This window comes from Lactuca serriola, chromosome 2 (genome assembly GCF_051521515.1).
Source record: "Lactuca serriola cultivar US96UC23 chromosome 2, Lser_US96UC23_V15, whole genome shotgun sequence".
NCBI lineage: Eukaryota > Viridiplantae > Streptophyta > Magnoliopsida > Asterales > Asteraceae > Lactuca > Lactuca serriola.
Window position 1 is genome coordinate 155146181 of NC_136409.1, and position 72089 is coordinate 155218269.

General features: G+C 40.0%; 2 protein-coding genes and 1 non-coding gene across 3 annotated transcripts; 1 reads left to right on the forward strand and 2 right to left on the reverse strand.

Annotated features, from left to right (window-relative positions):
- Positions 1-22132: 22132 nt before the first annotated feature.
- LOC145089685 (uncharacterized) lies at positions 22133-24969 on the reverse strand. Its single transcript, XM_079028086.1, has 4 exons — positions 24616-24969; positions 23450-23620; positions 22619-22952; positions 22133-22317 (listed from the first exon to the last, which is right to left on the reverse strand). The coding sequence occupies exons 1-4, from the start codon at positions 24967-24969 to the stop codon at positions 22133-22135; spliced, it is 1044 nt and encodes a 347-aa protein (XP_078884212.1).
- A 320-nt stretch (positions 24970-25289) lies between these two features.
- LOC145089686 (uncharacterized) lies at positions 25290-26063 on the reverse strand. The gene has a single exon (XM_079028087.1). The coding sequence runs from the start codon at positions 26061-26063 to the stop codon at positions 25290-25292; it is 774 nt and encodes a 257-aa protein (XP_078884213.1).
- Positions 26064-26949: 886 nt separating this feature from the next.
- LOC145091151 (small nucleolar RNA R71) lies at positions 26950-27056 on the forward strand. Its single transcript, XR_013702039.1, has one exon. It is a non-coding gene; the product is annotated as a small nucleolar RNA R71 (small nucleolar RNA).
- The last annotated feature ends 45033 nt before the right edge of the window (positions 27057-72089 follow it).

A 72089-nucleotide genomic window follows, 5' to 3' on the forward strand; every position in this document is an offset into this window, starting at 1 on the left:
CTTCCTTGCTCCACATCCCTACTTCTTCTTAGTCCCTGCACATTAGAACAAATGTGATAACCACAACCGGTATCAAGAACCCAAGAAATAGCATGATTAGAATCGTTAGATTTGATTGTATATATACCTGCGAAAGATGGCTTGATCTTTCCTTCTTTGATTGCTTGCAGGTAATCCGGGCAGCTTCTCTTCCAATGTCCTATCTTGTGGCAGTGGTGGCACTCTGCCTTCTTCGGGTTAGAGCAGGGCTTGGCGGGATCAACTTTGGTCCCACTAGAAGGGGCACCATCTCGGGCTTTCACCTTGCGATAGTTCTTCGATGAAGCTTTCCTCTTCTTTCCCTTCCCTTGTCCAATAGCCAAGACAGGAGCAGCGGGCGGATTGGGAGTAGGTGCAACAGTCTTGTCTTTGAAGTTGCTCTCAGCAACCCTCAAGAGACCTTGGAGCTTGCTTAGGGTGACCTCTTCTTTGTTCATGTGGTAGGTCATCCTAAATTGATTGTACATCGGAGGCAAAGAGTGAAGCACCATGTCGATCGCCAAATCCTCACCGAAGTCAGCATTTAACTTGCGAAGGTGGTCGACATACCTTTGCATCTTTTGCAAGTGCACGGTAAGAGATTCTCCATGACCCATCTTCGCGGAAATCATGTTAGTGAAAATCTCGTACCTCTCTTGTCTCGCGTTTTGGTGGTACCTCTCCAATAAGTCTTGGTGCATCTCGTACGGGTACATGTCCTCGTAGGACTTTTGGAATTCGGAGTTCATGGTGGCGATCATGATGCAATGTACCTTCGTTGCATCTCGCTCATGAGTTTCAAAGGCGGTGATTTCGGCTGGGGTAGCGATTTCGGTGTTGATTTTCTCGAGCTTCTCATCGAGGACATACTCCTTATCCTCATAGCGAGCAATGGTGCGAATGTATCTTATCCATTCGCTAAAGTTCGTTCCATCGAAGGTGACCTTTTGGCAAAGGCTCATCAACGTGAAAGAACTAGCAGCAGCGTTGTTTGCGTTCGACATCTATAATTAGAAAAGGACAAAGATAGATTAGAATAGGAATCCCTAATTATCACCCAATAAGAAAATTAGGGCTAGGATCCAACAATAACATTTACATACTAGAAAAGGGATGCCGTAATCTAACATGCAAATAAATTGAAGGTAAGTGAATGACGATTCACTAATTCTCCATCACAAAAACCTAAAGTATTAGTCCTAAGTGTTTTTGAGAATTCCTAGGTTCGGATGAGATTCATTGAAACTATTCAATGGCATGTTTAAATCTCGATATGCCCCTCTTGTTTGTGACTGGGATGCCGAGGATCACAAAGCGGGTGTGAATTACCATGCAAATTCACATGGCGCCTTCATTGTAACGATCACCTATTCGATGTGCCGGTAAACCACACACGCTCCATCGAACTATGATAAACAATGAATCACCCTTTGCCACCTTCGCTTAGAACCAATTAGTGTGCCGGTAAACCACACACGCTCCACCAACATCTTAGCAAGGTGCAAAGTGTAATTTCATGGGATTGCATCAATTCACTTTTCCTAAAGTAACTAGGATTGGGAAATTTTAAAATATGTGTAGTTACTTTGTATTTCTTATTATACTTTTAATGAGAGGATGAGGTTGCCCTATCCTACCCGTTCGGCTAACGACCCTCCACCAATCAAGCAAGCGGTGGGTGTGAGTGTACACCCATTAAGCGCCATTTTATAGGCCGCAACCTTATACCCACCTTATAGATCGGCTTCGTGAATGAGGCCTACTAACGGTAAGACTAGCATTTAGTTATACATATATACATTATTCTAGTAATATCATATTAGTATAGGGTTGTATTTTAAAACTTTTAAAATCTAGGGCTTGAAATTTAAGTTGTCTAAATTAAAGCTTTTAATCACAAAAGTAAATTTCAAAACATGAGGGTAGGTTTTAAACATTTAAAACATGGAGGATCAAATAACAAATAATTCCAATTAACAATTAATATCCTAATTATCTATATTTGATTTATTCAAGATTTCTTTTTAAGATAATTACCAAAATAATCAAAATGATTAATTAATTATCATATAAGGAAATTAAATATTTAATTAGTTGATAATTACCTTTAACTAGATCAAGATAATAGTTATATTTATCAGAAAAACGAATTAATATTGATCTAATTAGTTTATGGTAAGTTAAGATAAGATAAACACAAAGAAATCCCGAATCTGGCCATTCCTGACGCCTGGACTCGCCGAGTGCACAAAGGGACTCGCCGAGTCAGGCCTACTCGCCGAGTCCACTTTGAGACTCGCCGAGTCCATGACTCAGAAACCAAAAATCGAATTTTTCAGGTTTGTTTCAGTTAATTAAGCAACAATTTACAGAGAACCAAGCTAGGCTTTGATACCACTGATGGGTTTTAGCCATAAGAACTTTCCTATGTGCGCATGCAAAACCCTAATGCTTGGATCTAGGCTTTCTAATAAACATGCTTTGAATCCAAGACTTCTAATTACTAATTAGGTTAAACAACAACATTGAAACAAATCTAGAATCATACCTTTGAGTTCCTTGTTGATCTTGAGGTCTTGGAGCTTCTAGAGTCACAAATGTCACTCCTCTAATGGCTTACAAACACCAAAGCAAGGAGGATGATTTGGGAGAGAGGAGAGGGGAGGAATTTCGACCAGAGGTTCCTTACTTTAGGTCAAGTGTCGAATTCCATCAGCCATAGGGTCTATTTATACTTGTAGACTCCTTAAGGGTTACAACCTAAACCCTAATTGGATAATCTTCTCTTAAGGCTATCCAAATCCATTCCTAGATAAGCATATGGACGATTTTAGCTTTCCTAAAGCTCTTAGAATCCGTCCAAACCATATCCTAATGGATTTACAGTTTAAAGCTTAACTATCAAACAATTGACAGTTTATACCCCTTTATTTAATTAATTTCTTTAAGTCACCAAATTAATTCTAATTAATTCTATGACTTATATTAATCAAATAACAATATATTATTCATTATATTATTCCCATAATATATTAATAATATTTATTCTCTCTTAATAAATCATCCTATCAAGTTGCTATGGTGAAGGCAACCCAAAAGGACCATGCACAACCGGATATAGTTACAGCCTTAGACACTATTCCAACAGCATGGGACCTTACATGGGTGTAAAAGCAGCCCCTAACTGCCTTATAACTCCCTTAATGACCAAATTCTGAAGCCTCAACCCCCAACCATGCTTGCAATCATGGTTGGTCACCAAAAATGGCTTATAAAAGCCCTAAATCTCCCCAAAAGGGGTTCTATCAAAAGAAAGAGCAAGATAACAACTTTATACCTCCAATAAACTGTGGATGATGCTCAAACTTGGGTTCCCCTGGTCTCCACTTGTTTCCTCAAGTCTTTCACCTTCCTCCTTATGGTCACAACTAGCAAGATCCACCAAAATGCCTTAGTTCTTCTATAAAACGACAATGGTTTGCTATGGGGTGGGGGGGGGGGTTGGAAGCATTAAGGACGAAAGGGATGCTGAATAAGTGGTTAAAATAGGGTGAAAACCCTCAAACTAGGGTTTTGTCCGGACAGCGCCTACTCGCCGATTCCAGCCGCTGACTCGTCGAGTAGGTCATTAAACTTCCGCGTCCAAGATACTCCAACTCGACAAGTTGGACCGCAACTTGCCGAGTCCAAGGCCAAAATGCAAGGTACTTCAATGAAATACATACCAGAAACGAGGTGCTACAAGGGTAAATCGATTAACTTGAGTTATGAGCCTCCTCCAAAACTATCTACCAGACCCCACTAGAAAATGACACCTATACTCGACCGCACAGGGTCAAAAGTCCACGAATTTTGGTAGAAAACCTATCAATATCACCCTTGATCCTCTCCTGCTTCCATTTTTCCATCTTGACTCCCTCGACCTGTGCCTCCCTGATCAAATCCAGTAGTGGGGAGTCGATGTTCATCCTTAAATAATTCCTTAGAGTAGGAGCACTAACCGCCTAGCAGCTCAAAGTGTTAGTGACCACATTGGTCTTCCTCAAGTGATAAAGAATCTCGTAGTCATAATCCTTGACCACATCAAGCCACCTACGTTGCCTTATGTTCTGATTCGGCTGATCCATGAGGTATCTAAAACTCTTGTGATCTATGTAGATGGTACATCAGACCCCATAGAGATAATGTTGCCAAATCTTGAAGGAAAAAACCACTGCCCCCAACTCCAAATCATGAGTCGGATACCTAACCTCATGAGGCTTCAACTGATTGGATGCATAAGCAATGACTCTACCTCTCTACATAAGAACCACCCCCAGGCTTGTGATCGACATGTCACGAAATACCACAAAGTCCTTGACACTCTTAGGGAGGGTCAATAACCAGCCAATCCTAGAAAATTATTAATCTCAGACGGGGACTTCGGAACCTCCCACTGCATCACTACCTCGATCTTTTCCGGATCGACCAGAATCTCGTTCTAATTGATGGGTGTTCTAGAAATTGGACCTCTCGTAACCATAACTCACACTTGGAGAACTTGGCATAAATCCTCTCATGTCTCAATACTCCCAGCAACTCGCTAAGATGCTCTTCACGTTGCTCCCAGGTCTTCGAGTAGACCAAAATATCATCAATGAAAACAATGACTAACTGATCGAGCATCGGCCTGCACACCTGGTTTGTTAGATCCATGAACGTTGTTGCTGCGCTGGTGAGCCTAATTGGCATCACCACGAACTCGTAATGACCATAACGAGTATGGGACACTTTCTTCCCCACGTCCTCCTCCCGGAACCTTATCTGGTGATAGCCCGATTTCATATCAATCTTGGAGAACCAAGATGCACCTGATAATTGATCGCAGAGATTATCAATCCTTAGGAGTGGGTAACAGTTCTTCAATGTCAACTTTTTTATCTCCCGATAATCTATGCATATGCAAGGAGACCCAACCTTCTTCTTTAGAAGCAGGATCGATGTTCACCAGGGTGAACTACTTGATCTGATAAACTGCTTGCCTAACAACTCCCACAGCTGAGAGGATAACTTTTGCATCTCGAGTGGTGCGAGGTGATACAATGCCTTAGCAATCGACACTGCACCAGGGATCAAATCGATCTTGAGCTCCACCTGCCTTAATGGGAGGCACACCAAGTAAATCCTCTAGGAATACATCCGAAAACTCTCTAACCGGTAGAACATATGAAATCGAAACTTCCCCCCCCCCCCCCCCCCCCGACCCGAGTGTCAACCACGTATGCGAGGTAACCTAAGGGACCATGTTGAAGATACTGCCAAGCCCTAACAACTGAAAAAAAAGGATGAACTAAGCCTATTACCCTCGCCATAAATAATTAGTTCTCCCCCAGTTGTGGTTCGAACTACCATACGTTGTCTCTCACAGTCAATCAGAGCTCCAAATCTGCTCAAGCAGTTCATCCCCACTATCAAGAACACATCCCCTATAGGAAGGCACCCCGAATATCTCTAAAGTACAATCCTGGAAAATACTCGAGGCTGCAACACCGTGTTTGTTGGCGATGGAGACTAGCAATGGACATTCCAGCTCCCTAATATTCATAACAAAATCCCTACTAAAGGACTGGGATACAATATACCAACTTGCACCTGAGTCAAAAAGCACAAGAGCAGACATAGAGTTCACTAAAAATGTACCTATAATGAATACAAGCATAAGCATATAAGGAAATAACTTGACAGAATAATAAATGAAAACATACCAGAAATGACATCAGGCGCCGCCCTAGCCTCCTTTGTTGTGAGCTGAAAATCACGAATCCTGGCCTTCGGGGCCTCAGCTTCCCTAGGCGTCCCTCTGTGATCCTCGATGTAGTTAGGGATGGTGCCTACACGGGCCTAGCAGTGAGCAAAGAACATTGGGCCTTTACATGGCCTACCTAATCATAATGGTAACAAATCCGCGGGGCTTGCTGATGCCAATCCTTCGCAAAATGACCCTCCTCGCCATATTTGTGGCACCCAACAGCTGATCAACACGCCCCATCTCACACTTGCTACAACTGTGGCCCTTATGACCTCTAGATCGTGAATTACAAGGTTTGAGCCGCTTCGTTGTTGGTTATGTCTGACATGGAGCCTTCTTCCTCTCCCTCGTCTGAGTCTCAATCTCAATCTCTCTCCTCCATGCAAAAGACTACAACTCAGAGAAAAAACTGTACCACTGGGTAGAAACAAACTCCCTAATCTCCGTCTTGATCATGCTCAAGTAACAGGATATCTGAACCTGCTTCGAAGCAGCATACTCGGGATAGAAAAGAGATCTCTCTATGAACATGTTGGTGATCTCTTTCACCAAATCTGTTATCTGCTTCAGTGACAGATACTCATGGTCTAATCTCTCCCTCTGCACCAACGACGCATACTCAGTACGAAACATCTCTGAAAACTGTTCCCAAGTCATTGCGGCTCTCTCTGCAGGAGATACTCACTGGTCACCAGCTTCCACCAATCCTTCGCCCCAAAATGAAGAAGGTTTGGGGTTCACCTGACCTTCTGGTCCCCCGGAGACGATCAAGTGAAGAGACAACCCTCCACATCAGATAACAACCTCATAGAAACAATTGGGTCCTTGATCTCGTCAAAATGCAAGGGCTTCATGTTGTTGAAGTCCCTATACTGAAATGACCCTCTCCATTGAACAGTAGACACAACTATGGTGGATGCAGCAGCAGCAACCTCAGTCATAGTTGCATATCGCTCGTCAAAAAACTCAATCATTGTGGTCTTGATAGACCCAATCTCTGGGATCGCTTCTCGAACATCCTTGGTCACCTGATTGGTGATCATCTCATGAGTGTCATTGCTAGTCAATCTTGGCCTCGCCAGGCCGCCAACTCCTGATCCAGAACCTCTAGTGATAGGCATATTGAAAATAAACCGAGAAAACATCAGAAAAAGATTCATAATCCAAACTCCCATATTATCTCAGAATGACTTAACCCCAGAGGTTCGGGACTTCCCTGATACTTGTACGAGTCCTGTGTTTCTAGTAGTATGGGCCCATACTACCTTCCACACCTACCCGTATTTGTCTCGAGGGATCTTCACATACCACCCGGCTATAAAGCCCAAAACTAGGATATGCATACATCCTATACTCACTCTCGAGAGAGTGACTAACCCTTCCTAAAGGTGGCCTACTACACCCCATTCCCACTCATGAAACTTCCACTAACCATGTAGCCGCTCGTGTATGCTAATCATACATAACATTGAATTCGATAAACAATCGAATACTTGATTCTACCTTAAGCCCATAACCAGACCAAGAACATGAAATAAGGCTAAATCAAACATTATTCGGATATAAAATCTTAGTTATGTGCAAATATGATGCATACACTAAGCAACTACAATAATATTTCTAGTTTCATATAGCATAACAAGTAACTTGCGTAGGCTATCAGGCATCATACATCAGGCATTCTATCATGTAATTCCCGAATATACTTATCCTACATACTAGCATTCATTTATATCATTACATAAAACAAATGTGTGTATCTTGGGGAATCACTTTCCTTGGCTTTGGCTAATTATACACATCGCATCATTTATGTCGGTTCTTTTAGTTTTTAATTTTGAAAGCATTTTGTAGATCCTTAGTTTGAGTCTGGAATCACAAAAGTGTTCATCCAATTCTTTCAAACCAGGGCTCTGATACCAACTTGTAACAACCCAAAATCATGACATAAATTTTCATTTCTCAAACTATTTCAAAATCCATAAGTTACATAAAAACATAGTTTCTCAAAACCATAAACAAGAATCAGAGTATCCAAAAATCATAAGTTATATAAAAATATAGGATGATATGTATAATCAAGCCTTCGCCTTGCCTCTGTCCTTTGTAGTACCTGAAACCAAAATATCAAAATGTAAGCGAAAGCTTAGTGAGTTCCCCCAAAGTACCCCACACAACAACATAATACAATGCATGCAAATCAGGCCTACAACACAAGTCTAAACTGCTATTGAGCCATCAGCTATAAGTTAGACCACTCTCTAGCCTACAACATAAGTTAGACCTTTCCCTTAGGTCTACAATATCAACTGGACCGCCCGAGTATCTTGGCCTTCAACACAAATAAGGACCGTCTCAACCCATCAAAACAATGACATGTCGAAATATGCAATAATAATCAATAACCAGCAAATACATGTAATCATACAGATCTACCGGTCTAACATGTAACCAGCAAACACATGTAAACATATAGATCTACCAGTCTATTATTTAACCAACATACCATCATCCTATATAACAGGATATATAACCTAGTACATTGACATTAGTGCATTCGACCCACAACTATAATGAGGAAAACTCACATCCCAATCTGAAAGATAGTTAAACTGATCATTGCTCCAAATATTGTCTCTAAGTTCAGATATACAATAAATAGTGAACAAATCTCAATCTACTATTCAAATTACCCCAAATAACCTAAAGTCAAACTTGGTGTAATTCAACGGTTGACGGTCAAAAGTTAATGGTCATGACCATACCGAGTACACCCTACGCACTTCAACACTACAACATGCGTAGAGGGTGACTTGGCTTTTACAAGACACTTTTAAGCTACCTGCTACGTACCATTAGGTACGCCCTACATACTCAAGTCAAATTCTAACTCATTATTAAGAACTTATTCTCTTAAGACCATTTATCCAAAACTCATATCTTTCCCCACATAACGTCCTAAATCGTAAAGTTTCAAACTTTATGAATTTGCATGGCGAAAAAGTGCCCAAGACCAAAACCCTAACTTATTAGAAGATCCTAAGCTCCATAACTCATGCATGGGTGGAAAAGTGACCAAAGATAACATTTTAAGACTCTAAGCATTCAAAAACGTCAGAAAAGGCTACTCATAAGGTATGGGGTAGTTCATACTCATCAAGACCAATGATATGGGACAAAAAGAAACATAAACTTATAGCTAACAAGAGATTCATCAAGTTCTGAACTTTATACCTCTTAAAGAATTCTTAAGAGGTGAAAATCCTAGATCTACAATAATTGAATCTATCCAAGCAACACCACTTTTTAGCTCACAAGGAAAAAAAATATGGGATTAGGGTTTCAAAGGAGTCACTTTTTATCCATGCAACACCACCCCGGATTTTGGGTTTTCACTCTAGTCGAGTACACCATGCTTACACTCTAACTACGCCTCACATAGTTCGTTAAGGCCTCACAACAATTTCCCTTTTATGTAGCGCGTAGATGCTATCTACGCCCTATGTAGACTTGAACCTCGCAAAATCCTAAGAATTAACTGTTTTGGTCAAAAATTACACAAGTATAAATCAACTAATTGAATGAGAGGTTATGATGTTTGAATTGTGCAATAGAGAAAGGTAAAGAGAATGACACGGTTGTTTACAAGGAAAGCCCTTGATCCTTGCTAGGATCTCTAGCACAAAACCTTGGTAGTTGATAATGATCGCCTGCCTTGATGATTTTGTTAATATAAAATGATGATTATAGAGAGTATTTCAGTAAGACCAAGTGCAAAAGTTCATAGAGTAAGCTAAGAGTAAGTAGAGTGTGTCGTGTGCGAGATACATGTTTCAATTTATAGTCTAAACTAGCTAACAAGATGTCTGATATTCTCAGGATCCTCTATGACCAACTTTGTGAACGTTGTTGGACTTGGTATTCCGGGTCTTTAGCATAGTTGAGACGACTCTCTTTTGAGAATAAGTCTTCTCTTGACTATTTCTGCACATGCGTTAATTAAGAACAAAATCTAACCCTTATAAATGTTAGTAAATAATAATAACGGTAACAGTCGGGATCCTAAGATAGTTGAGCATCTTGAATATCTGATGAGGTCTGAGGATCCTAAATGCTTTGAGGATCCTGACCCTAACAATTTCCCCCAAGTTATTCCTTAAAATATAGGAGTTAATTTCAAGAATATTAAAGGGATAACATAAATATAAATTAAAAAGTGGAGATAAAAAAGAGTTTAAAAATTGTCCCTTAATGGATACGTTTTATCCATCTCAAGGTAACTGAGAAGCAGTCAAATCATATTTCTTATCTCTTCTTTGATGTAAATGTGGGCTTTCGGTAATTTATTCTTTACTCTCTTCAATCGTCATTATCTTATTGTGAAGGTAATTTTTCCTCTTACTTGTTTTCTTTTATTCCTCTGATTTTCCTCGTCATGGTTAAGAAAACTAGTCGCTCTTGAGCTAGCGTTGTTACTTATCCCGAGAATGACTTCAGTGATCAAGCAATCTTATCTGATGATGAGCTTTTCTCCTTCGACGATGAGGATATGGAATCGTTGAAAGCTATTGGGGCTTTTCCTTCTAATGTAGTTTTTCAAACTTTTGAGGCCACCGTTCAACCAAATTTTGCTTCTCCGGCGTGGATTTGCTTTTCCGAATACCCATTTACTCTAGGTTTAACTTATCCTTTTACTGGTATCATTTGTGATTTCTTTTCGACTACCCAAATTTCTTATATCCAAGTTATGCCTATGGTTTGGAGGATCTTGTTTTGGATTGATCGCTTGAATCAATCCAAGAATATGGGCATCGGGTTACCTAAGCTGGCCCTTGTTTATGATCTTTCTACTCTTGGTTCTTCCCATTTCCTATTAAGAGTTTAGACAAGAAGACCACCCCTCATTCTGAAATCTAAACAAAATGATGGTTCGTAAAAGGAAACATACTTCTTCTTCAGACGTGATTCGATTCTCGATGGGGATTCCCTACCAAAAACATGGATTAAAAGGGGTAGAATTAAAATTTAGATTTTAAGGATCTTGAAATTTACTTCTCTTTTTTTTGTTTGTTTTAATGCATCATTCAAATTTGAGGAGTTGTTCCTTCCACTAGTGATTCCAAGGACAATGTTTCCAAATTTCTTGCACTTCCTGCACTTGAATGGTCGTTCAGGCGCAAATATTCTAGTCTCCAAGAGGGTTGTTCTACTACTGCTTCTATGGCTACTAGTAACATTATTTTTCTTGGATACTTCTTTTAGATTCGCGGGAGGCATTAGCCGAGCTGACTAGCAAGCCTGCTCCTGTCACTAAGGATCATGCATCGTAGCCATTGGAAGGAGGAGAGAAAGATGGGGCCAATGATGATCAGACTAAGGTCTAGGCCTGTAAGAAGATAAATTAAGTAGCTTTTGCTTTATGTAAGACATTTAGCTTTTGCCTTAATAGGTTGGTGTGCAACTTTTTAAATGACATGGTAGTATTTCCCTTTTATCTGTCTTTATTTTTGTGTCTAGTTTAATCTGCGTGTCAAATATAGTACTAGGATTTTTTAGAAGTTGGGATCCTGAAAATAGTGAATAATTTTCAAGATAAAGTTCTTTTGGCAAATAATAGATAAAATGATTTGATAAGGATTGAATTAGTTAAACAACTAAAAGTAATAACTTAAAATAATAAGAACTGACTTTGTTATGCAATTTAAAATGTTTAAAGTTTCTTAAAAAGTTTGATAACTGAATTGTAATCCTTAAGAGTTTCAAATAATTTTTATAATGAAACAAGTATAAAAGAATTTGTTAAGAATTAATTTTGGTAAATCTAAGTGCTTTAAAACTTCTTTAGAGATATCAATTTAAAATAGTAAATGACTCTGAAGTGATGAAAGTTTATAAACCAGCAATTGGTTTAGGATCCTGAAAAGTTTAAGATCCTTAACTTTGCTTAAAAAATTTCAAAGTTAAGAACAAGGAAAGATGGAACCTAATTGTCTTCGAGTTTTTCCTTAAGCTTCATAAGTTCTTCAATCATAGAATTTACTAAGGATAAATCTCAACTTAGGAAAGAACTTATGATCATTGTTGACTTCGGATGTTAAGATTCTTACTGATGAGGATCCTTAATCATAAGATTATACGGGGGAATTCCCTTCTTAGGATTACATGTTTAGGTTATGAACATTGACAAAATTCTTGTGTAACACCATAAGTTCAATTGATAACTTGTTAATGTTATATATACTATGGTGGATCCCAACTTGTGACATATTTCATGGGAAAGATCCCTACTTATGATAACATGAAAACGTTATGATTCGTGTGTATTTTCTGGGGAAAGATCCCGACGTGTGATAACATGAAGATGCTATAAAACTTATGTAATTTGTAGAGTAAGATACCAATTTTTGATAACATGAAAATGTTATAAAACTTAAGGATCTTAACTTATGTTCAAAGATAAGAGGGTTGACAAGCCACTGCATCGTGAAATGATCCCCTTTATTTGTATCCCATAGTTAGATATCTTGCGTTCAAGCAAGGTGTATAAACCTTAGTTCGTATGAAAGTGGTAATTAGCTCTTTAAACCTTAGAGGGGATTAAGTACCCTTAAGCATAGGAGAGATGATCAGTCTCTAGCTTGTGTGTATGATAGTTTAAAGATCATACCGTTGATATAATGGAATTATCCAAGTGTTAAGATGTTGAGATCTCCGTGTGTCAAGATCCTTATGTTTCAGGAAATCTTCAACCTTGAGGATCCTTATGTTTCAGGATCATTGCTTATGGATATCCTTAGCTGTTAAGATCTTTACATTGTTCTGTATAGCAAACATTAGCTAGCATTGGGCGTTAGTCTAGCTAACGCCCCTCCGATGCTTAAGTTAGTAATTTATTCGAGGAGAAAATAAGTAATGATGAAAAGTTTAAGGTAAAGAAGATGTGCACCTCGCCTTTGTTGAAGATCAATTGATCATACTTACATATAGTATGCTATGAGATGTATAACATTCCAGGATCTTGGCAAAATGTCTCCTTCGAGTGTTTCTAGCCAATATGCTCCGTTTCTTGCTTCAACATCTATGAGATATGGTCATTCCCACTTAGGAGCTAGTTTACATGCACTAGGATCCTTGGTGTTTTGAAATGCTTTCCTTAATACCGAGTCTCATATTTGGAATCTTCTAACTTTTATGTTCGTGTTGTAAGCCTTGGTGATCCTTTTTTGATGAGCAACAATGCGTATCTTGGCAAGATCTCTGGGTTCGTCAACAATGTTAAGATCATGGGCTAGGATCTTGTCATTGTTTTTTTGATTTTGGAGCAATTATCTTGTTGTTGGGATCACTACTTCGGTAAGGATCATTGCTCCTATCCCAAAAACCAAGGAGTAGGGGGTCTGACCTGTGGCTACTTTGGAAGTAGTCCTATATGCCCATAGGACAAAAGGAAGCTCTCCTGCCCATCTTCCTTTCTTTTCATCTAGAATTTTCTTTTAAGTTGTTTACTATGATCTTGTTGCTAGATTATGCTTGAACATTAGCTTGAGGATGAATAGGAGTGGAAATTATCATTTTGATTCCCCAACTCGTGCAAACGTCTCTTGTCCTTTTGCTTATGAATTAGGATCCATTGTCACATATGATTTCAACAGGGATCCCGAACCTGGTCAAAATATTATGTTCATTAAATGACACTACCTCTTTGTCTCTAACCTGAACGAAGGCTTCAACTTCGATCCAATTCGAGAAGTAATCAATCATCACTAACATGAAGACTTTTCCTCCATGAGCTATTGGTAATTTTCCAACCATATCCAGTCCCCATTTCATGAATGGCCATGGAGACAAAATAGAATGTAGCGATTCTGCCGGTTGATGTAGGATGTTGTTATGTCTTTGGAAAGCATCACAATTTTGAGCATGTAGAAAATAATATTTCTTCATTTTTGGCCAATAGTATCATGTTCTCAATACCTTGGAGCATAAGGATCTCCCTCTAGTGTGATTTCCACAATCTCCTTCATGTATGTCCTTCAAGACTTTTGCAGCTTTAGGATCTTCCAAGAACTGAGGTATGGACCTGCCATAGACATTTTACAGAGTTTTCCTTGGCTTATTACAAATCTTGAGACTCTTGTTCTGAATGCTCTTTCGTTTTTTTCTTCTTTTGGGATCATGCCATTTTGGAGATACTCCATAATGGGTTGGATCCATGATCGTGGACTTCTTCGAGGGTCCTGTTCGTCGGGATCCCTTTGAGGAGGGATCTAAGGGTCAAGATCTTTGATGGATGCTACACTTATTGGATGTTCAGTATCATTGGGTTTGTCGGAAAGGGCTTCTATAGCTGGAGTTATTATGTGGGTTATATGGATCTTCATTTCTGGTGGGATGCTTAGGGATGATCCTAAGTTGGCTAATGCTTCTGCTTCTGTGTTTTCTTCTCTAGGAGCTTGGGATAGGCTAAAGTTTTTGATGTGTGTGAAATGCACTGGTTTTATTCCTACTTTTAGTTGATAAATCAAGCACACAAAGGCAGTGAACCTGTCTTTTAGTGGTATAGTTGGATAAGTAGGGTGTCGAACTCAAGGAACGGAAATTAAACTAATAACTAATTTTAATTAAGCAAGTAATAAAAGTAAAAGGGTTTTTCTCTAGTTTTACAAGAGTAGAAACTTAAACACACCACTTAAGCACTTAATTAACCAAACAACTAAGACAAGTAACAAATTCACCAAATTTGATAAAGAGTTTCTGTTTAGGTCCAACCAATTCACTCCTATGGTTATTTATATGATAGATCAATTGTTATTGGTTACCAACTATAGTGGTTAGGTTCATGTTCATTACTACTAACCCTTAGACAATTAATCAATTCAAGCAGTGGCCAATTGTTTAAACTAATTAATTCCCTAGTTCAATTATTTGGATTAAATAAGATTTGTAATTGGTTAATCAAGTTGGTCACTACTAGAAAACAGCCCTTTAATGACGCGCAAACAATGACACGTGCTGATACAGGACGCACATTCGTCCGTGCCCTAAAAAGTAATGTCAGATTTGCAAAATTGGAAGGATAGAGGGCACGCATTTGTGTGTGCCCTAAAATTAATGTCCAACAATAAAAAATTACAAACACGGAGGGCACTTATGTTAAATGTGTGTCATCTACAAATGTCGCTTTATAATTTTTTAATTAGACGCGCATTTTTAAGGGGGGAAATGAAAAATCTCTAAAATTCTAAAAATTTTAAGTGCCCGCTTCTCCATTCTATCCTCATCACCTTCCATTCTCTCCCTCTATTCTCTTTGCAAACCCTAAGCCATCGCCATCTTATTCTCTATGCAAACCCTAGGACGTGCTAGGGTTTTATTTTATTTTAAGCTTAACTTCTCCTTATTTACTCTCACTCTACCCCTTCATCCTCCAATAAAAAATGTAGTGGGAGGCATTCTTAACGTATACGACCATTTGCAGCTGCTTTACACCGCCTCACCATCATCTTCTCATACTTTTCTCATGTCGGCGTCTATATACCACCGTCTATATACCCGTCACCATTATTTCTTCAAAGACGAACCCTTTTTTTGGGGTTGATTTGTGCTGGAGATGGCGCTCCTGGAGATGAGCTGCTTCCTCCTCCAATAAGAAGGATGTGGGAGCGATTCTTAATGTATACGGTCGTTATCACCTTCACCTCCCCTCATCTATAACTTCACCGTGGTTCTGCAGCTAGCTTTGCCACGGGTCGCTTCTAGCTTTGCACTCATTGGTATGGAACGCCACCTCCTGTTTAGTTTGGAGTGCCTATGTTGAATCACTCTTACTACTCTTATTCCTTTTCTCTTTGCCGCCACCTCCTGTTGTGCACCGTTGCTTCTCCGAATCCTCTACCACCACTTGTTTCTGGCTTTATTACCTAGAAATTTGAGGTTTACTTTGGTTTAGGTGCGACTCTTCTTCCTTTTCACATCGTATAACTTTATCTTCACTCTAATTCTCATCTTTTGCATTCCGATTTTATTTAGCCTCTCAAAATCGATCTCAAGGTCGATTTTGCATGTATTTTGACTTTAATCAATTCACTTTGACATTTGACTTTAATCTATTTTGACTTTAATCAAGGTCACTTTAGTTTGATTATGTGATACTGGTTTATTTATTTATTAAGCAATTCGCTTTCATATTTGGAAATTCAGGGGGTTTGACTCTTTATAGTTTAAAGGAGGCAAGAACCTGTACTAAGGTTCAAATTTAAGGATTTATAGAATTGAGAAGGGGAGAAGTCGATTCACAAACTAGGCAGCGAGACCAACATTTGCACTGGTGAGCCCCAATTGCAAAAAAGATTACCATTTTGCCCTTGCAAGTTTCAAACTAACTGGCATCGAGAGTTTTGTTTTTTACAATCACTTCTAATTGGGGTAGAAAATTACCATTATGCCCTTGCAAGTTTTAGCTGCCAAGAAAACTAACTGGCATTGAGTTTTTTTCTTCAATATTTAGCTTGCAATTAATTTTTTTAATATAGTTTTGATTTTTTGTTGCAGTAGCACTGTACAAACATGGAAGAAGAAGAAGGAGGGGAGGTCTAGGGTTGGATTCAATTAAAAATGATAAAATAATGCGATTTTCAACTTCGAGAAACTCGTGGCCGATTTTGTATGATATCTGTTGTCCCAATATCTGCAATTATTAATTGATAAATATCTGCAATTATTAATCATCAATTTTTTAATGCCGCATCTTGTTTATTATATGCAGGCCAGTACATAGCCTCAATCTTTAAAGAACCCTATAAAAGGTTTTTAATCTTTAAAGAACCCTATATTGTTTTAGTTTTCACTGCACAAAGCTTCAACCTCTAAAGAACCGAACCTACAAAAGGTTTTTAATCTTTATTTTCAGGTTCTTTTGGTATTGTTCATTGTGCTGATTGGAATGGCTATGTAAGTAATACACCTTTTTCCTTTTATTATTATATATGTAACGAGGGTATTTTGGTCTTTTCATTTAAAACTTTACAAACTCCACTACTTTCCAGGATGTTGCAGTGAAAATTCTTTTAGAACAAGATTTTCATCTAGAGAATCTCTATGAAAAAACAAGAAGGAAGGTGAAACGACAGCTGTCAATGGTGTTGCTGGTGGCATGTCTAGTGGGAATGGAAACATGGCCACAGTATGTGCTTTCATCTGTTGTTCTTCCTGACGAAAGATTTTTTTTCTTAATTTGACTTTGGCTGATTTGGCAGAAGAATATGGAGCAAGAAGGCGAGATGGGTAATGGGGATTCAGCACAAATACGGATGAGCAAAGGAACCGGGGAACCGGTCGGAACCGGAACCAGAACCCCATGGAACCGGTCGGGCCGAGACCAATACTATAATATTGTCATAAAGGTAGGAGGTGTGTCAGCAGAACACGAGAAGTTTGTGTCTGCAGATGTTGCTGAGACAATGCATGGATATCGGAGGTCCCTGCACAGAAGCCCTAGTTCAGTAAGCCATTTTGATATCAATTTTTCTATTGAATCATTTCTACTTCCCATTAAACCAAACCTCCATCTCCCTTCAATCTTCTTTCAGATTATCTCCGAAGATCTTTCAGATCCTGTTCATTCACATAAAGATCTGGACAAAGATGCAACACTGTATTTTAGAAAAGTAGTTCAATTTTAAGAAGAACTTGCAAAGCAAATGGTCAGCCATGGTTATGTTTTGGATCTTTTTGCTTCTACCCTTGACCAGGTCAACATTCATTCTCTTAACTGTGCTATTCATTCCATCATTATGTTCTTAACTGAATCTTTTTTATATTCTTAGGTTGGAGTTGCAGAAATGAAGGTGATTATTGAAAGAACTGGTGGACTTGTTGTTTTAGCTAAAAGTTTTGGTCATTCGATTTTTAAAGATTCATTCAAACATGTTTTTGAGAAAGGAGAAGAGTCTCTTGGTCTTGCTCGTAAGTGAGTACATAAGATGAATATAATATCATTCATCATCATATTATTTGATGTATAACTATAAATGTATAATGAATTTGTGAATTGTGATTATATTACTTTCAGTGGCACACTTAAAATTACATGTTCAAAGGATATCAAGATTCAGGGGATCATAGGACCTTGCACATCTTTGGATAAGGTGGCAATTTAGTCATTTACTAAATTGTTCATTAATCTTTACCAATTTGTACATAATTTTTTTTGGCTATTTATGTTGCAGAAAGGACCTGTTGTTGCAACCGAAACTACGAGTTACTACAATCACTAGAAGATGGGTAGAGAGTGCTATTGTTTCAGAGGTAAAAAATAGTAAAACACTTTTCTTTATTTGGCTAAAAGACTTATTTACCCTTTTCTTTAACAGGAATTAACGCAAGGTTTTGATGTAGAGAGTGCTATTGTTTCACTTTTTGTTTGTTTACTCTTCTTGATTTTGTTTCTAAGTTATTAGAAAAATATTGCTTTTTTTTTATTCCCAGCATGTATTTTGTTTGGATGGAGTTGCACCCATGGAAACCACTCAAGCTATTAACAACTCTGAATCTCACACCACCACAATAAAAAAACCCATGGCAAGAGGATGGTCTCACAGCTTAAAAAACTTGTTGTAAGTAGTTAAAACATTTAAGCTACTTAAAAAAATAGTATTTTTTTTATGATTCAAAAGATCTTATTAGCCTTAAACATCCTTTTAATGATGTTTACCTAACCACTTAACTATTTTTTTTTATAGTAATTAAACCATTATACTCTTTTTGACCATTTAAGAAAACCATTTCTCCAATTACTTGGCTTTGGAAAATGTTAAAATACAAAAAAAAAAAAAAAAAAAAAAAAAAAAAAAGCAAAACACACTTTCACTATATCATGGATTAAGCCACTAAACTTTTATCTGTTTTATGATTATTATAGTGACTGTTCAGTGGCTAAATCGATAAATACTTTATGCTTTTATTTATTTCAATCCTATATCAAAACCAGGTAAGCAGGAGAAATGGTTTTATTAAGAGGTCAGAAAAGTTATAATGATTTAAGTACATAATTTATCCCTGTTTCCTTATATTGTTTTTATAGTCCTAATACTATTTTATAACAAATGATTTTCTAAGAAGGAATTAGGACGTCCAAAACCATCTAAGGTATATCTTCATCGTCAAACTTCATATAGTTGTTAAGACATGGTGCTGGTGTTAGTGATGAAAGACAAGGTTCGGATTCAAAAAGTGTTGTAGAGCTAACAAATGGTTCTTCAGGTATGCAATAATCTAGGCATAATTATAATATAAAACTATAAAAAAAATTCATTTTTTGATATATATTTTTTGTTTTGTTTTTCATAGGATACTAAAGAGCAAATCTTGCAAAGGATATTTTTTGTTTTGTTTTGCAGAGGATACCCCTCACATTTTCCCAAATTACCCCTTCCTCTACAATGTTTTTTGTTTCTGTGTTTTTTGTGCATCAGGTAAAGTTGATGGAAGAAAGGAACATGAAGCCACTTGATTCAAATCTTGCAACATTATCAGCAAGATGCAGTAAAGACTTGGAGTTGAATTTGGCTAGGTCATTCTTGAGTGAGATGGGCCAATGTACAAGTGCTTATCCATATAATCAGCTGCTTGGAGCATTTGTCTTAAAGAATTATGAAAGACAAGATGCAACTTTACTTAGTTGGAATTTGATGTACAAAGTAGATTAGATACAAATTTAGATATTGTAAGAAATTGAATTGTATGACATTAAATTTTATGCAATGGATTCTATTTTTTGTATATGATATTTTATTTCTATTATAAGACATTAAATGCAAATTTATTTTAAAAATCAATAAATATATAAACATTTTTTTCGAACATTTAAAAATATGATACGCAAAAATGTGTGTCATCTTCATTTATGACATGGCCTTTCTTGACAAGGTCTTCCTTGATACGCATTGCGTGTCATAAACACTCGTGTCGTAAGGTTACGACATGCAAATGCATGTCGTCTTCCTTTATGACAGGGCCTTCCTTGATACGCATTGCGTGTCATAACCGTGTGTCGTAAATGCGTGTCATAAATGCGCGTCGTCTATAGACGACGTGCAAAAGCGCGTCGTCTCTCTTTATGACAGGGCCTTTCTTGACGCGTATTTGCGCGTCGTCTGAGCATTTTACGACGTGCAATGAGTGTCGTAAAAGGCTATTTTTCTAGTAGTGGGTGTTTCAATTACCCTCTTGTTTGTTGGTTTGTCAAACAAGCTCACACATTAATTTACCCATTCTCTAATTAATCCTAGTTTCATGTTCATTATTCCTAGGCATATGATAAAGTGTTCACATAAACATATGAGGTTAACAACTAAGAGATGTTCATGTAGCTTAATTGTACGTCTTCCAATTAACAGAAAATAGTTGTGGTGAATGCATAAGGTTCTTTAACAAACTTAATTTAATGAAATCACCAATAAACAATTAACAAAAGTAATAATTAAACCATAGGAGTAATGTGGTCTTCCTAAACAAAAACAATACGAATTTAGCTCATGGTTACAGTAAAAACAAACTCAAAAACAAATTCAACTAGGCTAGACATGCTTAAATCCTAAAATTAAGTGGAAGGTATAACCTAAATTTCCTTGATTCTTCAAAAGATCGAATGTTAGGGTTTCTCAGCTCTCCAAAGGGTTCTTCAATCGTAGGTGTAGCTCCCCAAAAGCCAGAAGTATCCCCCAATTTGGATAAAGGTTCGATATTTATAATTATCACAAAACAGGGGCCACTCGGCGAGTAGGTCACCCAACTCGCCGAGTAGATGCGTAAAATCTGTGTATTGCCAGGAGTCTTGACTTATCTTCGGGAATATTCTTGGGTACTCGCCAAGTAGCCTCCCAGACTCGCTGATGAATGAGACGGTGGATCGGTGAACGGATGTGGCCCTCCTGCGCGGAAGATGGAATGTATACCCGGTTGGCAATAGTATTCCACCAGGTGGAAGCAACCACTGCTTCGGGGAGATCTTTGTGGCATTTCTCCAAGAAAGCTTCAAAGTCTTCATTTAACATGGTACTTTGATCATAAAGCCAATCCTCCATGAAAACTCAGCCATGCTGCATTGTCGTAGCTCCCCACCAAAAGAAAAGGAAATTACATTGGGATTATAATACTCACTACCACCCCGGAATGAGATGGTAGCGAAGAATTCCCAACATAATTCAGCGAAGACCGGTTCTTGAATTTTGAACAATTGTAACCAACCATCACATATGATGGTGGAATCCCCCATATTGCATTCTTTCACCAAATATGTCGTCAATTCCTCCTCCAGCCCAACCTTCCCCAGCCAATCCCAGTTTACCGCATTAGGTAAGTGGATCTCTTTCTGCTTCAAAGCTTCTAATTTTTTTTTAGCGCGGACTTGAGAAGATTTAGAGGTGATTTTGAGAAAAGAGAGCCACGGGATGTGTCCTTGGCTTCCCCCTCGTGAAGTTTGGCCTCTTCTGGACATGGTTCCTGCAAAATATCATTATTAAAGCACAAACAAACAACACCCAACAATTAAATTTGAACAATACAGGTCTGTCAAGGCCTCTACTCGCCGAGTTCAAGAACTACTCGGCGAGTAGGAAGAACTTCGGGACTAGATAATCATCAGACCAGTATAGGTCAGTTAAAACATATAATTCTTCATTAGGGTTTGCTGTACTAAGTCCATAAAACACAAATCCAAAAGAAATTTTGCCTAAAACCTCCTAATTCGTAGCAAAATCAAAACCCTAGAAATTGAGGAAACCCCCAAATCTGAGTTTTGGACAAAATAAGGGCTAAGAAGTGATAAAAATTAATCTTTAACAAGTATTGGGAGTAAAAATCATACCTTTACGCTTGAAAGATGAAGATTCAACACAAAATTACAGAAACGGCTTGAGAGAAGACACACACGGCGAGTATGAGAGTAATGGGTAAAATGAGTGAAAAACCCTTATTTACAGATTAAAAATCAACCCGTGTAAAATTGCTACTCGCCGAGTAGAAACGCGTATTCGCGATTTGCTGGGCTTATAAAGATGTACTCGCCGAGTATACACTCGTCGAGTAAGTCTTGCAGATAGAAGAAAAACTTAATTTTTTTTTATTTTTTAAACCACCACCCCACACTCTAAGCATTGCTTGCCCTCAAGCAATCATTTAAAACATGTTTTCAGAGGAAGAATGAAAATAAAACATTACCTAAGAAATTAAAAAGAAAATAAAGGGAAAAGAAATGCAAACTCTAAACTTGGGTTGCCTCCTGGAAGCGCTTCTTTTTAAGGAGTCGTTAGCTGGACTCCTTCCATGCTACGTTTCTGCCATTCCTTCCAGCAACAGCCCTTCTTCCATGTCTTCATTCCTTGGGACTCCTTCTTCATATCTTTTTACTCTATGTCCATTGACCTTGAAAGGGGTACCATCTTTTGATAATAACTCTATAGCACCATGTGGAAACACCTTCTTCACTAGAAAAAGGACCATCCCATCTTGACCTGAGATTGCCCGAGAAAAGTTTTAGCCTTGAATTAAAAAGCAACACCTTTTGCCCTTCATGAAACTCTTTATTACCCTTGATCCTCTTGTCATGCCAACTCTTGGTTTTCTCTTTATAAATTACAGAGCTAGTGTAGGCATCATTTCTAAGTTCCTCAAGAGCATTCATTTGCATTAACCTGTTGTTCTAGAGCTCCGCCATGTTGAAGTTGCACAATTTTAAAGCCCAAAAAGCTTTATGCTCGATCTTCACCGGTAAATGGAATTGCTTTCCATAAACTAGCCTATATGGTGTAGTACCAATAGGTGTTTTGAAAGCTGTTCGGAAGGTCCAAAGTGCATCATCTAGCTTATCCGACCATTCTTTCCGATTGCTCCCCACCGATCTCTCCAAGATTCTCTTTAAGGCTCTATTTGTCACCTCGGTTTTTCCACTAGTTTGTGGATGGTAGGATGTAGAAAATTTATTGGTTACCCCATATTTCCTTAGCACCTTCTCTAGTTGATCATTGGCAAAATGAGTGCGTTGGTCACTTATAAGAGCTTTTGGGACTCCAAATCTTGAAAATAACTTCTTCAAAAATCGCACCACCACCCGACCATCATTAGTTGGCAAAGCTTGTGCCTCCGCCCACTTTGATACATAATCCACCGCCACCAAGATGTATTTGTTGCCTTTGGACATGGGAAATGGTCCCATGAAATCGATCCCCCACACATCAAATACTTCGCACACTTGAATACTATGTTGTGGCATTTCATTTCCGGATGAAATGTTTCCCGCTCTTTGGCATGCATCACATTCTTTGACAAATTGGGCTGCATCTTTAAAAATCATGGGCCAGTAAAACCCAATGTCAAAGATCTTCTTAGCCGTGTAATGTGCTCCATGATGTCCACCCAGGGCCTGCTATGACAATGCTCCAAAAAATTTCGGCTTTCATTACCGAACACACATCTTTGTATTACTCCATCCTCACAGCTTCGGAAAAGGTATGGCTCATCCCAAAAGTAATACTTTATTTCGGAAAAGAATTTCTTCTTTTGTTAGCTGGTAAGATCTTTTGGGATGTATTTGCTAGCTAAGTAATTAGCTATGTCTGCGAACCATGGCTCTTCTCCCACGGTTACCATAATGTACTCGTCCGGGAAGTCATCTCCAACTCTATCTTCTTGCAATTGCGGGTTTTCAAGCCTTGACAAGTGGTCGGCTGCTACATTCTCCATTCCCTTTTTGTCGCGTATATCTATGTCAAACTCTTGATGAAGTAGAACCCATCGTATCAATCTTGGCTTGGCATCCTGCTTGGCAAACAAATACTTGATAGCAAAGTGGTCAGTAATAACAGTTGTTTTAGATAAAACAAAATAAGGGCAGAATTTATCAAAAGCGTACACCACAGCTAATAATTCTTTTCAGTGGTGGTGTAATTCTCTTGGTCCGGATTTAAAGTTTTACTAGCATAATAAATGGGTCGAAAGTGCTTATCAACCCTTTGACCAATGACAGCTCCAAATGCAAAGTCACTAGCATCATACATTATTTCAAATGGTAAATCTCAATTTGGAGCAAAAATGATCGGGACATTAGTCAATTTATCCTTTAAGAATTCAAAGGCCTCTAAATATTCTTTAGTAAAATTAAATGGGGCATCCTTTAAAAGAATTTGTGTTAGAGGTCTAGTTATTTTAGAAAAATCTTTTATAAAACGCCGGTAAAAACCTGCATGTCCTAGAAAACTTCTAATGCCCTTCACATTAGTTGGTGGGGGTAATTTGGCAATGGTGTCAATCTTTGCCCGATCCACTTCAATTCCCAATTTGGAAACCTTGTGGCCTAAAACTATACCCTCCTTGACCATAAAGTGACATTTCTCCCAATTAAGAACTAAGTCGGTTTTTTCACACCTAACAAACATTAAGTCAAGATTTTTGAGACAATCATGGAAGGAAGATCCAAAAACAGAAAAATCGTCCATAAAGACTTCCATGAATTTTTCCACCATATCGTGGAATATGGCTGTCATGCACCTTTGAAATGTCGCGGGTGCATTGCATAACCCAAAAGGCATGCGTCGATAAGCGAAAGTCCCACTTGGGTAAGTAAACGTGGTCTTTTCTTGGTCCATTGGGTCTATGGGTATTTGGAAATAACTCGAAAATCCGTCTAAAAAACAATAATAACTATGGCCCGATAATCTTTCTAACAATTGATCAATAAAAGGTAAGGGGAAATGGTCTTTACGAGTGGCATCGTTTAGCTTTCGATAATCGATGCACACTCTCCAACCGGTTACCGTTCGTGTCAGAATAAGCTCATTCTTCTCATTGGTTATGACCGTCGTCCCTCCTTTCTTGGGCACCACTTGGACCGAACTCACCCATGGACTGTCGGAAATGAAATATATAATCCCCGCATCTAAAAGCTTGACCACTTCCTTCTTGACCACTTCTTGCATATTTGGGTTTAATCTTCTTTGGTGCTGCACAACCGGCTTTGCTCCTTCTTCCAGATTAATCTTGTGAGAACAATAAGAGGGGCTGATTCCCTTGATGTCGGTAATGCTCCATGCTATGGCCCGCATTCGCTTCTTCAAAACTTGAACTAGTTCTTCCTTTTCAGATTCGGAGAGGTCAGAGGCTATTATCATTGGCTTTTGATGACCATCTTCAAGAAAATCATACTCCAAGTGATCTGGTAATGTTTTGAGCTCTGTTTTTTTCTATCTGCATGGTGTACTCGCCGAGTGCAGGTAAAGGACTCGGCGAGTTGGCAGCTGAATTCACGAATTCAATTTCCTCTTCGCATGGACTCGACGAGTAGATCGACACTACTCGGCAAGTTGATGTTTCAGATTGCTTCATCAATTCTTCATACTCAGCTTCTTCCAACAACCTCTCGATCTCCAGTAAGTCTTTTTCAGCATCAAATTCTTCATAAAAAATGGTGGACTTGTTGGGATCTTCATTATCATATTCCTCCCATCAATTCATCAAGCATGTCAATCGAGAACACCAGGTCATCACTATTTCTTGCATACTTCATAGCTTGATCAACCCCAAAAGTGACTGAATCATCTCCTACCCGTAAAGTAAGCTTCGAGTCTCTCTTGTCTACTATAGCACTTGCCGTGTTGAGGTAAGGTCTTCCAAGGATGATCGGGACTTGAGGATCCGCCTCCATGTCTAGAATTATAAAATTTGCGGGAAATACGAACTTGTCCACCTTAACCAATAAGTCTTCACATATGCCTCTTGGAAAGGTGACTGTCTTGTTTGCTAAGTGAATCGCCATACGAATTGGCCTTGGTTCCGAGAGATCCAGCTTCTTGAAGAATGAATACGGCATGAGATTCACACTTGCTCCCGAATCGGCCAAAGCAAGAATGGTAGCTAAGTTACCAAATTGGCAAGGCAAAGTCAAGCTTCCCGGGTCACCCTTCTTCTTTGGTAGCTTATTTAGCATGGCAGCTGAGCAGTTCTCATTAAGAACTACCTTTTTCACTTCCTCCAGCTTCCTTCTATTCGTGAGAAGTTCCTTAAGGAATTTTGCATATTTTGCCATTTGTGCGACAGCTTCGATGAAGAGTATGTTGATTTGAAGAGCTTTAATATGATCAAGAAACTTCTGGTACTCCTCTTCCTGCTTTTCTCTCTTAGCTCGGGCTGGATATGGCAATGGAGGCTGAAAGGGCTTTTTAGGAATCTGATTTTTCGAGTTTGGCAGTGGACTCGTCGAGTCCATATTCTGGACTCGGCGAATAGGCTCTGTTCCATGAAGATTCTGATTTTGGTCTTGAGTTTCTGTATCCTCCTTCTACAATTCTTTGGGTGCTTCATTCTGAATAGGGGCCAGAGGAGTGATTATCTTCCCACTTCTTGTTATGACTATGTTTATGTGCACGCCTCGTGGGTTATTTTCGGTTTTACTAGGAAGCTCGTCCGGTGATCTTTGGTTGATTTGTTGAGCAAGTTTCCCTAGCTGCGTTTCTTTGTTGTGGATAGATGCTTGCTGGTTTCTAAGCATGGTTCTTGTTTCTTGAATTGCAGCATCATGATCACTATGTCTCTTTTCTGAAGCAGCTACAAATTTGGTAAGCATCTCTTCCAAACTTGGTTTTCTTTCTTGTGTCGGCTCCTCCTTTTGGTAAGAACCTCTTCCTTTCTGCCTGTACTTCTCCTTCTTAGCCTTCTTGTACTGTTCATAACGGAGCCACTCTTTCTTTGGTTTTGGCCAATCTTCATCATATCGGTCCCCACTTGAGTAACATACTTGCACCCTCTTGTTGCCGTTTTCATCCAAGTCGCAGTCTCTAGTAAGATGAGGCCCATTGTAGTTTTCACAACCCACCCGTATAGCATGTATCGTTTGGTCCATATTGTCCATCATCATATCCATGTTTTTCAACATAGCCATAACTGCTGACAAGTCTTCTGAAGCTGCATACGCTGGCCCCCTTGTCACATCATTTCTTGGATTATGATATTCTCTAGAATGCTTAGAGAATTCTTCAATTAGTTGCTTTATCACTAAAGGTGCCTTCTTCATATGTGGGACTTGCGAGTCAAGTAATTGCCTTGTTGTAACATTTACTCCATCATAAAAGATGGAGACTTCTTGCTGACTATTGAGGTCGTGATGTGGGCAATTCCTTAGCAAGCGCTTATACCTCTCCCAAGCTTCATATAGTGACTCTCCAGCTTGTTGTTCAAAGTTGGCTATGGCTTTCTTGAGCTTAGATATCTTAGATGGTGGGCATAATTGATCAATGAACTCTTCTTTCAGCTGAGCCCATGTAGTGATGGTTCTGGGTGGTAGTGACTTGAGCCAATCCTTTGCAGCACCCTTCAAAGTAACCGGAAGCATGCGAAGTAGCTGAGTTTACCGAGGCACGTTGGGAACATTGAAATAATCAGCTACATCATTAACTTCATCCAAGTGCTTGTAGGCGTCTTCGTGATCTTTTCCAGTGAAGGGATCTCTTTATGTAAAGCTAGGATATGACCCTTAAGCTCAAAAGTAGCAGTTGCAGGAATTGCGGGCTGCACAAGTGTGACATCCCCAATTTCACGGCCAGAAAAGACCGATTTGTTTATGCTTTGTTTTATAAAATCAGAGTAATCTTTTGATTAAAAGAGTTGCGGAATTTGTTCCCAAAATAAAATATGATAAAATTTATCAAAATGTTTCTCAAAGAGAATGTATTTTCATTAAATAATAAAACCTCGGGATGTCATGTTCGATATAGACCAAAAGCATATACAATATAAAATAAACCTTACAACAGTTATTTATAACTACTGATCTATAAACCAAAATCACTCGTCAAGTCCACCAACTTATACTCTTGTGCCATCACCTGTAATGCAAAGAAAACTGAGTGGGTCAGGCTTGGGAGCCTGGTGAGCGTATAGGGTTTTCAACCCACAATAATACATTTATTATATTCCATTATCAAACAATCAACTCAATTACCCATTCCCATTATCTTCATTTAATCTTCTCAAAAGATATTATCCTAAGGGTCATCTCCTATATCATGTTTACCTCTCATCTCCTTACATCTTATTTCATTATATGTTTGTTCTTAAGAACTTTTCCTAAGGATCATCGCCTGTATCATATAGATAATACTAATTCGGGGATCACTCCCTCAATATATGTCTAGTAAAGGTTAGGGTATCATCGCATGATTACACAGCCACAACATCGCCTGGACTCGTAAATCATAATAAGGGTTAGACTATCATCGCATGAATACGCAGCCACAACATCGCCTGGACTCGTAATTCATAATAAGGGATAGACTATCATCGCATGAATACATAGCCACAACATCGCCTGGACTCGTAAATTCATCACCTATCTATCATCACCTAATTATCATCACAATTATATCCTCACCTTTCTCTTATCACATTCTTTCAACACACATCAACTAATTCATCTACCCATGTTCTACCCAACATATTTGTAGATATAAATTACATATATAATGTAAATCATTTAACACCCATATAAAAACATCAATTCCAAGCCCATCTCATATAGACAATTAATATATAACACATAGCACGTATTTCATAGCAAATACTTCATAATTATGTGTTAGAAGAAAGTAACTACACACTCACTTGATTAGACGATGCCCGGACAGCACTACGGCTTGCATAAGTAGTAATCCTCAGCAGATCTGGAAGATCTCTACAAAAATCGGACTTCCCGCGGGCAGAGCTTCGGCTCGGGAATCGCACTTCTCGGGATCTTCGAGATCTCGGGACTTGCTTCGGGGCTCGAGAATATTACCGGGTCTTCGGGGTACTTCTGGCAGGCAAATCGATGCAAAACGGGAGAGAGAAGAGAGAAAATAGCAAATGAGTCGGTTGCCCTCGCATCCTATTTATAGGAGGCTGGAGCCTCGGAGTATGCGGGGCGTACAGGCGTACGCGGGGCGTACGCGTCCGAAACATCAATGCATGCGTCATCCAAAGAACTCGAGTGCGAAGGTCGTCATGCTTCGCTGTACGCGGGGCGTACTTCGGATGAGTCCGATGACTCGCCTTCGGATAATACCGGGATTTAATAATTAAATTTAATTATTAATTCATTAATAAACTTCGAAAATTCATATCTTCTTCATACGAACTCCGTTTTCGACGTTCTTTATATCCACGCGTAGGTGAGACTACACTCTACGACTTTCGTTTAGACTCCGTCGGCTAATTTTGACTTTTATTTTTATTATTTATTTTTAATAGGTCGGGATAGAAAATTTCGTTATAAATTCATAACTTCTTCGTTTGACGTCCGTTCTTGCCTAACTTTTCGTCGTTTCACTACTAACAACGAGATCTTCGATTCTCATTTAGATCGCTAAGGCTAAATATCACTCTAACGTAAAATTCACTTTTTACGTCATTCAGCGTTGTGCCGGTTCTGTCGCGAAACTTCAACAAGTCATAACTTCTTCGTTATAACTCGGATTTTGGCGTTCTTTATATGCACGGAAACCTTGTAACATATACTACAACTTAGTTAGGATTATTCATCCTAAATAATTTTCTATCAAAAAGTCATTTTTGACGCTTATTGTCTCTAAATTGACTAGCCCGGATCTACGGGCGTTACAATTATCTCCCCCTTAAGATGATTACGTCCCGGAATCATCAACGAAATAGGACTTGCATAATGATTCCACACGTTATCTCTTCATCCTAGGGAATAACCGTAACTTCAATGTTTCCTCGATAGAGTATTTAACTCTATGGCTTTCTTGACCGCAGATAATGCCCAATCTTGCATCTGCTTATCGTACTATGCTGTACCTTCTATCATAACTTCCAAGTTACAAAATAAGTCCTTATTGTGGACTCTTTCTTCTTCTCAGGATAAATAATTTCATTTATATATTGTAACAAACCGATGGGTCGTGTCCCGATGACCTCTTATCATAGTCGGACTCAATTGATATGACCACTAGGGTCGGAATGACAACCGTCTTACTAGTCATTACCTCAACAATGGTAATGACATGCTTGAATAAAATGGAATCAATTACTAGCTTCTTGGTAACCTTGCGACTTCCCATGATCCAAGCGTGAGTCCTGTGCTTCCGGTAGTATAGATCTCTACTACCATTCACACCTACTCATACTCCTCCCAAGTATTGTCTCGTAGTTAACCAAGTCACCATACATAAATCATATAATCATTCAACACATCAGATAACAAAACCAGGGTTTATATTAATTCTTGAAACTATTACACAAAAGTTCAAGTTGACCCTATACTATGCCTCTAATAGGCTACATCATAAGTTACTATTCGCACTGTTACTTCATAACTTGATCGTTGGATATAAAATCCTCATCCTTGATTCTCTTCGTCGAGGATCATGTGGAATGCCCTTGGTTGTGGCGGTACATTTTTCTTTGCAGCTTTGTCCTTCTTTGGGCAGTTCTTCGAAATATGACCACCATCTCCACATTCGTAACACTTCCTATTGTCGAATGTACAATCTCTGGAATAGTGATCGGTCCTACCACACTTATAGCAGGTCACTTCTCCATCGCATCTTCCGAAGTGCTTTTTCTTGCACTTTTCACACCACTTGGTTTCATCTTTTCCTCCGGATTTCGAGATTTTGGTTTCTTTGTCAATCATTAAAGATCCCTCATGTTTCCTTTTCCCTCCAACTTCAACTCTCTCTAGACCCTTTTCCCTTATTTGGGTCTCCACATTCTTGGCTGCCCAGATGGCGGCTTTCAGAATGGTTGCTTGCTTGACTATCGGACCAAAGTGCGCTGGTAATCCATTGGCAAACTTGTTGACCTTGGAAAGTTCAGTTGGAATTAGGTATGGAATAAGCTTCATCTTCTCCGTAAAGCTTGTAGCGTATTCAGTGACGCTCAATTTTCCCTTCTTTAAATTTTGGAACTCATTGTTGATTTCCAGAAGATCCTGCTCAGAGCAGTATTGCATTTTCATTTGCTCCACGAACTCTTCCCAAGACATCTTGCCAGCTTCCCCCTTGGGCATTGAACCGGCTAGTAACTTCCACCAGCTCAGTACTCCAGATTTTAAAAGAGGGATTGCAAGAACGGTCTTCTATCTGTTGCTACACTCGCAACTTTCAAACATTGTCTCCATCTCGGAGATCCAGTCCATGACTTGCACCGGTGTCGGGCTCCCAAAGAGACATGGTGGTTTGGATGCCATGAAATCCTTGTACTTGCATCCACGTCCATCATTTTCTCCATTCTGATTGTTTCGGCGAACTATTGGTGGGTTGGCTTGACCAATGGTCCCACTATAGTTCCCTTCCTCTGACTGCCCCTCATTCAGCTCAGGCTGTTCAACTGGTATTGAGGGTTCACTGTTGTTGTTCAGCAACAATTGTCTTATTTCCTCCTTTTGTTCAGCCATCATGGCTTGAATCATTGTTTGCACTCCAGCCATTGTGATTGGTTCATGTGTTGCTGCTACCACAACCACTCGCTCAACCACAGGTGGTTGATTCCTGTTTTCGTTCACGCTTCCAGCTCCACTCCTGGTTCTTGTCATTTTGATCTATACACCAAATAAGGTGAAATTAGATCCTTATTCACGACAGATATTCAAATCATCCTTATCACTCCGAAACGTTTACATGCTAGTTCTAATATCGTAGTCGTACGCTTAGAATCCTACACATATAAGGTTTCCAGATCCGGTCGGCAACAGACCATAGATCCGAACAAATAATATCATATATGGCAACATATAACATTTAGCACATAAAAGCATCTCAGACAACTTTCCTAAGATAAGCTAGTGCTCGTGTCTAAAATTTAACATACACACATCTCACAATCTCCACTTAGCATCCTAAGTTTAAGTCTAGAAATCCTACAAATTCCTAGTTCGCTTAAACTAATGCTCTGATACCAACTGTGACATCCCCAATTTCACGGCCAGAAAAGACCGATTTGTTTATGCTTTGTTTTATAAAATCAGAGTAATCTTTTGATTAAAAGAGTTGCGGAATTTGTTCCCAAAATAAAATATGATAAAATTTATCAAAATGTTTCTCAAAGAGAATGTATTTTCATTAAATAATAAAACCTCGGGATGTCATGTTCGATATAGACCAAAAGCATATACAATATAAAATAAACCTTACAACAGTTATTTATAACTACTGATCTATAAACCAAAATCACTCGTCAAGTCCACCAACTTATACTCTTGTGCCATCACCTGTAATGCAAAGAAAACTGAGTGGGTCAGGCTTGGGAGCCTGGTGAGCGTATAGGGTTTTCAACCCACAATAATACATTTATTATATTCCATTATCAAACAATCAACTCAATTACCCATTCCCATTATCTTCATTTAATCTTCTCAAAAGATATTATCCTAAGGGTCATCTCCTATATCATGTTTACCTCTCATCTCCTTACATCTTATTTCATTATATGTTTGTTCTTAAGAACTTTTCCTAAGGATCATCGCCTGTATCATATAGATAATACTAATTCGGGGATCACTCCCTCAATATATGTCTAGTAAAGGTTAGGGTATCATCGCATGATTACACAGCCACAACATCGCCTGGACTCGTAAATCATAATAAGGGTTAGACTATCATCGCATGAATACGCAGCCACAACATCGCCTGGACTCGTAATTCATAATAAGGGATAGACTATCATCGCATGAATACATAGCCACAACATCGCCTGGACTCGTAAATTCATCACCTATCTATCATCACCTAATTATCATCACAATTATATCCTCACCTTTCTCTTATCACATTCTTTCAACACACATCAACTAATTCATCTACCCATGTTCTACCCAACATATTTGTAGATATAAATTACATATATAATGTAAATCATTTAACACCCATATAAAAACATCAATTCCAAGCCCATCTCATATAGACAATTAATATATAACACATAGCACGTATTTCATAGCAAATACTTCATAATTATGTGTTAGAAGAAAGTAACTACACACTCACTTGATTAGACGATGCCCGGACAGCACTACGGCTTGCATAAGTAGTAATCCTCAGCAGATCTGGAAGATCTCTACAAAAATCGGACTTCCCGCGGGCAGAGCTTCGGCTCGGGAATCGCACTTCTCGGGATCTTCGAGATCTCGGGACTTGCTTCGGGGCTCGAGAATATTACCGGGTCTTCGGGGTACTTCTGGCAGGCAAATCGATGCAAAACGGGAGAGAGAAGAGAGAAAATAGCAAATGAGTCGGTTGCCCTCGCATCCTATTTATAGGAGGCTGGAGCCTCGGAGTACGCAGGGCGTACGCGTCCGAAACGTCACTGCATGCGTCATCCGAAGAACTCGAGTGCAAAGGTCGTCATGCTTCGCTGTACGCGGGGCATACTTCGGATGAGTCTGATGACTCGCCTTCGGATAATACCGGGATTTAATAATTAAATTTAATTATTAATTCATTAATAAACTTAGAAAATACATATCTTCTTCATACGAACTCCGTCTTCGACGTTCTTTATATCCACGCGTAGGTGAGACTACGCTCTACGAATTTCGTTTAGACTCCGTCGGCTAATTTTGACTTTTATTTTTATTATTTATTTTTAATAGGTCGGGACAAAAAATTTCGTTATAAATTCATAACTTCTTCGTTTGATGTCCGTTCTTGCCTAACTTTTCGTCGTTTCGCTACTAACAACGAGATCTTCGATTCTCATTTAGATCGCTAAGGCTAAATATCACTCTAACGTAAAATTCACTTTTTACGTCATTCAGCGTTGTGTCAGTTCTGTCGCGAAACTTTAACAAGTCATAACTTCTTCGTTATAACTCGGATTTTGGCGTTCTTTATATGCACGGAAACTTTGTAACATATACTAAAACCTACTTAGGATTATTCATCCTAAATAATCTTCTATCAAAAAGTAATTTTTGACGCTTATTGTCTCTAAATTGACTAGCCCGGATCTACGGGCGTTACAGCAAGTCCCGATTTAGCCATAGTGATAGCTAAATCGTCCTCAAAATCGGATTCGTGCTCGTATGTAGGTTCTTCTTCATCCTCGGTCTCGTACTCGGTGTCTTCTTTAATCGGGTCTTCGATTGCTAAAGAGGCGCTGGATGCTCCTGATTTGCTGCTCTTCTTCATGCTAAAAACGGACTTGAGGTTCTTTTGTGGCGAATTCTTTGAAGAAACGGATTCTCCAACAGCTTTTCCTTTGTTCCTCCTTAGTGCAGATTTCGGGTCTTCGAGAGGAGGGACCAGAGGTGTATCAGATCCTCGGGTCATGAAACAACTACAAACAAACAAGAAAAAATGCGTAAAAAGAACAAAATTGAAACAGAACGAAAATGAAAAATAGTTTGGCAAACAGTAGGGTACTCGCCGAGTAGGTGCAAATGCACTCGGCGAGTATCCTATTTAAAACTAAAAAAAATAAAAAGCTAATTAAAAGACTTCTAAGAAACTAATAAATTCTAAAACCTAACCTACTTACTGTATTGCTAAAAACATAACTTTGTGCAAGAAAAACTCACACAAAGGATCGATAAAATTAGGAATTAGACTTAATTTTGGAACCGTTCCCCGGCAACGTCGCCAAAAAAAACTTGATGTGTGTCAAATGCAATGGTTTTATTCCTACTTTTAGTTGATAAATTAATCACACAAAGGCAGTGAACATGTCTTTTAGTGGTATAGTTGGATAAGTAGGGTGTCGAACTCAGGGAACGGAAATTAAACTAATAACTAATTTTAATTAAGCAAGTAATAAAAGTAAAAAGGGTTTTTCTCTAGTTTTACAAGACTAGAAACTTAAATACACCACATAAGCACTTAATTAACTAAACAACTAACACAAGTAACAAATTCACCAAATTTGATAAAGAGTTTCTGTTTAGGTCCAACCAATTCACTCCTATGGTTATTTATATGATAGATCAATTGTTATTGGTTACCAACTATAGTGGTTAGGTTCATGTTCATTACTACTAACCCTTAGACAATTAATCCATTCAAGCAGTGGCCAATTGTTTAAACTAATTAATTCCCTAGTTCAATTATTTGGATTAAATAAGATTTGTAATCGGTTAATCAAGTTGGTGTTTCAATTAACATCTTGTTTGTTGGTTTCTCAAACAAGCTCACACATTAATTTACCCATTCTCTAATTAATCCTAGTTTCATGTTCATTATTCCTAGGCATATGATAAAGTGTTCACATAAACATATGAGGTTAACAACTAAGAGATGTTCATGCAGCTTAATTGTCTTCCAATTAACAGAAAATAGTTGTGGTTAATGCATAAGGTTCTTTAACAAACTTAATTTAATGAAATCACCAATAAATAATTAACAAAAGTAATAATTAAACCATAGGAGTAATGTGGTCTTCCTAAACATAAACAATACGAATTTAGCTAATGGTTACAGTAAAAACAAACTCAAAAACAAATTCAACTAGGCTACACATGCTTAAATCCTAAAATTAAGTGGAAGGTATAACCTAAATTTCCTTGATTCTTCAAAAGATCGAAGGTTAGGGTTTCTCAGGTCTCCAAAGGGTTCATCAATCGCAGGTGTAGCTCCCCAAAAGCCAGAAGTATTCCCCAATTCGGATAAAGGTTCGATATTTATAATTATCACAAAACAGGGGCCACTCGGCGAGTAGGTCACCCAACTCGCCGAGTAGATGCGTAAAATCTGTGTATTGCCAGGAGTCTCGACTTATCTTCGGGAATATTCTTGGGTACTCGCCGAGTAGCCTCGCAGACTCACCGAGTTAGTGTGTTTTTCCTCATTCTTCATTCTTTGGTCTCTAATTGCTTCTCCTTGTTCCTTTTTACTTCCAAGCATGTCTTTTCGACTGAAAACAAAATTTAAGCATTATTAAGTACCTTTTGTCCATATTATGCATATAATTAGCTAAAAATTTATGCTAAACATATGACTAATTATGCGAATATCAGTTTTCAAAATCAGAGGCTAATTGTTTGAGGATCTCGAGGTATAATGCTAATCTTTCACCTTTCACTGCATAACATCCATTGAAGTGATTAGTTAATAATAAAGAATCAACAAATACCTAAAGATCCTTGATTTGAATATCCTTAGCCAATTGCAGTCCCATGATGAGTGCTTCATATTCCACTTCGATGTTGGTTGCGTTGAATTCGCAACTAACTGCCTGGGGTAGGATGTCCCCCTGTGGCGATTTTAGTATGATCCCTAGCCCAGTTCGTTTTTGGTTTGATGCTCCATCCGTGAATAGTGTCCATTTTCCCAAGTGTTCATCTTCTAGGAGTTTTATAACTTCAATTTCTACTTAGTTTTGTAGATCATCACTAAAGTCATCCATAAAGTCTGCTAATGCTTGTGACTTTATGGCGGATCTTAGCTCATATTAGATGTCAAATGTGCTTAAATTCACTGATCATTTTTCCATCATTCCTGGCATCACTGGTTTTCTCATCACATTCTTAATAAGATAATTAGTTTTCACATGTAAAGTATGTGTCTCGAAATAATGTCTTAACTTAGTAGAAGCAGTTACTAATGCAAGAATTAATTTTTCTAGATAAAATACCTAGTCTCAGGATCTAGAAGACTTTTACTTACATAGTAGATAGGATGTTAGTGTCCGTTACGATCCTTGGCTAGAATAGCACTTACCGCATTTGAGGATACCGAGAGGTAGAGGAGAAGTGGTTCTCCATCTATAGGCTTCAACAGCAGTGGCGCGGAACTTAAGTATCTTTTGATTTCCTAAAAAGCTTATTTGTGTTCTTCGGTCCATTCAAACTTCTTGTTATTACTCAAGATATCATAAAAGGGCTTACACCTTTCTGGGGATCTTGAAATGAACTTGTTTAGTGTTGCTACTCTTCCAGTTAGCCTTTGGATGTCTTTTGTTGAAGATGGATATTTCAGCTCGACAATTGTTTTGATCTACTCCGGGCTTGCTTCTATTCCTCTCTTGGTTACCATATACCCAAGGAACTTGCCCGACTTCATCCAAAAGTGGCATTTATATGGATTCAACTTTATGTTGTATTTTTCTAGAATGTCGAAGGCTTCTTTGAGATCCCTGATATGATCTTCAGTTTTCATTGACTTCACCACCATGTCGTCAATGTAGACCTCCAAGGTGTCCCCCATCTTGTCTTTAAACATCTGGTTCACCAGTCTTTGATGATGTTGCACCTGCATTTTTAAGACCAAAATGCATTGCAATGTAACAATATGTACATGTTGGTGCTATAAAGGTTGTATCTTCTTGATCAGATGGATCCATCTAGATTTGTTGGAATCCTGCTGAAGCATCCATGAAGGTTAAGAGTTTGTGTCTAGTCGTTGCATCTATCATGGAGTCAATGAGTGGTAGAGGAAAAGGATCCTTTGGACAAGCCATATTAAGATCCGTGTAGTCTACACATACTCGCCACTTGTCGGTCTTCTTCTGTACGCCAACTACATTAGCTAGCCATCTCGGGAACTTCACTTCCTTGATCATCCCTGTCTTGGGGAGCTTTTCCACTTCTTCTTGGATGATCTGATTCATTTCAGGTGGAAACTTTCTTCTCTTTTGATGTATCAGTCTGAAAGAAGGATCATAATTAATTTTATGAGTGATAATACTCTTTTCTATACCTGTCATATCTTCGTGTTTCCGTGGGAACGTCTTGCTTCTGGTTCGAAGGAAGTTTAACAGGTCTTGCTCAATTTGCTCGGGTATTGAGGATCATATGAGGACTTTGGCTTCAGAATCCTCGCTGCTCAGGGGTACTTCCTTCATGTTTTGCTCCTTCGTTTCCAGAACATGTCGTGCCCCTGCCTTAATTTCTACGCTTGTTGGGGTTTCATCGTAGGCTTCATAGAGGTTTTATAACATTCCTTTGACTCTTGTCGATCTCCCATGATCTTCACTATTCCCCACGGAGTAGGCATCTTTACACACTGATGATATGTTGATGGAACTGCTTTCATTTCGTGGATCCACGGTCTATCTAATATCACATTATATGAAGATAAGGTGTAAATAACGCAAAAATTTTGAATAGATTTTGCCCCCTCTGTGTATATTGGTAGCTTTATCTCCCCAATGGTGTGTTTCGTTTCTCCGCTAAATCCTATGAGGACTGAGCATCTTTTGATTATCTTCGATTTTGGTATGTTCGTCCTCTTCAGTGTATCCAAGACTATGATGTTGATCGAGGATCCTCCGTCGACAAGGATCTTTCTGACGAAGTGATTGGCAATGTACAGTGTTATTACGAGTCCGTCATGGTGAGGATCATGGATCTCTTCCATGTCTGTCTCGTCAAACGTAATTTCTTTTTCATTGCTAACCGAGGTATTCTTCCATGGTCTATCCTCCTTTTCTGTTTTAGAGACCTTGGCGTATCTTTTAGCCTAAGAATAAGAAGTACCACAAATGTTAGATCTGCCAGAGATAACGTTAATTATCGTGGTGTTTGGGGTGGATAATCTGGTTTCTTCAGGATCTTGTGACCATCCTGGTTGTTTTCTTTGGACTTTTCTTTCTTTCTTCCAAGGATCTCTTTAAGATTCCGTTTGCTAAAGAGATAGCTGATCTCCTTTCTTAGAGCTATGCAATCCTCCGTCATCTGACCGAAATCTTTGTGGTAAGCACACCATTTAGACTTGGCTTTCCAACTGGTGGACTTGTTATCCTTCTTTGGCCACCTTGCTTTGTCTGCGAGATCCTGCATAGCATAGATTAAACCTGAAACATCCACAAAAAAAATAGTCATTGATCTTAGGAGGCTCCTCTTCCTCTCTTTCATCTTCAAGGGCATTAACCCTGTGATGATCTGGTTTGGAATAAGGATTCGATTTTTAGGATCTTGGAGCCGAGGATTCGGCCTTCCTGTTGGGATCCTCGTATTAACTTGAAGGGTTGGTCCTCTTCGGGACTTCTTTATCCTCTTGAAGCCTTATGAACCTCAATGCTTGGGACCTAAATCCATCCAATATCTTGAATGGAGTCATCACGAGATCTTCATAGAAGGGTGAATCCATCCTTGGACCCATCTTGAAGGCCTACACAACAGTCACCATGTGAATGTTGGGGATGCTCACAGCTTCCCTGCCAAACCTGTTAACAAAATCCCTAAGTCATTCCTTAGGATCCTGAACCACCCAATAGAGATCATTAGTGATCTTCCCGAAGGTTCTGCTACAAGAAAACTAGTTATTGAAAATATTGACTAAATGTGCAAATGAAGTGATACAATAGGGAGGAACGTTTAGCAACCATTTAAGAGCATATTCCGAGAGGGTTGAACCAAAGCCTTTGCATAGGCAAGCTTCCTTCATGTACACTGGGATGGGAATGATCTCCATCCTTTCTCGGTATTGTGCTACGTGCTCTTTAGGATCCCTTGTTCCGTCGTAAGGCTCCATGCCAGGAGTATGGAAGCGCTTAGGAACTTTGATATCGGCTATCGCAGGAGCGAATCTCGAGATCATGTGACTTGTTGGAGATGATTTTGGTATGGGTTGAACTACCCCGAGTATGCTTGAGATCATCTGTCTCAACTGCTGAAGTTCCCTAGCCATGTTTGGACTTATTCCTGCATCAACATTCATGGAGTTAGTATTGATAGTATTGATGTTTAAGAAGTTACTAGAATCAAGGTTTATAGGAGTATTGAAAGGCTCATCGAGATCATTGAGCATAGATGCTCGATTGTTCATAATTGTGCCTCGGGGTGATACAGCAGTAGCAGGAGTTGTGTTCCCCTATTGATTTCCTGAGGATCCTGCATTGTCGAAGTTCAGGATCCTTGGTTGTACAACTATGGGCATCGTTTCTTGGGACCTCTGAAATTCCGCCTTCATCCTTTCCACTTCTCTAAGTAGTGTTCTATTGTCGTCTTGCTGCTGAATCATATGTTGCGTAATTTTCCTCATCATAGCAAAGAGTTCAGCAGTGGTGACCGGATCAGTCGGATCCTGATGTCATAAAGATCCCAAACTTCCTTGGTTAGTAACCGGAGGGGTGTTTCTCTTGCAAGTATCAGGCGCTTTCCTCTAACCTGCGGTCCACTCGGAGGAGGAGGTAGGTTTTTGGTTGGAATGGAAGGAGCAGAGGATGAAGAAACGATTGGTTGTGTAGATGTAACGACCAATAATTGAACCAAATTTAAACATTTTATTTCATTCAAAAACCATTACGTTCATACATCTTGTTTTAAAAATAGTTTAAACATCAGAGTATCCACCAGATTCATATCACATAAATCATAAAACATGAGGAGCGGTACGATCACGCCTTCGCCTTGCCACGATCTCCTGAAGCACCTGAAACAATAAACCACAACTGTAAGCCCGAAAGTTTAGTGAGTTCCCCCAAAGTACCCATACGCACATAAACATATGCATACAGCAAAGAACAACATACTACGGGTCCAATCAACCTTCCGATTGGAATACCCCTGGCTCTCAACCATCAGGTTGGAATGCCTACAATACACGAGCCCAATCATCCTACTGGGATGGAATACTCTCGGCCTACAACCATCGGGTTGGAATGCCCAAACACCTTTACGTACAACAATAACTATTATGGGTCCTGTCATCTCATAAGATGGAATACCCCAGGCCCCTCAACCATCGGGTTTGAATGCCAACCTACTATGAGTCCAATCATCCTACCGGGATGGTATACTCCTGGCCCACAACCATCGGGTTGGAATTCCCCACACTAGCAAACATGCACACATAACAGGCAACCATAAAATACTCTATAAAAAACCATACTATGGCCCTATCATCCTACCGGGATGTAATACCCTCTGCTACTGCTCAACATACATAACCTGCAGGTAACCTCCTACCGGCATACATAAGGCAAGACCAACTACAGGTCTATACTCATAACTACTACCCAGCTACCAGGGTGCTGATCCAACAGAACTAGCCATCTCTTAACTATCCATTTCTCTATGATACTAAGCTAACAAGGCATATCCCCGTATTGTTATCCTATATAATAGGATACTAGCAAGCGTATCATCACACAACATAATAAGATCTAAACAACAATTCAAAGGGCCGGCCGTGGTGCCTTAGACCCTTGACTACAGTGAGGAAAACTCTCCTTGCAACTGCCGAAATCCTACAAATCTCTAACTGCTGACTCACCGGAAATCCCAACTATCACATGCAAATCATCACATTAGAATCGATCATCATTTTCTAGGCCAAGTGCCCACAACACTCATTAAGTCCATTATCCTCTTATTGGTCCAAGACCCAAAATCAAATCCTCATGCAAAGCCCAATATTGGCCCAATTTACTAAATTGGGCCCACCTTTCCAAACGCGCCTAGATCCAAGGTCCATAATAATTATTGGGACCAATTTACTCCATCCATACTGTTCAGTCATGGCCCAAGCCCAACTAGCCCATAAACAGCCCAATTACTCAAGGCCCAAAATTGAAAGCCCAACAGAGGGCGTACGCTGGGCGTACTCCTTTGGTACGCAGGGCGTACGCTCGTCTGCACCAAAAATCCATCCAAGTGCTTAATGGCTTAAGAACTTAAGCCCATATGCTAGATCCAGTAACAAAAAGGGCCTAGGACTCATAAAGTCTCAATCTTTATCCTTTTGGACGTCCATAAAGCTCTTAACTCAAGGTCTTAACCCATTAAGACCTTCCTACTTCTTACGTGGGACAACCAAAGCCATTGGGACCTCATTTTTCTTACTCAAGATCTCTCCAATGGTCTGAAAGGACAGCTCATCTTAACCAAAGCACATCATGCATCAAAATGGGGGGGGGGGGGGGTTGGGACAATAATGGTGTCAAATATTCACCATACATAGATCCACACAAAATAGATTTCAAGCAAGAAGCTTTATACCTTTAGGAGCTCTTGAACCACCAGAAAACTTCAGATCTACATGTTGGCCTTCTTCCTCTACTCACTAGATGCAACACCTTCTTCTCCAAAACACTCCAAATTCACTTCAAAAGCTCACACACTCCAGAAGTTGGCTAGGATTTGGGGAAAACGGCTCTAAATAGTGGAGGCTAGGTTTTGGGAGGGTTATGAGCTCTTCAAGTTGTTTAAATACCCTCCACACCCGAAATATTAGGGTTTCTAGATGATAGACTTACACTAGGCATATGCCGAGGGACTCCGTGTTCATTTACTCCATTACGCTAGGCGTACCCATGCGTGTCCCAAAGTGTGCATGGCCATTCTTTGACAACTTTTTCCATTAAGTGCCATAAGTGTCAATATCTGCAAAGTGTCATAACTCCTTTATTCTAAGTCTGTTTCCGACGAACTTTATATCCACAAAAAGGTGGCAAGAAGCCCTATGCTTCTAGCAACACACCCCGACCCGAGGCCTTCTCGAATAAAACCAATTGGACACAAAAGACCGAAACGCCCTTACTCTTGATCTCGGGGATCCATTAATAATTAGTTTGAGAACTGGGCGTTACAATTCTCCCCCACTTTAATATGATTTCACCCTCAAAATCACCAATTGCCAACTCTGGCTACCCAAAATCCCGAAAAGCATATTCATGCCCCTAAAGCGTGATGACCAGCAAGGGAGGCTAACCCCACTGGAACTCCATCTCGAAGAGGTACCTACTCCTCCTCATGCAGTCTCAAATACCTACCTCTCTGGAAGGCCCTGAACTTGAAAACATAGATTGGATCCTTATCCCAGACAGGCCGTCCAACTAACCATCACCAAACCTCTTCGCATTGCTATAAAAAGGGACTACTCAACCATGGGAACCTGAATTTCCAACCTGAAAACAGGACCACGAGTCATACTCTGCAGTCGGCCACACTTACTCTCTTTTACTCATACCCAAACGTACATACAACAATTCTCTTAGCAAAACCAACACTCACACCTGGCCCAATCAGCCTCAGGCTGGAATACCAGGCATGCCTACGATGGGTCCTCTCATCCCTAGGATGGTATACTCTCGCATCCCTACACATGTTTGGCCCAATCAACCGTCGGGTTGGAATACCAAACACATCAGGTTCAATCAATCATAGGGTCAGGTCATCCTCATGATGGAATACCCCAGATTGGAATACCTCCACATACATAACTCAAACCTATAACCATACTCGGAACCAAGGACCTTGCCCTTGCGTCACCCTCGAACCCTTCGGTTCGCCACAAATGAGTGTAACCCACTCATACCTCCCTATCACGATCTCTAGGTCCTTGACCTCCGACTGTAATATCTTTACACAGTCCTCATCACCGGTCCAGACTACTCCCAAGTCTGTTAACCTTTTATCTCACCTTTCTATGTCCAAACCTCCAATCTGTAGCCACTATTCCCCTCCTCTTCCTAGGAGACTGAAAACATGTCTACGCATCATCCAACATTGCCACAGCAACAGATCCTCGCTATCCATCACCCCTTAGTGGTGCTCACCGTTATCTCGTAACATGCATACATACTCAGAGACGGATCGCATGACCAGCAACCCATACATAGCCTGCCGCATTTCCTCGACATCTCCACCATCCGGGGATAACCCCACTATCCACTATCTCATAACACCATTCTCACTACTGGTTCGAAGATCCACGACACATGCAAGCCCTTACTATAACCGAACCGCCTCATCATACCACCCCCAATAACCAACATTCAAACCGCGCCAGGCAACCTTCTACAGCCAGCGGCTCATCTGAGAATTTCCAATTCTCCCCCACTTAGGGCACTAACCACCATCCACTGGCGGGGAAGCTAACATGTTGCTCAATCGAACCCACTAATACACCGAACTTCAAGGAACCTAAGTTCCTACTGATAGTTCCCGAATTCTTGAACCATAACCTTCCTTTCTCACGAATCCCACACTGGATATCAACCCTCTAAAAACCTTCAATACTAACTCTTCTCTAACACATACAACACTTTAATATCTCATGCAAGAAACAACATCTCATAATCACAACATAAAAATGATAAGACAAAAAACATACCGAATGGCACCTCTGGCTCAGATCTGATCTCCTCGGTCACAAGCTGATAAGCACGCCCTGGAGCCTTAAGAGGCTCTGCTCGACCATGACCTCCGTTAGTAAGTCTCAAAGTGGCTGGCGCTGGGGCCTGCACTGACCTGGCAGGCAGTAGAGGACACTGGGCCATCATATGTCCCACCTGATCACAATGATAACAAAGTCAAACTCCGGCAGCTGGAGCCTACTGCCTACAGTTCCTGGCTATGTGGCCCTCCTTACCACACTTGTGGCACCCCGAAGAGGAACGGAAACTACCCTCGTGCACCTTGCCGCACTTCCCGCAAGTGTGGCTCCTCCGACCTCCCTGTCGATAGTCAGTGGGCCTCATCCGCTTCGGTGCAGGCTGCGAATGCACCGGGGCCTGCCTCTGCTCTCTCAACTGAAGCTCAATCTCTAACTTCCGCCGCCTAGCGGCCTCCTGCAACCCCAAAAAGTTACTACACCTCTGCGTGGATACAAACTGCCTGGTGTCCCTCTTGAGCATACTCAGATATCGAGACATCTGAGCCTGCTCCGAAGCAAACTCTGGGCAAAACATCGCCCTCTCAATGAACATCCTGGTGATCTCCATAACCGACTCTGAACCCTACTTCAATTCTAGGAACTCCTGAGCCAACCTTTCTCTCTAAGCCTGCGGAACATAACGAGTACTGAACATTTCACGGAACTGATCCCACGAAACCACAGTCCGTTGCGCATCAGAATAAAATCCCGTGGTCAACCTCCACCAATCCTTCGCCCCGAGCCTCAAAAGGTTCAGAGCACACCTTACCCTCTGATCCGCAGGGCATGAACACGTGAAGAAGCAACCCTCCATGTCTGACAACCATCTCATAGCAACGATCGGATCCTGAACTCCATAAAAAGTAGGGGGCTTCGTATTGTCAAAATCCTGATATTGAAAGCCCTGACTGGCTCCTCCCCCTGCCACTGCCACAGCCGATGCAGTTGCTGAGGCCGCTGTCTTTGCAAGAGCCGGATAGCGCTCATCAAAATACTCAACCATGGCAGTCTTGATCGACCCAAACAGTTCCGACAACTCATCCCGGAACATAGCATCAACCTCATCATGTAGGATGTCACGAATTCTAGCATCCAACTCATCCATACTCATCTGACCAATAACCTTGGGTGGTGCTGATCCATCCTGACAACCCTCTCCTGATCCCGATCCTGAACCGGGTCCTGACTCGAAACGTCTCACATCCGCCATACTGAAATGAACAACCATAACAACCTCAGATACATCGCATAACCGCCAAGAACTAACCTCTAACCAACAACCTAGGGGTTGTGATTTCCTTGACACGCGTATGGGTCCTGTGCTTTCAAAAGTACGAGCCCATACTACCTTCCAACCTACCCATATTTGTCTCAAGTATCACCACAACGCCCTAAGCACAAACATACATAGCAGACATTCAATCCTCACCCCAAGAGGAATACTGAATATCTCATAACAAGAAAACCCTAGGCTAGCAGGCATCACAAATCAGGCAATTCTATCATGCAATTCCTGAAGATCCCTGGCCTAATACTAGCATGTTGTTCTAACATATCTCAAAAAAACAAATAACTTGTAGGGTATTTTGGGGTAACTTACTGGCTCCGGCTGATCGTACCCTCTGCATCCTCCTCTACTTATTTTGAAAACCTTTAGAAAACCATTTTTGAAAACCTCTCCTTGATTGAAGACTGGATTCACACGAATGTTCCTCCAATTCACTTAAGCCAAGGCTCTGATACCAACTTGTGACGACCAATAATTTCAACCAAATTAAAACATTTTATTTCATTCAAAAACCATTACGTTCATACATCTTGTTTTCAAAATAGTTTAAACATCATAGTATCCACTAGAACCATATCACATAAATCATAAAACATGAGGCGTGGTACGATCACGCCTTCGCCTTGCCATGATCTCCAGAAGCACCAGAAACAATAAACCACAACTGTAAGCGCGAAAGCTTAGTGAGTTCCCCAAAGTACCCATACGCACATAACATACGCATACAGCAAAGAACAACATACTACGGGTCCAATCAACCTTCCGATTGGAATACCCCTGGCTCTCAACCATCAGGTTGGAATGCCTACAATACACGAGCCCAATCATCCTACCGGGATGGAATACTCTCGGCCCATAACCATCGGATTGGAATGCCCAACCACCTATACGTACAACAATAACTACTATGGGTCCAGTCATCTCATAAGATGGAATACCCCAGGCCCCTCAACCATCGGGTTTGAATGCCAACCTACTATGAGTCCAATCATCCTACCGGGATGGTATACTCCTGGCCCACAACCATCGGGTTGGAATTCCCCACACTAGCAAACATGCACACATAACAGGCAACCATAAAATACTCTATAAAAAACCATACTATGGCCCTATCATCCTACCGGGATGTAATACCCTCTGCTACTGCTCAACATACATAACCTGCAGGTAACCTCCTACCGGCATACATAAGGCAAGACCAACTATAGGTCTATACTCATAAATGCTACCCAACTACCAGGGTGCTGATCCAACAGAACTAGCCATCTCTTAACTATCCATTCCTCTAGGATACTAAGCTAACAAGGCATATCCCCGTATTGTTATCCTATATACTAGGATACTAGCAAGCATATCATCACACAACATAATAAGCTTTAAACAACAATTCAAAGGTCCGGCCTTGGTGCCTTAGACCCTTGAGTACAATGAGGAAAACTCACCTTGCAACTGCCGAAATCCTACAAATCTCTGACTGCTGACTCACCGGAAATCCCAACTATCACATGCAAATCATCACATTAGAATCCATCATGACTTTCTATGCCAAGTGCCCACAACACTCATTAAGTCCATTATCCTCTTATTGGGCCAAGACCCAAAACCAAATCCTCGTGCAAAGCCTAATATTGGCCCAATTTACTAAATTGGGCCCACCTTTCTAAACGGACCTAGATCCAAGGTCCATAATAATTATTGGGCCCAATTTACTCCATCCATACTGTTCAGTCACGGCCCAAGCCCAACTAGCCGATAAACATCCTAATTACTCAAGGCCTAAAATTGAAAGCCCAACAGAGTGCGTACGTTGGGCGTACGCCGTCTGCACCAAAAATCCTTCCAAGTGCTTAATGGCTTAAGCACTTAAGCCCATATGCTAGATCCAGTGACAAAAAGGGCCTAGGACTCATAAAGTCTCAATCTTTATCCTTTTAGACATCCATAAAGCTCTTAACTCAAGGTCTTAACCCATTAAGACCTTCCTACTTCTTACATGGGACAACCAAAGCTATTGGGACCTCATTTTTTTTACTCAAGACTTCTCCAATGGTCTGAAAGGACAGCTCATCTTAACCAATGCACATGATGCATCAAAATGGCGGTTTTGGGACAAGAATGGTGTCAAAACCTCATCATACATAGATCCACACAAAATAGATGTCAAGCAAGAAGCTTTATACCTTTAGGAGCTCTTGAACCACCAGAAAACTTTAGATCTACACACTGGCCTTCTTCCTCTACTCACTAGATGCAACACCTTCTTCTCCAAAACACTCCAAATTCACTTCAAAAGCTTACACACTCAAGAAGTTGGCTAGGGTTTGGGGAAAACGGCTCTAAACAGTGGAGACTAGGGTTTGGGAGGGCTATGAGCTCTTAAAGTTGTTTAAATAGCCTCCTAACCCGAAATATTAGGGTTTCTAGATGATAGACGTACGTTGGGCGTACGTCCAGTACGTTGGGAGTACGCCGAGGGACTCCGCATTCATTTACTCCATTACGCTAGGCGTAACCCAGCCTACGCTAGGCGTACCCACACGTGTCCCAAAGCATGCATGGCCTTTCTTTGACAACTTTTTCCATTAAGTGTCATAAATGTCAATATCTTCAAAGTGTCATAACTCCTTCATTCCAAGTCCGTTTCCGACGAACTTTGTATCCACGAAAAGGTGGCGAGAAGCCCTGTGCTTCTAGCAACACACCCCGACCCGAGGCCTTCTCGAATAAAACCCATTGCCCATAAAAGACTGAAACTCCCTTACTCTTGATCTCGACGATCCATAAATAATTACTTTTAGAACGGGGCGTTACAGTAAACCTGATATTTCAAGCATTTTGAACACCACAGCCCCATGGTGGGCGCCAAATGGTTTTGTTCAAAAATTACACAAGTATAAATCAACCAAATTGAATGAGATGTTGTGATGTTCGAATTGTGAAATAGAGAAAGGTAAAGAGAATGACATATTTGTTTACAAGGAAATCCCTTGATCCTTGCTAGGATCTCCAGCACAAAACCATGGGAGGTGATAATGATCACCTGCCTTGATGATTTCATTAATATAAAATGATGATTATAGAGAGTATTTCAGTAAGAACAAGTGAAAATTTTTGTAGAGTAAGCTGCGAGTAAGTAGAGTGTGTCGTGTGGGAGATAAACGCGTCAATTTATAGTCTAAACTAGCTAACAAGATGTTCGATATTACCGGGATCCTCTATGACCAGCTTTGTGAACGTTGTTTGACTTGGTATTTCTGGTCTTTAACATAGTTGAGACGACTCTCTGTTGAGTATAAGTCTTCTCTTGACTATTTCTGCACATGTATTAATTGAGAACAAAATATAACTGTTATAAATGTTAGTAAATAATAACAACGGTAATAGTCGGGATCCTGAGATAGTTAAGGATCCTGAATATCTGATGAGGTCTGACGATCCTGGCCCTAACATTAACGAAGGGAAAGTTTTTACCTGAAATGACCAGGTGTTACATATATATATGGTTAGGGCCAAGATCCTTAATCCTATCCAGCATCCTGGATCTTAAAGGAGTCTTAGGATCCTGAACATACATCAGGATCCTGAACATCGCCATTATTATTTCCTAACAAGTTTAAAGACTATATTTCTTGTTTATTTCTCACATGTGTAGAAACGTTCAACATAGGACTCATTCACAATGAATAATCACTTTAACCAGGCTTAAAACTCGAGAATACCAACTCAAAGCACGTTGCAAATACCAGTTCAATAGGATCCTAGGAAATCTTGGATTGTAGTTGAAAGATCTAGTATGCCCAAAACTCATTATAGAATGATATTGGTAATACTATGTGTTCCTATAGGGTCATACCATATAGTAAGTTACCATTAGTTGATTATTTATTCGCATACTTTGATTATTAATAAATATATCAACATTTGTATTTAATTGGGAAATTATTATTTCATGGAAATAATATTTTACTAATTAGGAATTTATTGTTTGTGTAAATAATATTTATTGGAGAAATAACAACTTATGAAATATATCATAAAGTATGATTATTTATAAGTTATATATTTATATATCTTAATAAACTAGTTCAATTTATATAAAAGGTAGTTTTATATAAAATAAGATATTTATATATTCATATTTATATCTTAATAAACTACTTACAATTTATATAAAAGATAGTTTTATTTAAAATAAGATATTTATATATGACTAGTTATATAAATATATATATATATATATATATATATATATATATATATATATATATATATATATGTTGGGAATTCTTTATAAAAATGATTGATTTTTATAAAGATAATATATATAAAAAACTAGCCATGAGACAACTTTTGTTTTCTTTTGGACATGCCTTTTTCGAAAAATGGGAGGAGAAAAGGCACACATGCCATGTCTATTCTTTTGCCATGCTTGGGACAAAGTTGTCTCTCCTTTTGCTTTATGGTATCCCTTTGCTTTTTGGGCATTAGATAAAGGAGGGCATGGAAGCGCTTTGGACATACTTCTTGCAAGTCTTCTTCTTCCTCTTCTTAGATCCAAATCCGAGAGCTCCATGCTCTCTAGAGGATTGCCAAATTTTGAAATTTGAAGGATATTCTTCTTCTCCATTCTCTTGCATTTTGATGCTAGACAAAACCCCTTTGTTGCTTCACCTTTGAACATATATTTGGTATACATTTCAAAGGCTTTATGAACAATAGATTACAAGTGAATACTAACATTTTTTGATGGTTCTACTCTTGCTTGGTGGATACTTGTAGAAAACTCTTGCTTTAGAGTTGCAAGCCACACTTCATCAACTTCCAACCTCCCATGAGGATCAAAGTCTTCAAAGGTTGTTATGCTTTCCCTTCTATGGTTGTTTTAATCGTTCTAACTCTTGAAAAATGATCGTTGGTGGGTAAAATAGTTTTAGTTTTATTCAACAATTTTAAAGCTTTCGTTGTCAATTCTACCGGTTGTGAAACTGGATTTATGAATAAAAACCCAACAATAGTTACTTAACCTAGACTATAAATACACTTGTAAATGACACACAACGAGCATATTTTTCTGACACCCGCAGACTTAGAGCTATGCAAACACTAGTAATCTTATATCTATCATCATCTCTATAATTTACATTCAAATAAATAATATCATACAAGGCAGGTGATCATTATCACCTCCCGATGTTTAATGTTGGAGATCCTAGCAATGATCGAGGTATTTCCTTGTAAATCAAGTGTGCCATCTTGTTCTAATTTCATTAATCACTTCATCTAAAACACCAAAGCCTCTCATGTAATTTGGTTTATATCCATTTGATCGATTTTTTACCAAAACAATTTTTCGCCCACCGTGTGGTCATGATGTTCTTAATTCTCGAAAATTATTTCTACACAACCAACTTTATCCTCTTACTCTATTCCTTTGATTTCCTCAAAAAATATTCCTCTACCTCCAAAAGGACCTCCCATTCATAGGAAAAGTTCGGATACCTCTAAAAAGAACACCTCTACAATCATCAGCGATGTGAATCTGGGATCCCTGAGATTCCAGGATCCTCCTATTCCGATCTTTAACGTCGAACTCTTCTCCATGACGAAGATGGTAAAGCAACAACTAAACCAACAACGGTAGGTAAACAAGACAATACTCAAGGAGATAGAAAGAATTAGAGAGGAAATCCACAAACCACATGAAATAACACCTTCGATTTTGCAACCCACGATCCTCGATTTCGATAGCACAGGATCCCTAGGGAATTGTCGAGATACTACAACCTTGGAAATTGTTGCTGCCTCAACTTGGGAAGCAATTGCAAATAATCAAACCCCTGTGATGCAGGATCCTAGCAATACCTTCACTACCCTTCAAAACCAAGACACTGGTAACTTACTAAATAATAACGCATTTAATACTAACTCTAAGGATCTTGATGCATGTATAGTCCTATCATGACTAGGGAACTTCAACAATTGATACAGATGATCTCAAGTGTACTAGCAATATCCCTCACAAAGCCGTATAATGAAACCACGGATCCTGAAGACCAAATCGCATAATATAGATAGAGAATGGAGATCATTCCCATTACACCATACTTAAAAGAAGCACGTTTATGTAAAGGCTTCAGATCTACTCTCACAGGATCAGCCTTAATATGGCTCTACAATGTACCTCCTTATTCTGTAACATCCAGTTTTTCAGATATATTATTGTGTATTATAAATTGGGGTTTTTGTAGAGAGACTCGGCGAGTTGAGGGTCCAACTCACCGAAACGAGTCAAGATGTTCGCGGAACTTTAATGAATGGACTTGACGAGTCAGAGATCTGACTCGCCGAGTAGGTGATGGGTAGATAAACCCTAAGTCTCCGATTTGTGACCTATTTAAGGGGCTCTAGGCCCACATTCCCGCCTCCACCCACCCTTGAGAGCCTAAGAGAAACCCTAAAACCATTCTTTCCTTTGTGGAGTGAGTGTGTGATCATTTTGGGCAATCTTGGTGCACTTCTACGAAGGAGGATGAAGAGCTACATGAATTGGATCAAAGGAAGGCTATAGATCTGTGGTTTTGAGTGCTTTAGCTGTTGTGTGGAGGTACAAAATTCTCATCTTGTTCCTTCCTTGTGCTAGATCTCATTTTTGGGAGTTTTAGGGATTTTCTCCAAATTTTTGTTACTTATGAGTTATATGAAACATGATTTGAGGTTAGAAACCTCAGATTTGGACCTTATGAGGTCCTTGGAGTCTAGGTGTCCCGGCTTTAGTCGTCTAAATGAGGGTTGATGAGCTAAATCCTTCATGAAGGACATGTAATAGCATTTTGGAGCAATAACATCATGCAAGAACGTAAAGATCGAAACTTTACGTGACTATTGAGCCTTGAGATGATAGATCTAGTGGTTGGAATGATAGATATGTCCTAAATTGTTAGTTTAAGAAATGTGTCTGAATAAACTCGCCGAGTCGATGAGCCGACTCAACGATTTGGTTAGGGTTTTTGCGATCAAGCTGAATCGCGTGTTAACTCGGCAAGTTAGGGGTCAACTCGACGAGTTGAGCTAGACCTTCGCGAGACTTCTAAGGAAGTGAGTGGACTTGACGAGTCACAAGAGTGCACTCGGCGAGTCAGGACAAATATGGACTGTTGACTCGAGTTTAACTTATGTGGACTTTAGGGTTGGTCAACATGAGTAAAGGAGATCATGGAAGGGTAAAATAGTCTTTTATCCACTTCAAGAATTGAGTAGAGAAAGAGAATAGCCTTGGTGTAAGTGGATATTAATTTGAGATGTTTATCCTATGTGTTAGGCGGAGGTTAGTTCGAGATGTCCGAGTGCAAGACTTTTACTTGCTTGCTTATGAGGTGAGTCTTCTCATTATACTTTACCTAGAGTGGTAAGTATGTGTGACCAGAGTGTCTTATGTGCTTGTTTGAGTTATGCATGATTGTGTGATTGTATTGTATGTTATATTATGTGTTACTTAGACCGGACCGGAGGGTCCAACGATCTATGAGACCAGAGGGTTCTCGACCAGATCGGACCAGAGGGTCCAACGAGCTGCAGGACTAGAGGGTCCCACTGAGACACATTGACCGGAGGGTGTTACAGAGTTATGGCCTTGAGTGGCTAGATGTTTGTGCATGGTATTTTGGGGAACTCACTAAGCTTCATGCTTACCGTGTTATATGTTATGTGTTTTAGGTTGTTCTCAAGATCGTGGGAAGGCACCGGCTTGATTGTACACACCAGTGAAAGATTCACATTTTGAGGATCCTGGATTTTTAACCGAGCGATTACGGAGTTTGAATTGTAAACTTAATAAATGAGATTTTGTGAGATACATTATGAGAATTATGTGATTTTAAATGAAAATTTTGTTTTGAAAATTTACGGTGTTACAAGTTGGTATCAGAGCCTTGGTTTGAGAGATTCGGATGCACCTTCGGGTAAATCTCGACTCAAACTGAGGATTTGAGAAAAAATTTCAAGAAAATGATTTTTCTAAAAACAAACAAGAGTTTCTTAGAGAAAACAAGAAGGATCAGTTTGTACAATCAGCCTGATCCCAAACGGTGATTTTCCAAAATACCCTACTTTTGTGTTATGAGATATTCTGTGATATTCTGCATGCTAGAGGATAGGCTTGGTATTTCATATTTTAGGACTAGAGTGGCCTGATTTGTGATGACTTACCCTAGGAGTTGTTGTTCACTGTGATGTGCTTCCGAGTATGTGCTAAGTATGAGTATCCAGTAGGAATATTTCAGAGATAGAGCTTCGATTAGAGGAGTAATCTAGGAGAGATACATATACAAGCATTGGAGGGGCATACTGAGAGAGTAGTTAAATACCCGCGAGGGGTGGAGTTGCTTGAGTTCGGTGATATCTTTTGAGTATGATTATAGCAAGTGGAGTCATAACTTGAAGTGGTTATACGTATTGGTAGAGAGTATTCAATGCCTGAATGTTGCTTACTTCGTGCTTTGTGGATCTCTTGATGATGGGAGTTAGCTACTAAGTGAATATGATGATATTCAGGAGGTAGATGGTTGGCATCATAAGTAATTCTTCAGCAGCTGACGGTGGAGAAGTGTGAGAACCTAGGAAGAGCCTAGGGAGTGACCTTAGTCAGATGACTACGCTGACAGAGTAAAGCATTTCGCTGGGGAAAAGAACACGCGTGACGGGATTGGTGATCGAGAAGGTTGAACAGCTACTTAGGAACTCCGGGATGGTCCGTGTAGAAAGTATGGGTAGATGTGGTAGATAGTATGGGCCCGTACTACTAAAAGCAGAGGACCCATATTCGATACAGGGAGCATTCCGAAGGTTTTGAGTAGCAGATCGAGAGGCGATATCATGGTTCGAGTACCATGATTTGTAGTAGATCGAGAGGTGATGTCATGGTTCGAGTTCCATGATTTGAGGCGAATTGAGAAGAGAGAGCATGGTTCGAGTACCATCATTCGTAGCGGATTAAGAAGAGAAAGCATGGTTCAAGTACCATGGTTCGTAGCAGATTAAGAGGAGATAACATGGTTCGGGTACCATGGTTCATAACAGATCGAGAGGTGGCTACAGGGTTTGAGTACCATGACCCGTGGAGGTTACTGCTTCTGGTGTTACCAGTTATTCCATTGTGATTGATTATATTGAAATAAGATGTGATAGAGTGTGGGATCATAGGGCCATGTTGAACGAGTTTCAAGGGAGCACACCTTGAGGGGGAAATCAAGTTGGTTTCCGAGAAATTTAGATGAGATGACAACAGGAGTCGCAAGGCTTAGGGATGAGTAGAGGTGGTGCTTCATGGACGATTACGGGTTGAGCTACACATTTGGACGATAGCGGAGATGCCACTTCCTGTGCCCGTAGTGTGCTATCTTCTGTGGGGAGTAGAAGGGATATTGAATTTATGGTACAGAGTTGGAAGTAAACCCTGTGGGGTAGCAAGTGTGGTGCCCTTTTCACCAGAGTATTTGGGCAGTATGTTTGCTGCGAGGTATTCTTATACAAGGAAAGAGTCATTAGTAGGACTAAGATGGATGAGAACAAGGAGGTGCCTTGTTGAGGGAAAGGTACTTTTATTAGCAATTTCCGGTGGTTAAAAGGAGTATATCGGGGCGGTGGCCCTCGTGGTCTACGTTGTGTATTGACAAAATGAGAATGAGGTTTGTGCTTTTAGGATTATTCCTGATTTGGGAAGCGGTCGAGGAGTTAGATTCGAAGTGTGTGAAAGGGCACTATTTCCAGAATAGAGATAGATTGGATTCGGAACAGCGGGGTTTCCGGCGGTGTGTCAGTCTGAGGCCACAAGGTGAATAGAGGAAGTCATGTGGGGAGGATTCCGATATTTTTTCAAGGAAAAAATAATTGGAGATTGTTTCGTGAGACAGTCTACTTAGTAGATTGTGGATGTGCCAATTGGTGATTGTTCGAACCTGAGTGGGGGAGAACTGGTTTTCCAGTAAGGGGATCAGTGATCCATTCAAGTGCGGTCAGAGAAATGGTTATGGAGATATGCGGTGCGGACACATGAGACCTGAGCTAGTGGAGGATGAAGGGAGATGCCAGGCGGGAAGATGTATGAGTATATGTTTAAGAAAGGATGAGTGGATCCACAGCAGGTGGCCGTTGGTTGGAGAATTCATTTGTGACCTGGGATTTATGGGGTTTGCATATGTCGAGTTCGAGTACGATTGGGTCGCTAGATTCAGGGTGCGATAGCAGAGAGTTGCAAGTGTAGGTATAGATTGTGATATATACCCCAAGAAGGGAAGTAGTTGGTTTGTCAACCAATTTCAGGGTCGATACGAGTAGTTTCGTATGGGTAGTGATCAGTAGAGGGGGAGCTTCGGGTTTTCGTCAACGTGTTCTAAGCCATTGACGATGCCTCTGTGTTTCAATTGGGAGATGGAATACTCTGAGGTTACAAGTGGTGTGAGAGGAAGATCGGTTGTAAGATTCTGAAAGAGCAATGCGGTATCCGAGTATGATGTCGTGAGTATGAGATTAGTGGTTTGGGCAAACATCGTGAGATTCAATGATGGTGTACCGAGGTATCCGAGTACGATGTCCTTAATTCCAGATTATTTGAAGTTCTGAGTTAAGAGATGGAAAGTGGTGTAGCAAGTATCTATGGTTCCAATGAGAGCCCTTCCACTGTGATGCTTATTCTTGGATGGGTGTGTGTGCACCTATCCATGATTGGCCGCGGAAATTGAGATAGAGGACGCAGTGTGGCATCGACTGAAGGATGGGTTCATGGGGTTTGGTGATACTACGGGGAGCCTTAGTATTCCCAAGTTAGCGAGAGGGTGTGGTGATACTACGGGGAGCCGTAGTATCCACCAGTCAGCGAGTAGGTGTGGCGATATTGCGATGAGTCGTGGTACTCGCCAAGCAGTGAGAGAGAATTGTGAAACTGCGGGGAGCCGTAGCTTTCACTGGTCAGAGGGAGAGCACTGTGAAGCTACAAAAAGTCGTAGTTTTCACCAGCTAGAGCATGATGCATAGGAGTTTCTAGGCTTGAGTAGCCTTATCTTTGAGTCTGTGAGAATCTGGTGGTCAGGCCATGGGAGAGGTCGGGGTCTCCCTAATGGTCGGGAGTCGTCATATTCTGAGATAAGGTGTAGCTATAACAATCATAAATATTTGGGGGTAGTGATGTATGCGAGAATTACGAGTCATGGGTTATGAGTTGGGTGCTTCATTGGGATGAGTGGTTCCAATTATGCGCCAGGCCAAACTCTCGAGTTTGAGTTGGCTCTAGTGGTGTATTATGAAGGCGAGATGAGATTCCGAGCTCCCAGGTGGGTTTCTCGTTGAGAGGTATTGTGTGTCATATGATGTCTTAGGCCTATGTGGGTTAGTTCGTTTGTATGGGAAGGACCTCGAGATGCTTGGAGCTAATGAGTAGTAGACGACAGAGGTCGAGGGTGAGATGTTTTCAGTTGGATTGTAGTATTCGCTTGGGGAAAAGCGAACTTCTTGACTCGTGTGTCACAATGGGCCGAGGTAGTTGTGAGAGAAGGAAGTCAGTAAGACACTTTGGGACATGTTATGGATAACCTATGGAGGTTCGTGATTGTAGAAGTCAGAGGATATTATTGATTAAGCATGATCTTCTTCTTGTATTCAAGGACAGGGTGTCGAGAGTTCAATGTTCAGATAGGTTCTGACTGAAGCTCGGTAGATGGGACCCTGGTGTAATGTGACCCTTTCATTTTGGAGTATGATTTGGATTGTTTAAATATTTTGTTTAAGCGATCGGAAGCCTATTTCTAGGGCGTTGACTTGTTTATCATCCACGATGAAAGGATCAGAGGGGTAGTGAGTTATTGGGGTCTGCTATTCGAGGAGCAAACAACATGGTGATATCTTGAGAGGGCGGCTAGCAGGGAGGCAGGCCACTAGAGTACCCAGCTTTCGGGGAGTCTGAAAGAGTATCATGGCAGCAGAGGAGGTTGAACTTTCCTGGATTTAGGAGTTCCTGTTGGATTCAGGTTTCCATGGGGAAGGATATCTGGGTGGTATGAGATCTTCTCAGTGGTGCTTTTCGAGTTTTTGGGTTCGATCTTTGAGAATTGAGGGGCGATTTGGAGGGCGAAATCATATTCAAGTGGGGGAGAATTGTAACATCTGGTTTTTCAGATATATTATTGTGTATTATAAATTGGGGTTTTTGTGGAGAGACTCGACGGGTTGAGGGTCCAACTCACCAAGTCGAGTCGAGATGTTCGCGGAACTTTAATGAATGGACTCGACAAGTCGGAGAGCTGACTCGCCGAGTAGGTGATGGGTAGAGAAACCCTAAGTCTCCGGTTTGTGACCTATTTAAGGGGCTCTAGGCCCTCATTCCCGCCTCTACCCACCCTTGAGAGCCTGAGAGAATCCCTAAAACCATTCTTTCCTTTGTGGAGTGAGTGTGTGATTATTTTGGGCAATCTTGGTGCACTTCTACGAAGGAGGATGAAGAGCTACGTGAATTGGATCAAAGGAAGGCTATAGATCTGTGGTATTGAGTGCCTTAGTTGCTGTGTGGAGGTACAAAATTCCCATCTTGTTCCTTCCTTGTGCTAGATCTCATTTTTTGGATTTTTAGGGCTTTTCTCCCATTCTATTGTACCTATAAGTTATATGAAACATGATTTGAGGTTGTAAACCTCAAATATGGACCTTATAAGGTCCTTGGAGTCTAGTTGTCCCAGCTTTAGTCGTCCAAATGAGGGTTGATGAGCTAAATCCTTCATGAAGGACGTGTAATAGCATTTTGGAGCAATAACATCATGCATGAACGTAAAGATTGAAGCTTTAAGTGACTATTGAGCCTTGAGATGATAGATCTAGTGGTTGGAGTGATAGATCTATCCTAAATCGTTTATTTGAGCAATGTGTCTGAATGAACTTGCCAAGTCAATGAGTTGACTCGACGATTCGGTTAGGGTTTTCCCGATCAAGCTGAATCGTGTGTTAACTCGGTGAGTTGGGGGTCAACTGAGTTGGACCTTCGCGAGATTTATAAGGAAGTGAGTGGACTCGATGAGTCACAAGGGTGCACTTGGCGAGTCAGGATAAATATGGATTGTTGACTCGAGTTTGACTTCTGTGGACTTTAGAGTTGGTCAACGTGAGTAAGGGTGATCATGGAGGGGTAAAATAGTCTTTTATCCACTTCAAGAATTGAGCAGAGAAAGAGAATAGCCTTGGTGTAAGTAAATATTAATTTGAGATGTTTATCTTATGTGTTAGGCGGAGGTTAGTTCGAGATGTCCGAGTGCGAGACTGTTACTTGCTTGCTTACGAGATGAGTCTTCTCACTATACTTTACCTAGATTGGTAACTATGTGTGACCAGAGGGTTTTATGTGCTTGTTTGAGTTATGCATGATTGTCTGATTGTATTGTATGTTATATTATGTGTTACTTAGACCGGACCAGAGGGTCCAACGATCTATGAGACCGGAGGGTTCTCAACCAGACCGGACCAGAGGGTCCAACGAGTTGTGGGACTAGAGGGTCCCACTGAGACACATTGATCAGAGGGTCTTACAGAGCTATGGCCTCGAGTGGCTAGATTTTTGTGCGTGGTATTTCGGGGAACACACTAAGCTTCGTGCTTACCGTGTTATGTGTTATCTGTTTCAGGTTGTTCTTAGGATCACGGGAAGGCACCTGCTTGATTGTACACACTAGTGAAAGAGTTACATTTTAAGGATCCTGGATTTTTAACCGAGCAATTATGGAGTTTGAATTGTAAATTTAATAAATGAGATTTTGTGAGATACATTATGATAATTATGTGATTTTAAATGAAAATTTTGTTTTGAAAGTTTACGGTGTTACATATTCCATTACTTATTTTTCTCATTTATTTAACCTTTTTAATAACTAGTTAGCTTGTACCAGGACATTCGAAAGGATCACCAGTGATCTTTATCGAGTAGTCCAGGCTCCTAAGGAATCCCTTAGATATTTCGTAAGCAGGTTTGGCAAGGAAGCTCTAAACATTCCTAATATTCACATAGCTACTGTCGTGTAGGCTTTTAAGATCGTATAAATCAAAACCATGTTCCAAACGTGATCATCATATGGTTAATGTCCTTGACGATGAAGGAGAAAAAATGGATTCCCTAGGATCACTGACTATTGTTTTTCTATGGATGTTTCATTATTAATCTTTTCCAAGAAGGATCTCAGCGAAAAGGCAAGGTAACCCAGGAAAGGAGACAAATTGAGTGTCTTGAAATACAAGTCTAAATGGTGAGCATACGACAGTGATCTTGGCCGCATCCCTGAGGATTACATAGCCCTTAAAAGGATATTAGTTATATCCTAAGCTAAGGACATATTAAAGAGATCCTAGGAAGACAAAAAGAAATTTCCAATGAAAAGGAGCCAAATCATGAGAAGATCCTTGAAAAAACAAGATCCCCTCCTTCAGACGCCAACGTAATCAACATTATTTCTGGGGGTTTTGACATTTTTGGAACTTCTTACTGCGCAGCAAAAACATATGCTAATATGTCGAAGGCAAAAAAAATGACCCCGAAAGAACACATCGATAATAGGAGAGAAAGAAATCACCTTCGATGAACAAGATAGAGAAAATATCTAGGATCTTCATCATGATGGATTGATGATATCTCTCTACATCGCTTTTTCAGAAGGATCCTGGTGCACGGAGGATCCTCGATGAACATCATACTCTTTGATGCTTTGACCAGAATGAACATTCAAAAATTCGAGATAATCAAGAGATCCTCAATACTAATAGGATTCAACGGTGAAACGAAACATAATATTGGAGAGATCAACTACCCATCCACATCAAAGGGGTAAATTTTATGTATTCTCTTATGTTATTAATGCTTTGTCTTCCTACAATGTTATATTAGGTAGGCCTTGGATCCATGACATGAAAGTGGTTCCAGTAACGTACCAATAATGCATCAAGATGCCTACCCCTTGGGGGACAGTAAAGATCATCGGTGATCAGCAAGAACCCAAGAATACTACAAGACCTCAATGAAGCCTTCATTAGTACCATAACAAGAATAGCAGTTAAATCAGGGGGAAAGAGGTGTAATAGAAGCAAAAGAACATGATGCGAAGGAAATTCCCCTAAATCCCAAGGATCCTGAAAGAAATTTCTGTTGGAATAGTGTCTAAGGCTGTAACTATATCCGGTTGTGCATGGTCCTTTTGGGTTGCCTTCACCATAGCAACTTGATAGGATGATTTATTAAGAGAGAATAAATATTATTAATATATTATGGGAATAATATAATGAATAATATATTGTTATTTGATTAATATAAGTCATAGAATTAATTAGAATTAATTTGGTGACTTAAAGAAATTAATTAAATAAAGGGGTATAAACTGTCAATTGTTTGATAGTTAAGCTTTAGACTGTAAATCCATTAGGATATGGTTTGGACGGATTCTAAGAGCTTTAGGAAAGCTAAAATCGTCCATATGCTTATCTAGGAATGGATTTGGATAGCCTTAAGAGAAGATTATCCAATTAGGGTTTAGGTTGTAACCCTTAAGGAGTCTACAAGTATAAATAGACCCCATGGCATAGGGAATTCGACACTTGACCTAAAGTAAGGAACCTCTGGTCGAAATTCCTCCCCTCTCCTCTCTCCCAAATCATCCTCCTTGCTTTGGTGTTTGTAAGCCATTAGAGGAGTGACATTTGTGACTCTAGAAGCTCCAAGACCTCAAGATCAACAAGGAACTCAAAGGTATGATTCTAGATCTGTTTCAATGTTGTTGTTTAACCTAATTAGTAATTAGAAGTCTTGGATTCAAAGCATGTTTATTAGAAAGCCTAGATCCGAGCATTAGGGTTTTGCATGCGCACATAGGAAAGTTCTTATGGCTAAAACCCATCAGTGGTATCAGAGCCTAGCTTGGTTCTCTGTAAATTGTTGCTTAATTAACTGAAACAAACCTGCAAAATTCGATTTTTGGTTTCTGAGTCATGGACTCGGCGAGTCTCAAAGTGGACTCGGCGAGTAGGCCTGACTCGGCGAGTCCCTTTGTGCACTCGGCGAGTCCAGGCGTCAGGAATGGCCAGATTCGGGATTTCTTTGTGTTTATCTTATCTTAACTTACCATAAACTAATTAGATCAATATTAATTCGTTTTTCTGATAAATATAACTATTATCTTGATCTAGTTAAAGGTAATTATCAACTAATTAAATATTTAATTTCCTTATATGATAATTAATTAATCATTTTGATTATTTTTGTAATTATCTTAAAAAGAAATCTTGAATAAATCAAATATAGATAATTAGGATATTAATTGTTAATTGGAATTATTTGTTATTTGATCCTCCATGTTTTAAATGTTTAAAACCTACCCTCATGTTTTGAAATTTACTTTTGTGATTAAAAGCTTTAATTTAGACAACTTAAATTTCAAGCCCTAGATTTTAAAAGTTTTAAAATACAACCCAATACTAATATGATATTACTAGAATAATGTATATATGTATAACTAAATGCTAGTCTTACCGTTAGTAGGCCTCATTCACGAAGCCGATCTATAAGGTGGGTATAAGGTTGCGGCCTATAAAATGGCGCTTAATGGGTGTACACTCACACCCACCGCTTGCTTGATTGGTGGAGGGTCGTTAGCCGAACGGGTAGGATAGGGCAACCTCATCCTCTCATTAAAAGTATAATAAGAAATACAAAGTAACTACACATATTTTAAAATTTCCCAATCCTAGTTACTTTAGGAAAAGTGAATTGATGCAATCCCATGAAATTACACTTTGCACCTTGCTAAGATGTTAGTGGAGCGTGTGTGGTTTACCGGCACACTAATTGGTTCTAAGCGAAGGTGGCAAAGGGTGATTCGTTGTTTATCATAGTTCGATGGAGCGTGTGTGGTTTACCGACACATCGAATAGGTGATTGTTACAATGAAGGCGCCATGTGAATTTGCATGGTAATTCACACCCGCTTTGTGATCCTCGGCATCCCAGTCACAAACAAGAGGGGCATATCGAGATTTAAACATGCCATTGAATAGTTTCAATGAATCTCATCCGAACCTAGGAATTCTCAAAAAAACACTTAGGACTAATACTTTAGGTTTTTGTGATGGAGAATTAGTGAATCGTCATTCACTTACCTTCAATTTATTTGCATGTTAGATTACGGCATCCCTTTTCTAGTATGTAAATGTTATTGTTGGATCCTAGCCCTAATTTTCTTATTGGGTGATAATTAGGGATTCCTATTCTAATCTATCTTTGTCCTTTTCTAATTATAGATGTCGAACGCAAACAACGCTGCTGCTAGTTCTTTCACGTTGATGAGCCTTTTCCAAAAGGTCACCTTCGATGGAACGAACTTTAGCGAATGGATAAGATACATTCGCACCATTGCTTGCTATGAGGATAAGGAGTATGTCCTCGATGAGAAGCTCGAGAAAATCAACACCGAAATCGCTACCCCAGCCGAAATCACCGCCTTTGAAACTCATGAGCGAGATGCAACGAAGGTACATTGCATCATGATCACCACCATGAACTCCGAATTCCAAAAGTCCTACGAGGACATGTACCCGTACGAGATGCACCAAGACTTATTGGAGAGGTACCACCAAAACGCGAGACAAGAGAGGTACGAGATTTTCACTAACATGATTTCCGCGAAGATGGGTCATGGAGAATCTCTTACCGTGCACTTGCAAAAGATGCAAAGGTATGTCGACCGCCTTCGCAAGTTAAATGTTGACTTCGGTGAGGATTTGGCGATCGACATGGTGCTTCACTCTTTGCCTCCGATGTACAATCAATTTAGGATGACCTACCACATGAACAAAGAAGAGGTCACCCTAAGCAAGCTCCAAGGTCTCTTGAGGGTTGCTGAGAGCAACTTCAAAGACAAGACTGTTGCACCTACTCCCAATCCGCCCGCTGCTCCTGTCTTGGCTATTGGACAAGGGAAGGGAAAGAAGAGGAAAGCTTCATCGAAGAACTATCGCAAGGTGAAAGCCCGAGATGGTGCCCCTTCTAGTGGGACCAAAGTTGATCCCGCCAAGCCCTGCTCTAACCCGAAGAAGGCAGAGTGCCACCACTGCCACAAGATAGGACATTGGAAGAGAAGCTGCCCGGATTACCTGCAAGCAATCAAAGAAGGAAAGATCAAGCCATCTTTCGCAGGTATATATACAATCAAATCTAACGATTCTAATCATGCTATTTCTTGGGTTCTTGATACCGGTTGTGGTTATCACATTTGTTCTAATGTGCAGGGACTAAGAAGAAGTAGGGATGTGGAGCAAGGAAGGATCAATCTAATCATGGGGAACAGAAGATCGTCGCCTGTGACCAAGATTGGAGTGTATTCCTTAGTGCTTAGGAATAGTTTAGTTTTAGATTTGAACAATTGTTGCTATTCGCCAGAAATGGCAAGAAACATCATTTCATTTCATGGTTTATATAGACAAGGATTTAGATTTTCTTTTAATAATGAGAATGGTTCTATTTTGGCTTATCTAAATGGTGTCTTTTACTTTGAAGCTATACCATGTAATGGAATATATGAAACTGTTATGATTGTTGATGACTTTGGAAATGATGTTTTGAATATTGATTCTTCCACTAGTATGGATAAAGCATCCTTGTGGCATTGTCGTTTTGGACATGTCAACAAGAAACGCATAGCCCAACTCCAAAAGGATGGAGTGTTGGAGTCATTCGACCTTAGGGAAGATGACACATGCGAGTCTTGTTTGCTTGGAAAGATGACTAAGTCGCCCTTCACGAGTACTTGTGAAAGGGGCGAGGGTCTATTGGACCTAATACATACCGATGTATGTGGACCGTTTAGATCAACCACGAAGGATGGGAACCGCTTCTATGTGACTTTTACCGATGACTATAGTAGATATGGGTATATCTACTTAATCAAGCAAAAGTCAGACACCTTTGAAAAGTTCAAAGAGTTCAAGAATGAAGTGGAGAATCAATTGGGCAGGAAAATCAAGATGCTTCGATCCGATCGAGGAGGAGAGTACCTAAGTCTTGAATTCAACGATTATCTCAAGGAGTGTGGAATAGTTTCGCAATTGACGCCTCCTAGGACACCGCAGTTGAATGGTGTGGCAGAAAGGCGTAATCGAACCTTATTGGATATGGTTCGCTCTATGATGAGTCGTGCTTCACTACCAATCTCTTTTTGGGGGTATGCCTTAGAGACTGCCGCCCATATCCTTAACCGAGTCCCTACTAAGAAGGTTGCCAAAACACCTCACGAGATGTGGACAGGGAAAGCTCCCTCGTTGGCACATATCAAGGTTTGGGGTTGCGAGGCTTTCGTAAGACGAGATACTCACGACAAGCTTGAACCTCGAAGTGAGCGATGTATTTTCATCGGCTACCCGCAGACATCCTTTGGATATCTCTTCTATAGACCGAAGGAAAATGTTGTCTTCGTTGCGAGGAGAGGAGTTTTCCGAGAGCGAGAACTCATAAGCCAAGGAAACAGTGGGAGGCAAATCGAACTTGAAGAGATTCAAGAGTCGATGGATGAAGGAACCTCTACCGCTGGCACTCAACCCGAGGAGGAAACTCTGGTTGAACCAATTGACGAATCCTTACCTCTTAGACGTTCCGATAGAGTTAGAGTTCATCCCCAGTTTTATGGCTTTCATATTACTACCGAAGGGGACACGTATATTAGTGATGGTACACTAGTAAATCTTGATGAACCTAATAGCTACAAGGAAGCCATGGCAGGCCCGGAGTCTGTAAAGTGGAAAGAGGCAATGGATAGCGAGATCCAATCCATGTATGATAACCAAGTTTGGAATTTGGTTGATTACGTGCCCGGACGTAAGACCGTTGGGTGCAAATGCCGGAGTTGACTATGATGAGACCTTCTCACCAGTTGCGAAGATTAAATCTATCAGAGTGATGTTAGCAATTGCCGCATTTCATGATTATGAGATTTGGAAAATGGATGTCAAGACCGCTTTCCTTAACGGAAAGTTGGCTGAGGATGTTTACATGGCTCAGCCAGAGGGGTTTGTGGATCCGAAGCATCCGGATAGAGTGTGTAAGCTTGAGAAGTCCATTTATGGACTTAAGCAAGCATCTCGCAGATGGAATCTTTGTTTTGATGAGAAAGTCAAAGAGTTTGGATTTGTACGAAGCGAAGACGAATCTTGTGTATATGTCAAAGCCAGTGGGAGTATAGTAAGCTTCCTCGTTCTATATGTCGATGACATATTACTCATAGGAAACGACATCCCGACTCTGCAGGAGGTAAAGTCCTGGCTCGGAAAGTGTTTCGCTATGAAGGACCTCGGAAAGGCTTCTTACATTTTGGGAATAAGGATAGTAAGAGAAAGAAGTAAGAGACTAATTGGACTTAGTCAGAATACTTACTTAGAGAAGGTACTAAAACGTTTTAGTATGGAAAACTCAAAGAAGGGAGAACTACCGATACAAAGTAATGCCAAATTGAGTAAGACTCAAAGTCCGAGTACCAAAGCTGAGATAGCAGAAATGAGCCGAGTACCATACGCTTCCGCAGTTGGCTCAATCATGTACGCTATGACTTGTACTCGCCCTGATGTAGCCTTCGCTTTGAGCATGGTTAGCAGATATCAAGGGAATCCTGGCAAAGCCCATTGGATCGCGGTGAAGAATATCCTTAAGTACCTTCGGAGGACGAAGGAATGGTTCTTAGTCCTCGGAGGAAGTGATGACTTGAAGGTGCGAGGGTATAGTGACGCCAGTTTTCAAACCGACAGGGACAACTACCGTTCGCAGTCGGGCTGGGTCTTTACCCTAAATGGAGGAGCAGTGACATGGAAAAGTTCCAAGCAGGAAACTGTAGCTGATTCAACGTGCGAATCAGAGTACATTGCAGCGAGCGAAGCGTCGAAGGAGGCAATATGGCTAAAGAACTTCATCAGTGATCTTGGAGTCGTACCTGCCATAAAGGAGCCAATGGAGATTTTCTGTGATAACGAAGGTGCGGTTGCCTTAACCAAGGAACCGAGGGATCATGGTAGATCAAGACATATCGACAGAAAGTATCACTTTATTAGACATCGTGTAGAAGAAGGACAACTCGTAGTTAAGAGGATATCATCAGAAGATAACCCAGCAGATCCGCTTACGAAGGGACTGAGTAGGGTTAAGCACTTGCAGCATGCTAGGAGCATTGGGCTGAAGGATGATATTAGCATAGATTAGATAGTATTAGAAACGTGTAATAAATAAATGTAATTGACATTTGATGATTAAATAAAGGAGTTTTATTTATGAGTAATGTTACTATCTTATGTTAATTGTTTAGCTATTGTTTCACTTTGCATGTTTTGACTTCCAGAATAATTGAGGTTATTAGGAATAATAGAATTATTCAAATGGTCCACAATCGTTCATATGTTGGAAGTAGATATGAAAGAAGATTGTCATGAATTGGTGTGTAGAATGTCTAAAAGGTGTTAGACATAGCAAAGGATTGCTGCAACGTTCATGAGTGCTTATGAACTAGTTTTGAGCATTGGAATAAACCCGCGCTTGCTGGAATCACCTTATGGAATAAGATATAAAAGGGAGATCGCAAGACGATAATATCATATAGTCTTAAAACCTAGATATATGGTTTATTATTTGTTAATTGATTGTACATTGATTATACGAAAACGCATCAGTAACTTGGTGTTATAAAACGTATTGTTGTGTATAGTTGATTAATGAATAAGTAAATGCATATAAGTCGAAGTTTATCTGTAACTTTTATCTAAGAAGGTAAAAGCGATATCTCGGCCGCTCAATGATTTGATTTGACTTATGTGTCGGGCCCGGTCAGAACTAAATTGATGTGTTCGATTAAGTTCTATGTCAAATAAATCAGAGATCGAGAAACCTAAATGCTTGACTAACCATTCCATAGGAATGTCAGCATGATATCTAACAGAGGACTGTACGTTCCCTTATCTAAAGGACAAGATTGATTAGATCAGAGTTGACAGCGTCTTTGAGAGCTACGATTGCAAACCGAATTGTACTTGTATAGTTACTAGACTTATCCAAGTGGGAGACTGTTGGAATAGTGTCTAAGGCTGTAACTATATCCGGTTGTGCATGGTCCTTTTGGGTTGCCTTCACCATAGCAACTTGATAGGATGATTTATTAAGAGAGAATAAATATTATTAATATATTATGGGAATAATATAATGAATAATATATTGTTATTTGATTAATATAAGTCATAGAATTAATTAGAATTAATTTGGTGACTTAAAGAAATTAATTAAATAAAGGGGTATAAACTGTCAATTGTTTGATAGTTAAGCTTTAGACTGTAAATCCATTAGGATATGGTTTGGACGGATTCTAAGAGCTTTAGGAAAGCTAAAATCGTCCATATGCTTATCTAGGAATGGATTTGGATAGCCTTAAGAGAAGATTATCCAATTAGGGTTTAGGTTGTAACCCTTAAGGAGTCTACAAGTATAAATAGACCCCATGGCATAGGGAATTCGACACTTGACCTAAAGTAAGGAACCTCTGGTCGAAATTCCTCCCCTCTCCTCTCTCCCAAATCATCCTCCTTGCTTTGGTGTTTGTAAGCCATTAGAGGAGTGACATTTGTGACTCTAGAAGCTCCAAGACCTCAAGATTAACAAGGAACTCAAAGGTATGATTCTAGATCTGTTTCAATGTTGTTGTTTAACCTAATTAGTAATTAGAAGTCTTGGATTCAAAGCATGTTTATTAGAAAGCCTAGATCCAAGCATTAGGGTTTTGCATGCGCACATAGGAAAGTTCTTATGGCTAAAACCCATCAATTTCCTCATAGGATCCTCAATACCAAAACAAATCAAGCAAGAACTAATAAAGTCCTTAAAAGACAGAAGCAAGCCTTCGCTTGGAAGCATGAGGATATAACAGGTATAGATAAGAAAATTATAACTCATAAACTTAACATTGATCATCTTTCAGACCCATACATCAAAAGAGAAGAAAGTTCGCACAAGAAAGGGACCAAATCCTCCAATAGGAAGTTGAAAAAAATTCTTAATACATGAATAGTTAAAGAAGTCAAGTTCCCAAAATGGCTAGCCAACGAGATGGTAGTACCAAAGAGGAACAGAAAATGGTGAGTATGTGTGGACTATACAGATCTTAATAAGGCTTACTCTAAGGATCCTTTCACTTTACCACACATAAACTCGATGATAGATGCCATAACAGGACATGAGCTACTAACGTTCATGGATCTTAATAAGGCTTACTCTAAGGATCCTTTCAAGTGTATATACCCCAAAAAATGTGTCAATGGTTTTAACACCGGATTTGTGGTATGTATTTTAAATTAATTTATTCACTTTTGTAAGTCTACTCGACGAGTTGGAGGCCCCAAACTCATCGAGTAGGAATGGAAATTTTGAATGTGGAAGGAGAAGTCTACACGGCGAGTTGAGAGACCCAACTCGATGAGTAGAACTGCCATAGTGAAACCCTAATTTCGGGGTTTTGCACCATATTTAAGCTCCTTAACCCCCACTCCCCAGCCTCATTTCCAGCCTCCAAGTCCCAAACCCTAATCCACGAAACCCTAGTGCTCTGTATGAGCTTGTGAGTTATTCTTGAGTGAATATTGTGTGTTTTGAAGCTTGTTGAAGAAGGAGGAGCTTGGAGATTCAAGAAGAGGCTAGTAGATTCCGAAACATCTCGCACTTCTCATCATTTTCTGGTAATCAATCCTCAACCTTGCACAATAATCACTTATATCTTCTTATCACCTTTTCTAGTGGGTTTTTGGTCCAAGAAGCTTGACCCTTGGGAAATGGACGTCCCAAGTGTACATCCTTCCAGATCTAAAGCCATGGAGGTCTTTCATGGCATAAAGGTGCAAACTTTAAGGCCATTGAAGCCCCATGCAAGCCATAGGTGGTTATTTTGGCCTTTTAAGCTCCAAAAGGCCATGCATGGGAAAGAATCCAGAAGATTTACATATGATACAGTTCTTAGACTCCAGATCTTTGTCCATATGCCTTAGTTTGTAGTATTGGTGGATGATGTACTAAGATATAGGTCCTAAAGAGTTAGGGTTTGAGCTATAGCCATTAAGTGAGGATATCAATGGGTAAAGTTGGAAACTTTACCCTTAAAAGGATGTTTTTAGAGTGTAGGTGAAGTAAGAAGCTTAGATCTGAAGAATACGGCTTAATCCATTAAGATGAAGTAACAGACAGAGGAAATCGACGAGTTCGTGTAGGAACTCAACGAGTTGGTTTGATTTGTCCCGAGTTTGTGAAGGACAAAACTCGGCGATTCCGTTGTAGGACTCGACGAGTTGACTCATTTTATCACGATTGTGAATAACATGGGAACTCGACGAGTCAGAGGGGAAGACTCGACAAGTTGAGTCAACTCATGGTTGACTTTGACTATTACTGGACGTTGACTTTGATCTTGACTTTGACTTTGACCAAGGTTGACCTGTGAAGGGGTTTTGATTATGGAATGGTAGCTAAGGGATTGTTATGTATAGGGTGTGAGTGGAGCAAGTTGTAGGGCAGGGACACTTCAGGTATTCACAGGACATTGAGGTAAGTTTTCTCTTGTAGGAACAAGTCTAAGGCACCAATGCCGGCCCATTTAGATGTTAGTAGTTTCGTTCTACGGTCTGATGTCGGACGGGGCTCGATGTAGATAAGTTATAGTTATGAAAATCATGATAAAACAGTGATATAAATTGTAAACGGTTTATATCACTGTTTTATCATGATTTTCATAACTGTAACTTATCACTATATGCGGTATACATTCGGATTCTCACTACGGTAGAACGCTACTGCATCACTTGTAAACTAGATTGTACGATATTGTGAGGCACTACTTCACTACTGTACCCTTAGGTGTACATGGATAAATACTACCATTGTATAACCAGAGTCTCCTGGAGGGAGAGCGTGAGATTTGTGAATAGATCTATTCGGGACTGACAATCCTACATCTGGACTGCTAGCTACAGTTAGGCGGGCACGCCTGGGATGTAAAAATGTCATTTAACATCAACGCCTGAAGAACGTTGGAAAGGTCACTAGTCATATCAAGCATGGTTATACGAGTCACATTATGTATAAATCACCGATAGTTTACCAACCTGGTTTTCTTCAGTAGTTATATTTATACCAAATAGAACTAAACACACTATGCATATTGGCCGAGCCAGGGTTTTCAAAACTGAATCATTTATGCTACGGTTTTACATTTAAATACATATACATCATGATTAGCTTTAGCTAGCCACATGAAGTAGTATTTTGCATATCTCTATGATTTTCAGAAACGAACATTCATGGTTGTATATGAAATCGATCTCACTACGTTTTTCACTAAAGAAAATATCGGATTTTCTTGAAACTACATAATCATTTCGGCTCGCTCATCAATAAGTTTTCATTACAAAATTACTGCTTATGAACTCACCAGCTTTATGCTGATATTTTTCAAACTGCTTGTATTCTCAGGAAATCAGTAGAGTGGTACTTACTGGATTCTCAAGGAATCAAAGCATTTAGAGTTTTTAAGTTTTTTACAATGCAAAACTATTGGATGTAATTCAAACTACGTTTCAAAATAGATGTAAACATTTTTACCTAAGTATTCATTGTAATGGTTGTGTTGCTATGATTGTTGTTATTCATTGGTTGTGATGCTATACATGACGTCCTCCGCCCCGGAACGTTTCCGCCATCGGTTTCGGGGTGTGATAGATTGGTATCAGAGCCCATGTTTATAGCGAACTAGTATACCGAACCTTACGTGGTATACAAGTATAAACACTAAGGGGCCTAAGTGCTCTACACTTAAAGTATACTTTCAAAATATACAGCATTTTTATAAAAGTATACGAGCATGCATACATAACAGGATTCGTGTCGCTAGTTGAACTGAACAAAAGTATTTGGATGCTGGAACGCTGCGGTTAAACCTGGGCAGTTATGTAATCATATCTAGGGTGAATATAGCCTGATCAACTATATGCAGCCGAGACATTACCAACATGTGTTTGGAGGTGACTGTGGTGCTACAGCAAGCCTAAAACTTACCAAAATCATCTCACATAAAGTACTATAGGAGTATCTTTCGCTAGAGCCAAACTTAGTACGCGGATTCACTCTAAGTATTGCTAACTCTCCTTCCTTAAGCAATAATTTATTGTGTTAGTAACCTTTCTATGATTATCGCTCGGTAGAATACTTTCATTATCAGGAGGAGATATATTTTGTTCTTTTATATATATATATATATATATATATATATATATATATATATATATATCTCGAGGACTTACCATCCTCTTCTTCCTGATTGTTTCTAGAACAAGATGCCTCCCCGACCAAGACCCATCAAAAGTAACAACGACACTCCGCCACCACCACCACCACCACCTCCTCTGTTCGACCCTGTCATGTTCCAGGCAGTAGTTACCGCCGCCGTGACTGCAGCAATGGCACAAGTAAGCGCTGGAGGAGCTGGAGATGGAACCGACCCACAGAGACAAGATGGAAGTCAGGGACATCAGAAAGAGTGTTCCTACAAGGACTTCATGACTACGAAACCCAAGTCCTTCGATGGAAATTGAGGTGTCATCGCCCTGACTCGATGGTTCGAGAAGATCGAATCCATCTTCGAAATTTGCGTCTGTCCTGAAGCCAACAAGGTGAAGTTTTCCGCCTGCACCTTCACTGACAGAGCTTTGACCTGGTGGAATGCTCGAGTCAAAACCCTAACCCTGCCAGTGGCTAATGCCATGGGTTGGGAAAGGCTTTAGGAGCTCATGCTAGCAGAGTACTGCCTGAGGGGCGAAGTGCAAAAGTTGGAGCACGAACTCTGGAACTTGAA

Excerpts from the sequence above, each read along its gene's own strand:
- LOC145089685 (XM_079028086.1), bottom strand. The coding sequence starts at position 24,969 with ATGATAATAGCCTCTGACCTCTCCGAATCTGAAAAGGAAGAACTAGTT. Across the intron at positions 23,621-24,615 it reads AGCTTATTCTGACACGAACG|GATGCCAAGCCAAGATTGAT; the intron begins GTAACCGGTTGG and ends TTTGCCAAGCAG. Across the intron at positions 22,953-23,449 it reads TCCCGGACGAGTACATTATG|TGGGCGGAGGCACAAGCTTT; the intron begins GTAACCGTGGGA and ends TATGTATCAAAG.
- LOC145089686 (XM_079028087.1), bottom strand. The coding sequence starts at position 26,063 with ATGGACTCGACGAGTCCACTGCCAAACTCGAAAAATCAGATTCCTAAA.